General features: G+C 40.4%; 3 protein-coding genes across 4 annotated transcripts; all 3 read right to left on the bottom strand.

Moving 5' to 3' along the window:
* Positions 1–7,841: 7,841 nt before the first annotated feature.
* Positions 7,842–16,901, bottom strand: LOC124280078. Of its 2 annotated transcripts, none has more exons than XM_046715956.1 (4): positions 16,666–16,901; positions 12,821–13,916; positions 8,920–10,347; positions 7,842–8,817 (listed from the first exon to the last, which is right to left on the bottom strand). In XM_046715956.1, the coding sequence occupies exons 2-4, from the start codon at positions 13,858–13,860 to the stop codon at positions 8,718–8,720; spliced, it is 2,568 nt and encodes an 855-aa protein (XP_046571912.1). In that variant the 5' UTR covers positions 13,861–13,916; positions 16,666–16,901; the 3' UTR covers positions 7,842–8,717. The 2 variants fall into 2 exon arrangements, with proteins under 2 accessions (XP_046571912.1, XP_046571911.1); XM_046715955.1 differs by lacking the exon at positions 16,666–16,901 and adding an exon at positions 16,283–16,645.
* A 15,249-nt stretch (positions 16,902–32,150) lies between these two features.
* LOC124280077 lies at positions 32,151–35,976 on the bottom strand. The gene is made up of 3 exons (XM_046715954.1): positions 35,903–35,976; positions 35,597–35,679; positions 32,151–33,869 (listed from the first exon to the last, which is right to left on the bottom strand). The coding sequence occupies exons 1-3, from the start codon at positions 35,918–35,920 to the stop codon at positions 33,506–33,508; spliced, it is 465 nt and encodes a 154-aa protein (XP_046571910.1). The 5' UTR covers positions 35,921–35,976; the 3' UTR covers positions 32,151–33,505.
* On the bottom strand, positions 35,931–59,475 carry LOC124279999. Its single transcript, XM_046715879.1, has 10 exons — positions 59,438–59,475; positions 51,234–56,921; positions 50,711–51,025; positions 50,199–50,515; positions 43,380–50,111; positions 41,390–42,739; positions 40,942–40,997; positions 40,143–40,249; positions 36,511–40,060; positions 35,931–35,967 (listed from the first exon to the last, which is right to left on the bottom strand). Exons 2-10 carry the CDS (start codon positions 56,695–56,697, stop codon positions 35,931–35,933), a joined length of 17,928 nt encoding a protein of 5,975 aa, XP_046571835.1. The 5' UTR covers positions 56,698–56,921; positions 59,438–59,475.
* Between the last annotated feature and the right edge of the window lie 872 nt (positions 59,476–60,347).

The following is a 60,347-nucleotide window of genomic DNA, read 5'->3' as shown; positions in this document are numbered from 1 at the left end:
TGAAATTCCTGATAGAAAGCGTGTTTCACTGTTACTGGGGCAAAAGAAAAATATAATCAGAGTCTTAAAGGGAGCAACCATTAGCTGTTCAAAGAGGAGGGGATTTAGGTTTAACATATGCATGTTGTTTTTTTCACTATTTAAGAGCTCAGTACATTTTTTCAAACATAAACATACCTAAATGTTGTTGCTTTATTTAAATAAATACAAATAACAACCTCTTTTATTTGGATAGTTGTCCAGAAGAAAAGGTCACATCAGTATTTTTCCTGTAATATGAGGCATATATAAATTATTGCTATTTGCAGGTGGACTTGTTTCTATTCCCCGCAAAAAAAACATGCACAAATCAAATGGTTGTACCATCATATGTCAAACATGTGCCTATTTATCTGTAAGGCAAGTAATTTTATTACTGTTATGTGTTGTTTAGTCCATGACACAATTACCAGATGGTCTGTGATGTCAAAATGTTATATAGGAACAACTATGATCTCAAAACAAAGAATACTAATGTCACGTATTACAATGAACCACCGACATATGATATATTCAGTTGGTTTTGACATTGTTGACACCATTGTAAGATTGTTGATATATCTGTACAACTAGTTAGAGGAGTCTGCTGTACCAAGCATTCCTTCAGCTGGTGGATACATGGAATACCATTTCAAATGTTTTGCTCCTATTTTTAGTCATCTAGTGGGTTAGGGTTTGAGAGTACCCATAGCTGCTGCTTATTATCAGAACTAGGATTTCCTCGTCACTGAGTTGTATGCTGCCTCGGCACTAGGATTTCCTCGTCACTGAGCCATATTCTGCTTCAATGCTAGGATTTCCTTGTCACCGAGCCATATTCTGCCTCAATACTAGGATTTCCTCGTCACCGAGTCATATTCTGCCTCAATACTAGGACTTCCTCGTCACCGAGTCATATTCTGCCTCAATACTAGGATTTCCTTGTCACCGAGTCATATTCTGCCTCAATACTAGGATTTCCTTGTCACCGAGTCATATTCTGCCTCAATACTAGGATTTCCTCGTCACCGAGTCATATTCTGCCTCAATACTAGGATTTCCTTGTCACCGAGTCATATTCTGCCTCAATACTAGGATTTCCTTGTCACTGAGCCATATTCTGCCTCAATACTAGGATTTCCTCGTCACCGAGTCATATTCTGTCTCAATACTAGGATTTCCTCGTCACTGAGTCATATTCTGCCTCAATACTAGGATTTCCTCGTCGATGAGTCATATTCTGCCTCAGTACTAGGATTTCCTCGTCACCGAGTCATATTCTGTCTCAATACTAGGATTTCCTCGTCACTGAGTCATATTCTGCCTCAATACTAGGATTTCCTCGTCGATGAGTCATATTCTGCCTCAGTACTAGGATTTCCTTGTCACCGAGTCATATTCTGCCTCAATACCAGGATTTCCTCATCACTGAGCCCTATACTACCACGGTTTTGCATGTTATAGCTGCACCATCTTGTGAGGTGCCACGGCTGAACAGTCTCCACATTCAATGTTCCCCTGACATGCTAGTCCATTGCTTACACTTGCTGTGTTTAGTTCATGTTGTCTGTCACATATATACTGTCATCCCCATGCCTGCAGCCACTTACTATCAAATATCCAACAATCATCTCCAGTTCATATTCCAAGATTTGTGATCATGTTTTATTGATTGCCAGTATAATGTAGGTTGTCAACCACACTGGGGCATGGCAGGGAGCTCCCTTGGGCGTGGCAGGGACCTTCCTTGGGTGTGGCAGAGGGCTCACTGGGGCATGGCAGGGAGCTCCCTGGGGTGTGGCAGGGGGCTCGCTGGGGTGTGGCAGGGTGCGTGACAGGGAGCTCGCCAGGGCATGGCATGGAAGTCGCTGGGGTGACAGGCAGCAAGGTTTGTCCTCTCTCTACCTCTACCACTCCCTATGATTGTTCTGTCACTGTACTTCTACTGCAGAAAATATGTTTTGGTCAATGTATCATACACTATCATGTTTCACGTTACCAATAAAGCCAAAGCTGTATGGATTGCCTTGTTGTCTTTGTGGGATGCTCGCCACTAATCAACCTGGACGATTTGTCATCTGATAGTTTACAGCTGTATTATGTTTGCATGTGGAGCATGCATTGAACCTGGTGCTTCCATGTCCGTGGGAGTGTGTGGCATGCCAACAGCTGTTGCAGTTCTGAGCTAACCCTTACTTTACTGCAATGAGTAAGTTTTATCCTGGTTTTACGCCGCTTTTAGCAATACTCCAGTAATGTCATGGTGGGGGACACCAGTAATGTCATGGTGGGGGACACCAGTAATGTCATGGTGGGGGACACAGGAAATGGGCTTCATACACTGTACCCATGTTGGGAATCGAACCCGGGTCTTTGGCGTGATGATTGAATGTTTTAACCACTAGGCTGCCCCACATTACTGACAATCAGGAAACATTACCAAATATTTGTAAATTCAGACTATATAAACAAATGCTGTGCAAGTGGCTGGTCCCTTCAGATCACCAGAGATGTTGAAAATGTAACTTATCAAGGACAACAAACATACACATTTGGTTTAGGTGATGCAGTTTTGAATATTTTCAACAAGATACTTGTCAAATAAGGTACAAATGGACTTAAGTTTTTTATCTTATTCAACTCCACATCCAGCATTATTCCAGCTATATAACTGCGACCTGTAAAGAATCAAGTTTGGACTAGACAATCCAGTGATTGATATTGAGAGCAACAATCCAAGCTGTGGGGTATGAGGAGATGCTCTGTACCAGGGCAACCGTGAAGATCCAGTTAGAATTGATCTCCAGTAACCCATCCTTGTCGTAAGAGCCAACTAACAAGATCGGATGGTCAGGCTCGCTGACTGCGTAGATCAATGTTCATGCTGTTGATCCCTGGATTTTCTGGTCCAGATCCAATTACCGGTATTTACAGAGTGCGGCGCTAAACTAAACTAAACTCAATCACTCACTGTACCAGGTCACAGTGTCCTCACATGCTATCACATACTACTCATATATGACTCAGAATGAGGCAGAATTTCAGTTGTGGGTTGTTTTGAGCAGTATATTTGGTCACATTCCCAACCACATTGGTTGATTGGGAGCCATTCTATCCTAGAATCGACATCAGGTGTACAGAAGAAGAAAACTGAGAGCTTACAGTGACAAAACTATTTGCAGGATAATCTGACAGAATCAAATGAAAAGAAAACCATTTTACCACATTTGTGTATAGTTTCTGCTGGTCAAGTAAGTTATACCATACACTAGCACAGGGAAAGTGATCATGTCTAATAACTCCAATAGTTTTAGTATGTGCTTTTTAGTGATTATTAATGCTGATTAGTCAACTGAAGCCAAATGATGTCACAGTGCTTCATTGTTGACAGGGGCGTTGGGGTAGCCTAATGGTTAAAGCGTTGGCTCGTCACGCTGAAGACCCGGGTTCGAATCCCCACATGGGTACAATGTGTGAAGCCCATTTCTGGTGTCCCCCACCGTGATGTTGCTGGAATATTGCTAAAAGCGGCGTAAAACCAAACTCAGTCAGTCAGTCATTGTTGACAAAAATGTGACCTCAACTATTGGATCACAAAAATGTGACATCAACTATTAGATCACAAAAATGTGACATCAACTATTAGATCACAAAAATGTGACATCAACTATTAGATTGATGACTACAAGAGTTACTCTGTTCAAATATACTGGACAAAATAAGTTAGGGATATTGGTATTTTTATGATTGATATTTTATCAGTGTGTCAATGAATAAATAGATCATTATTCATAATTTCAAAATGTACATACTATCCCTAACTATGCTGGGTTGAATAGGATTGTGCTGTTCTGTTGGTTCTGAAACGAGGGTTTGAAAACGGCATCCAGATGGTTAAAGTTTGTATTCATTATGAAGAAAATGTTTAGAGTCAGTAGCAATTTTTAAAGCGAGATTTGCAGTTTGCTATCAGCCACAGAGCTTAGGGTATTTTAAAGGGAAAACATCAAAGATGTCAGACAGAGATTTGCATTAGTCAGTGGAACGTTTCCCGGTCATCATAAGTAACTGTTCTGTGTGCTGTTGTACAAAGTGATCTTAGTGCTAAGGTGACCGTAACTCCCATATCTTAACATGGTGCTAAGGTTGCTGTGTACAACGGCACCCTGGAGTAATATAATCAGTACTGAATCTTTGAAGGGCATTTAGAAGTGGATTGCATAAGTAAAGCAAGATTAATGGATGTCAACTTCAACCTGATGAAGGAGCAGGCATACCCTCTGAAATGTGTTATTCACAATAAATGTTTGCCCATTCAATTCTTTTGACATAAGGGGCGGTGGGGTAGCCTAGTGGTTAAAACGTTCCCTCATCACGCCGAAGACTCGGGTTCAATTCCCCACATGGGTACACTGTGTGAAGCCCATTTCTGGTGTCCCCCATCTTGATATTGCTGGAATATTGTTAAAAGCGGCGTAAAATCATACTCACTCACTCTCTTTTGACATAAATTAAGTCAAGACACCTCAGTTATATATTTTATTACAACATCATAACCACCAACAATGAAGGACACTAGTGGTAACACAGCCATATGGAGTTGTCTTGGTGCTATCTGTTAGTCAGTTACTCGTGGCCACTATATATGTGTATCACAAGCTGGGATATAAATGAGTGAGTATTATGTTAAGTGCCCACTTTAAATGCTGAAAAGATCACATAAGTGCTCAAACATGTACAAGTTGTATCACAGTTCACTTGAGTATTTTCTGACCGCGTCATACCAAAAGACGTTAAAATATGGTGCTTGTTGGTCCCTGCCTGGCGCTCGGCATAAATTGGTACAACAAGGACTGATCAACAGTAGGACTGAGTGGGGTATTCATGCTTCAGTCAGGTATAATAGTGTCTGAGTGGGGTATTCAGGCTTCAAAAATATCTAGTCCGCCTCATGTCGGGTCAATTTTAGTATATATAATGATTATAACAGTTTACTGGGGTATTTATATTTGGAGGACAGGCTAGATTTTGGCAGGACTGGTAAAAGCCTGCCAGTCCTGTGGACAGGCTAGATTTTCTACATCTTTCCTACACTGATGGTATCTCAGTGGGCTAGCACTATAAAACCATCTTCAGCCTGGGCTAGTACAAGCATGCACATACCGCGATGCATATGAGGAAAATATTCTCAAGCACGACGTTAAACCCAATTCCACCACCACCACCACTTGAGTATTCTACATGCAGCCATTGCAGGGTGTGATTTCGCTATTTACAACCTGCACCGTGCATGTTCAACATGGCTGGTGCTGGTTGCCTTCAGTAACAGGTTGCACCCAGTGCACGTAACAATAAATCAACGTCTTACAGCTGTCATCGTGTGTTTTAATTGGGAAGTAAGTGACTGGAAGTAACAAGACTTGTTACAAACATGAACATTTGTGTACTCATTAATCAGTTAAATTGCACTAATCATATAATTGAGATTAATAAATAAGGTAAGGCCAGACCAATTTTATTTCTTGTTTTACGGATTTTTGTCCTCAGAAAACCTAAAGGCAGGAGGGAAAAAAATAAAAAATAAAAATCACCAGTCAAAGTAATATTCCTTTTAAATACCAAAAGTATTTTATATTTGGCAATTTATGAAGTGTATATGAGTCAAAAAACAATCAAATTTTGTTGTTGTAAGTTAACATTTTTGGCCAATAAAAACATGAAGATTTTGTTGAATCATTCATCGTTATCATCATGAGGTCAACTTCTGCTGAATGAATCCGATACTGAGTGCTTGTTATGAGAATTGATAAACAAGTATTTATCTTACGTTTTAGAACCAATGACAATATTTTGTGGTGCAACCAAAATTTTGGTGGTGCAACCAAAATTTTGATGGTGCAGCCAAACCTACAAGCCAGGTTGCACTTGGTGCAGGTACTGAAAAAAAGACTGAAATCACACCCTACATTGTAAGCAAGTTGTGTTTCACACAATAGCACTGAGTAAATCATATGTTAGACAAGTGTTATTTTCAAATGTGTTTACAAATCCTCAGACTAAAAACATTATAATGTGAAAAATATATAAAAATTAAAGCAGTGGGTTTTTTTAAATATTTTCTTGACCAGACATAAGTAGGATTTTAAAAAATACAAATTGATTTACTGTGTCTGTCAATATATATCAGTTATTTAATATCCTTCCATTAAAACCTGTTAAAAATGTTATCTCATTGTTTTGAATTTTATATCTGACACTTATTCTATGGTTCTGATTTTTTATGTTCATGTTTTACATTAAGCAACTTCTAACAAATATTGGCTTGAACATTAAACATTGCATCTTGTGGTGTTTGTTTTGGTTACAGTTCTGCCAAATTTTATTTAAAACAAAAGTTGGTGTGACCCAAATGAGGTAACAGTATGTTATTATAATCATTTAATATTTGATGTGGTATACGTTTTGAAGGGTATGTCTCCCCAAAACAATGGAATACAGAAGCCATGGTTCCTCTATACTAATTGGTTTAATAATTATATAAGGCCAGACCAATTTTATTTCTTGTTTTACAGATTTTTTTCCTCAGAAAACCTGAAGGCAGGAGGTCAAAAAAAAAATAGAATAAAATGATCAGTCAAAGTAATATTACTTCTAAATACTAAAAGTATTTTACTTTTGGGAACTTATGAAGTGTATATGGGGCAAAAAACAATCTAACAGAAGTTTTCTTGTAAGTTTACATTTTTGGACAATAAAAACATTTTATTATTTTTGTTCTTATTCTTCAAAAAGTACTGTGGATTCGTAAAACAAGAAATACAATTGGTCTGGCCTAAAGTTCATATATCAGGGACATCTAGAGATTGACTAGTGTATTCATTCTGCACAGATGGAAGAGGATATTTTGTATATTTTCACTTATTTGCTGAAATTTATATCATCTGTCGAACACAAATGTCAACTATTCATCACTATTTGCTTAATTTATAATAGATATTGAAGAAACATATCCGTTTTTCAATCTTCCTTAAACATAACATTAAGACATTTACTATACCGTCTTGTCTAAATGATAGATATACTACTGGAAAGAAGCTAAAGAACACCTGATAATATTTCTATAATGTTATGGCAGATTAACTATAGTATTCTTTACTTCTCTTGAGTTGTATATCTATTTGTCATCACAATGAGCTGCCTTGAATCTTTAACCAGTAAATATTAGCTATCTGGACTGCAACACAAATATTTTCAGTAAAATTCTCTCAATATATGCTACATACATAGTCACAACACCCCCTGTACTACTTACCTAACACCATGTTCCATAAGAATACATGACACATGTTATCACAGACAAAGCTTTGGATTTGAGTTAGTATTAAATAAACAAGGTTATGAGTTCTATCATAATGTGTAAATGTCATAAGATGACAAAGACCATCTAAATCCATGCTAACCCTGGTATATATACATTCTTCTCCACGGTGCTTTTCCAAATATACTGATTCTGAAAACAAGGCACCATTGGCAATTTGGTTTTCAGAAAATAGTACAAATTATGTACATTCTCCTTGTTGATACACATCCTTCTGATATGTACACATCTGTCTTTTGTGTTCACATCATTCTGGCGCATACAAACAGTGTATGAAATATTTAAGCTCGTCCAACCTCCCGAGACGCTCTAGATTTCTGACGGACGGTCTAAATTTACAGCTAGCCAGCCGATGGTCTGGTAAATTTTTTTAGATGTTCCATACATCTGAGTAAATCCACCATGTTTGGTCTGGTTAAATCCATTTGGGGCAGGTAACATTTTGAAGTTACCAGCCCTGATGTCTGGCTGAATTTTTTACTTATTTCATACACTGCTATAAATCCTTCTTTTGTGTGCACATCCTTCTGGTATGTAGACATCCTTCTTGTACATACACATCTTTCTTGTGTGTCCACATCCAACTTGCACATGCACATCTTTGAAACACATGAAACTGCTACACTCTGTGATTAGGTACCACGTAAAGAATTAAAGGGAGATAACTCTACACTCATGTGTCACAACTATACAAAGTGTAGGTATATATGTGCTTAAAAATTAATAGGTATGGACATAATAGTAGTAATGGTTAGTTAATTGTCTTACAGATTCACTCAGCAGCATACTTCAAAGTAGAGAAATACGAAACATTTATATTTGATTTCAAATGTGTTGTCTTTTGAAGTATTATAAATTGATACAAAGTCTGTCATGGAAAGATGCCAGAAACAATGATCTGTATCTGCTGCCTGCCAATCTGTGCCATGGCCATGAAAGGTCGTGTTGATGATCTTCTGCTTGAAAGCTGACACACTACCTGCCTACTGACCTGTACCACAGCCAGACGGCATACCACTTAATTTTGTCCTTAGCATCCAATTTATGGCTTGAGTCATGTCAGCATATGCAGCTGGTATGTGTAGAGTAGACTGATATTTCACATAGAATACATGACCATGTGTGCTTACAACCTAAGTGCCAAATTTATTCTTCATTTTTCACTCTTTGCAAGAAACACGTCAATACTGGAATATTGGTGTCCACACAGACGTTGGTAATACATGTTACATACCATCTGCAATACCACTAACTAGTGCTTGGCATCCAGGATACCAGAATGGTATGGCATCCTCTTGGACAGTAGGGACAAGTTGATCTTCTACTTGACCGAGTACCTGCCTGCTGACCTGTAACTTGGACGTGTAGGGCTCAAGTGGTCAACCTGAGACATGTACAGTGAAGAGGGCTGTTGGGAAGAGCTGTAACATATTAAAGAAGCATTAGGACAAATATGGAACATATTGTTTATCAGTGATATTTTTTAAAGAGAAATATCAAATCAGAGTACCAATGGTATGTACCTTCTGTAAGTGGTTGACTTGGAACTTGCAGTGTACAGAGATCCAGGTCCTATGTACCTCTTGGACCAGCTGCTGGAGTACTGTGGCTGGGCTGCATAGCTGGAAGAAGACTGACCCAGGCCTGAATCTACATGTGAGGAAGAGGACAGCCGGGAGTTAGTGGACGAGAAACTGCAGTTACAATGAGACTCTGATCTAGATCGGGAGGATGGAAAATCTCGCTCCTTGTCCAAAGCCATCTGCCTCTTGAGTTCAGCTATGTAGTCCCTGTGCTGTGAGGCTTGTGATGATGTAGACGCAAGGCTGTATGTGTCCCAGCTGCGGTTATGGTAGTCATTGATGTCATGTTGAGACAGGGGGGATCGCATTCTCAGATCATTCAGCTCATCTTCTGAGGCAGCCAATGCACTTCTCTTCCTGAGATCCGTCAAGAAGTGAACATATTTCTCCATAGCATCTACAGCAGAATCAGTGCTGGAAACAGACGGGGACCTTTCATAGCCAGAATAGACAGACCTTAGGAACCTTTCTTCCTTTTTGGACCTCTCATAAAACAGTTGTTCCCACATTCTTTCCAGCTTGAAAGCTTCAATCTCAGCCCTTCTCTTCATTTTCATGATCTCTCTGTTGAGAAACCTGTTTCTGCTGTGTCCCCCAGCCTGAATGTGCCTCACCTCATCCAGACACAGTTTGATGGCCTTCTTGGACTCTTCAAGTTCAACTCTGCTTTGAAGAATGATTTCCTGTGTGATGTTCACCAGTTCCTTGCTTCGAGTGGAGTTTGGCAGTCTGGCCTCAAGTTCCCAAGAGTCTTCTAGGAGGGCTAGCAACTGATCAGTCTGCCCAATAGAGTAGTTCAGTTTAGCCTCAAGGAGTTCAACTGTCAAACAGGATGGCAAGTTGGGGATATGTAAGGCAAGAAGTTCTATTATCTCGATCCGTTCAGAGGCTAGTTTGTTCAGCTCGGTATGAATCTCCATTGTTTCATCATCAGTCATCACAGCCTTTGACGATCTCCTCCTGTCTGCCCACTTGTTGCCATGGAGGTTGCTGATGGTAATCTCCTTGTAGTAATTGTTCACCTTGTCAATGAGACTTCTCCTGAGGTTCTCGGAATAGAGGGAATCGTAGTTTGCTGGAGACACATCATCCTGAACCACCGAGACCGGTGATGCCCTGGGGGTGAGAGTGGAGTCACTCCAGTCATCGCACAGGTCACTGGTTGATGTACCAGCATCTACACGGATTGCTGGAATGCCCCGAGGATTGGCTAGGTCCCTGAGATCAGCTGTAGTGGTACCCACGGCAGTCCGTGCCTTCACATGCTTGCTCAGGTCGGAAGTGCTTGTACTCATGTTTTTCTTTGCTCCGGCTCCAACAAGTTTGTTCACCATAATCGGTTTGTATGTGTTTGTCCATGCATCAAACCTGTAACCGACAAGTTCATTTCATTTGAGTATTGGGACACACCATTGGATACACCTCTCTCTCTCTCTCTCTCTCTCTCTCTCTCTCTCTCTCTCTCTCTCTCTCTCTCTCTCTCTCTCTCTCTCTCTCTCTCTCTCTCTCTATCTATCTATCTATCTATCTATCTATCTATCTATCTATCTATCTATCTATCTATCTCTATCTATCTCTCTATCTATCTCTCTATCTATCTCTCTTAGATTGAGGCATCTAACTACCAGCACAAAATTTAACCCACTCAGCCACTGCACATTCAACAAAATATCAGAGGGGTACATCTGGGTACCAGGAAGAACACCTGTGTGTCTAGCTATAGATTGTCCATTCATACTGGCTCCTCTAAAAATATTTCTTTTTCAAAATTGTAAATGCATTCAGTGCCTGATCCAGGGGTGAGAGGCTTATGTTTTTCACATCCGATGAAATTTTGTATGTGCCGACTGTGATAACACGAGAACATGACTGCAATATTTTGGGTAGGCTATTGGGTGGACTCCACCACCAGCTGAAGTTAGAAATGACCCCTCACTTTTTAAATCCTAGATCCACAACTTCAGTTGTTGAATATGTTGATCCTTCATGAACTTCTCTGAAGCAAAAATGCTGAGAAAGCCTATAGCTCAGTTGGAATTGTGAGGTTAAGTGAAGAATGGATTTACATGTGTTAAAAATATCGCACATATATAGAGATGTGCATGCATGTGTACGTGTGTGGCTGGTTGTACTAGTCTGTACTAGTCTGGACTAATGCTGGTTTCATGTTGCTAGCATGGACATGCCATTCCACAGTTTGTCATAGATACCTTCAGACACAGTATACTGACTTCAAACAAAACAGTCCTTGTGTTATTTGCATTGATCTCAAGCAACAGGGGGAGGTGGGGTAGCCTAATGGTTAAAGCGTTCGCTCGTCACACCGAAGACCCGGGTTCGATTCCCCATATGGGTACAATGTTTGAAGCCCATTTCTGGTGTCCCCTGCCATGATATTGCTGGAATATTGCTAAAAGAGGCGTAAACCTAAACTCACTCACTCACCCAAAAAACAGGCAGGGTAGCAACAAGTACCGTATTTTAACATTTGTTGTTATGATAGGACTGAACCCCCGACATTCAGCTCTTTGAGCAGACACCGTATCCATTACACCATGGAGGCAGTCAGTGGTAGTATTACACTGAAGTGCAGATTCAATCATTTCCAGGCCATTTAGATCAGGAATTACAATTTGCTTATTAAAATTAGAATGTAACACAAATTTCAGAATGTAATAATTGTCAGGATGGTAGTGGTTAAATATATCTTTCATGTACCACCATCACTCACTAAAGCCAATTTTCACAATTTTGATTTAATATTTAACATCACAAGATTGTATATGAATGTCTGTTACACTGTAATAAGAATTAGATTGAGACAATTCTGTTCATCAACAAGGGCATTACACACCCTTAATGTTCTTCATGACATAAAACAATAGTGTTGAATATAGCTATGAACAACAGTGCCTAGCTTGGAATTGTTTTCTGTTTCATTCAAGTTCTCTTGACAGGTATTGAGTGAGTAATTTGTCTTAAAACTCAGTAAGTATATATTTTATGTTAGAGTGAGTTTAGTTTTACACCACATTTAGGCCAGACCAATTTTATTTCTTGTTTTACGGATTTTTGTTCTCAGAAAACCTAAAGGCAGGAGGGAAAAAATATATAACTAAAATCACCAGTCAAACTAATATTCCTTCTAAATATTCAAAGTATGTTACTTTAGGCACTTTATGAAGTGTACATTGGGCAAAAAACAATCTAAAAACAAATTTTCTTGTATGTTTACATTTTTGGCCAATAAAAACATAAGGATTTTATTTTTTGAGTGGGGAAAATAAACTTTTATTTTGTTTCTTATTCTTGAACAAATCTGACAGGAGGATCCATAAAACAAGAAATAAAATTGGTCTGGCCTTAGCAATATTCCAACAATAGAACAGCGGGGTACACAAGAATTGTTATGTGAGAAATCCTTAATCAGGTAAAAGACATTATTGTGACCATTTTGAGTACAACCATGGTGGAATGCAGAGGGTGAAAATCCAAGGATAATATCTGGAGCTAATACAGGATTCGAACACATCACCAGCAGATCCAGGCTGGATCAGACACAGTGCTACATTATACCATTTACACATTCACTGCTCGGGAAGGTGGGGTAGCCTAGTGGTTAAAGTGTTCGCCTGACACACCAAAGAACCAGGTTCAATTCCCCACATGGGTACAAAGTGTGAAGCCCATTTCTGGTGTCCCCAATCGTGATACTGCAGAACATATCACTAAAAGCAGTGTAAAACTAAACTCACTCACTCACATTTACTGCTCAAATCAATACAACCAACCAACCATTCTTATGCACAGAACAAGGCTTCATTGATACTAATGCACTTACTTGACTCTCTCTGTTTGTACGGCTACATGGTCCATTAAAGGCTTAGGAACTTCTGGTTCTATCTTGGGCACAACAGGCTTAGGAACTTCTTCTGGTTCCTTCTTGGGAATGACAGGCTTGGGGACATCATCTCCGTCATATACATGGACAAATTCTGAGAACTTGTCCATGGTCACCTCTCCACACAGCATGTCCAGCATGTCCACATATGACTCCTCGGGATCGTACGGCTGCGCAATGGTCTCTCTCTCTTCCCAAATGTACCGTTCCTCATTAGTTGCAGCAGGAAGTTTGGGACCAACAGTTATCCAAGTTAGAAACCTGTCGACCCTTGGACCTAGCCATCTCCAGCCCTTCTGAAAGTAGAACTGTATAAACCGTGGCCCATGTTCCTTATATCCATTTTCCACCTCATCGCTAAGGGCATGTACAGAGTTGTCTGCTCCTAGTGGGTACGAGTTTCGCCTTGTTCTATGTGTTCTTGCCCTCGAATATTTTGTCTCATCACGGACGTCATCCTGAGATTTCACTTTGCGATTCACCCAGTCATATACTTTACGTCTTACAGTTCTCGAATAATTTTTATCACCACTGTTCATTCTCCGATAATTTCCTTCAGGCAATCCTCTGTTTGACTTTCTCAAGAAATCATGTTTGACCTCAGGTGCTTTGTATAACCTGTCTATAACCGATTTACCTGGCTCTCCCTTCGGACTCTGAGGGGCTTTGTAAGAAGATGACTCCCTACCCAGAGAACTTATAGAGGTGTTTGAAGTTGAATATCTGGATATGTGAAAAGACTCTTGAGATCCAAGACTGCTCAGGGAGTTCCTTACTATCAGACCCTCATCACCTGGAAGACCAGGCTTGACCTGGAGTTTTCTAGATGATTGCATAGGCTTCTGTCTGAGTTCTTGTGCCCTGGTCATCTTGATCTCTGGGTGAGGCCATGTCTTCCTTACTGGACTGGGTGAGTGAGAACGTCCTGAGCTGGATGATTCCAGAAGGGAACCTGGCCTCCCGCGTGAATAGCTGGACATGTTGGAGAGGTGGTAGAAAGGCTTCTGGAAAGTGACTAGCTTGACCTTGGAAATACCTACAAAAACAAAACCAATAATAATGTATGAATATAACTTTTATAGATCTGGAATAGTAGCATTAGCTCAACTTCTCCATATGCACCATACATTCACAACTACTCAACATAGTTGCTCATACTTTTAGATTATTAAACAGTGGAACACCATTGTGTCAGACTTTGATGTATACTCCCCAGGGAGTTGAGATTGATAATACAATGTGCCGTTTGAGATTGACATCCAATGATCGAGGGAAAAACAAAGTGCCTTTGAGCAGCTGAGCTGGATATTGGCACTATACAAATATATATGAATAAATAATAAAATGAAATATTGAACTTTAGGTTGGTTCAGGGTGCCTGCTCCTCCCATATGTAGCAGCCATAAACAAGTCCCTTGCTGGGATTCGAACCACGGACCTTCTCATCTGAAGTCAGACACCTCGTCCACATGACCAAAGAGGTTAACCCCATCGGCAAGCTGACAAGGTGAGGATGTAATCTGTGGGATGACTCAACACCCTGCTATACATATATAGTCATCATTTTGCAGTTGTGCCAAATCTCTAAATACTTGAAGCATGTAGGTTGCTTCAGCTTCAGCTTCAACACAGTGGAGTTTGTATTTAACCTGCTTTTACTACAGCTTATCTGTCCAGCTGGAAAATTGTTGAGTGAGGCATTAAACAGGAACAAAGTTAATCTGTCATACCATAATATTAAAGAAAAAGAATTGGGTTGTCCTAAAGTTGTTTTGAGAAGTATACAACACCCTGGGAGAAAAATTATAGGAAGAAGACATTATTAGGACCTTTCAAATGTCCCGTGTCTTTAACAACCGGAATCACAAATAACTATGAGTGGAGTAAAGTCTGTGCAGCTTCAGAAAACCATTAACACTGTCCAGTGCAGGATATGCTTATGCAGATATGCTTACTGACAGTCTATGAAGGGCATTATGGAATTTGGGAAACAAGTTTCAATAATGTTGATCTGTGTTAATGATGCCTGAAGGTATGCACCATTGCTATAGTCTTGCTGTCACCCATGAAGATCCGGTTAGAATTGATCTTCAGCAACCCATGCTTGTCATAAGAGGTGGGATCGGGATGGTCAGACTCGCTGACTTGGTTGACACATGTCATCATATCCCAATTCCGTAGATTGATGCTCATGCTGTTGATCACTGGATTGTCTGGTCCAGACTCGATTATTTAAAGACTGCTGCGATGATACAGCTGGAATATTGCTGAGTGCAGCATTAAACAACAAACAAACAAACAAATTATACCTGCTGTCATACATGGACATAACATACACTTGTTGTTTATTAAGAGTCACAATCCATGATGTATTTTCAAAGTATTGCAGTGTAATTCTCCCATATATGCCAAAGAGAAAATAAACCTCTTAATGAGCTTTGTATAAAACAGGTGACATTCATGTGGATAAATCCCTGTTTCTTAATATGCTTTAATGTAACTGTGATAGTATGTTGATCCACTGGCTTACACAGCTCACACAAGGATTACAGCACTGGCAGCGTTGACAGAAAAAATGCAAAGAGAATTTATCACTACCATAAATTTCACTTCAAAATCATTTTCTCAAATACACTCCTGACATTGTTTATCTTTGTTTCAAACACACAATAACATAAAAATAGAAGGAATTATATTTTGTTCATCAAACATGGGTTCATTCAAAATATAAAGACTGGAAGCTCTTGATAGGGGTTCAAAATAGTATTTTTTACACTTGTGAGACAATTTTATTACATCTGACCGATATAAATATTCTGGAGTGAGTATCTGGAGTTATATGGAGTTCCCCTTGACTGCACATGCACAATACATGCGTGCCCTTGTTCTTCAAAGAATTTATTGTCTTGTTTGTGTATTGGGACTGGGCAAGGCAGTTGTACAGTGACATGATGACAATATGTAACCAACATTTCAGTCAAAGAATCAAGGAAAGAATTCTGGATGTCAGCTTCTCTATCTAAAAGAGTAGAGTGCTTTTACATAATGGAGTAAAGATATTTTGTCCTTCATAAAGAATTATGCATTCATTGATATCTGCCTTAAGTGTGACGTCTACATGCCATTCAAAGACTAGTCAAAGTATTGTTATACCATTGGTGACCAAATGATTGTTATTTTCATGCGTTCTACAGTATTATGTCAATAACTTATGTAATCTGTGAATTCCTTGGATCTTGGGTTATCACCAGAATATCATCACTTGGTAATTGACTAAATTATGGTGGCGGAAGCTACACTTAATTTTACCTAAATTTGTCAGAATTTTGCTTCCTCAGCCCATAACCATTGAAGTATTAATAAACAAATCAGTACTGCAAAATGATTAAACCATCAACAAACCTGTGTTGTCAAGGACGCCGTTCTCCAATACGACCTTCTGCCACACAGTGTGATAGAGGAAAATGAAAACACACCCACACAGTGAAGCTAGAGTTGGTGAAATCCGTGAAGCAGGGAGGTTAACACAACAGCATCACAACACAAGCACCTGCACCACAGAACAGCCTCTCTAACCACTGAACACGATACACTGTGCAAACACTGAAGTCTTCAGTAGGAAACCAAATTGATTCAAGATGTCTCATGTCTATAGCCTTTAGCAGGAAGAGTAGAAACAACCATTCTTTACTGAAAGTGTGATGTGCGAAGAATCAATACTGTGTACTGTGACAACAATCGACCACGATGTGGGTCCAGAGTCACGGTCAGGCTGGCCAACCTACCTGTCGGGATGCAGACTCTACCTGCAGCGAGTCCAGGCTGGATGTCATGCCTGGCCAGTCACAGTATCATTACTGTCATCAGCCAAGCCGCATGCCATGTCCCATGATCAATAAACTGACAATTAGGAAATCAATAATGTATACTCAATAACTACAGATGAAACCAGTTTGGCAATCTGCTGTAACCCAGTTGACAGTTGACATAACGTGATGTTACACTAAGATGGAGAGAGAGAATCAGAAGTTGGGTCAGTGTCTTTCCTTACATTATATCAGATGTCATTTTGACATGGAAAATTAAAATATAGTATGCATGCAACTTGTCATAAAAGTTTTAATGTAAAATTACACCCACAACTGAGAGAGTCAATGACTCCAGCACCCTAGGTACCCACCCTTTAGACAGTCAATGGCTCCAGAATCCTAGGTACCAACCCTTCAGACAGTCAATGACTCCAACACCCTAGGTACCCACCCTTCAGACAGTCAATGACCCCAGCACCCTGCGTTACCACCCTCCACAGTCAATGGATCCAGCACCCTAGGTACCCACCCTTCAGACAGTCAATGGCTCCAGAATCCTAGGTACCAACCCTTCAGACAGTCAATGACTCCAACACCCTAGGTACCCACCCTTCAGACAGTCAATGGCTCCAGAATCCTAGGTACCAACCCTTCAGACAGTCAATGACTCCAACACCCTAGGTACCCACCCTTCAGACAGTCAATGACCCCAGCACCCTACGTTACCACCCTCCACACAGCCAATGGCTCCAGCACCCTAGGTACCCACCCTTCAGACAGTCAATGGCTCCAGAATCCTAGGTACCAACCCTTCAGACAGTCAATGACTCCAAACACCCTAGGTACCCACCCTTCAGACAGTCAATGACCCCAGCACCCTACGTTACCACCCTCCAGACAGTCAATGGCTCCAGCACCCTAGGTACCCACCCTTCAGACAGTCAATGACTCCAACACCCTAGGTACCCACCCTTCAGACAGTCAATGGCTCCAGCATCCTATGTTACCACCCTCCAGACAGTCAATGGCTCCAGAATCCTAGGTACCCACCCTTCAGACAGTCAATGGCTCCAGTCCTAGGTAACCCTTCAGACTCCATGACTCCAACACCCTAGGTACCCACCCTTCAGACAGTCAATGGCTCCAGAATCTTAGGTACCAACCCTTCAGACAGTCAATGACTCCAACACCCTAGGTACCCACCCTTCAGACAGTCAATGACCCCAGCACCCTACGTTACCACCCTCCAGACAGTCAATGGCTCCAGCACCCTAGGTACCCACCCTTCAGACAGTCAATGGCTCCAGAATCTTAGGTACCAACCTTTCAGACAGTCAATGACTCCAACACCCTAGGTACCCACCCTTCAGACAGTCAATGACCCCAGCACCCTACGTTACCACCCTCCACAGTCAGTCAATGGCTCCAGCACCCTAGGTACCCACCCTTCCAGACAGTCAATGGCTCCAGAATCTTAGGTACCAACCTTTCAGACAGTCAATGACTCCAACACCCTAGGTACCCACCCTTCAGACAGTCAATGACCCCAGCACCCTACGTTACCACCCTCCAGACAGTCAATGGCTCCAGCACCCTAGGTACCCACCCTTCAGACAGTCAATGGCTCCAGAATCCTAGGTACCAACCCTTCAGACAGTCAATGACTCCAGCATCCTATGTTACCACCCTCCACACAGTCAATGGCTCCAGAATCCTAGGAACCAACCCTTCAGACAGTCAATGACTCCAACACCCTAGGTACCCACCCTTCAGACAGTCAATGGCTCCAGAATCTTAGGTACCAACCCTTCAGACAGTCAATGACTCCAACACCCTAGGTACCCACCCTTCAGACAGTCAATGACCCCAGCACCCTACGTTACCACCCTCCACACAGTCAATGGCTCCAGCACCCTAGGTACCCACCCTTCAGACAGTCAATGGCTCCAGAATCTTAGGTACCAACCCTTCAGACAGTCAATGACTCCAACACCCTAGGTACCCACCCTTCAGACAGTCAATGACCCCAGCACCCTACGTTACCACCCTCCACACAGTCAATGGCTCCAGCACCCTAGGTACCCACCCTTCAGACAGTCAATGGCTCCAGAATCCTATGTTACCACCCTCCAGACAGTCAATGACTCCAACACCCTAGGTACCCACCCTTCAGACAGTCAATGGCTCCAGAATCTTAGGTACCAACCCTTCAGACAGTCAATGACTCCAACACCCTAGGTACCCACCCTTCAGACAGTCAATGACCCCAGCACCCTACGTTACCACCCTCCACACAGTCAATGGATCCAGCACCCTAGGTACCCACCCTTCAGACAGTCAATGGCTCCAGAATCCTAGGTACCAACCCTTCAGACAGTCAATGACTCCAACACCCTAGGTACCCACCCTTCAGACAGTCAATGGCTCCAGCATCCTATGTTACCACCCTCCAGACAGTCAATGGCTCCAGAATCCTAGGTACCAACCCTTCAGACAGTCAATGACTCCAACACCCTAGGTACCCACCCTTCAGAGAGTCAATGGCTCCAGAATCCTAGGTATCAACCCTTCAGACAGTCAATGACTCCAACACCCTAGGTACCCACCCTTCAGACAGTCAATGACCCCAGCACCCTATGTTACCACCCTCCACACAGTCAATGACCCCAGCACCCTACGTTACCATCCTCCAGACAGTCAATGACTCCAGCACTCTAGGTACCCACCCTTGAGAGAATCAACAGCCTTAAAAGACTAGGCACCACCCTTGAGACAATCAATGACTCCAGCTCCCTTGCACCCACCCCAGAGACAACCAAATCGTTCCAGCAACCTGACATCCCACCCCCAACCCCCCATGAGACAGTCAATTTCCCCAGCACCCTAGGTACCACCCCTGAGACAGTCAATGCCTATCTGATAGCCACCCACCCCTGAGCCAGTCAGTGCCTCCAGCACCCTGCCACCTACCCCTGAGACTGCCCATCTACCCCTGCCTCTTCTGTTACTCAACACAGCAGCACCATACACCATTACCTGGCAAGCACCAGTACAGGATGTATGTTTAAGTTATGAACCTTCTTTTGACATGGAAACCCTAACACACTAACACTATACTCATACCTCATAAAAGCTATGAATGATTGATCGTTACATTTCCCTAAAGTATCATCTGCTTTATGTTGGTCTTAAACTGCAACAAAACTATATTGTGTTAAGTCAAACCTGTTTTATGTTGTTCTTTAACTGCAACAAAGCCATGTTACTATATTGTCGTGCAGTCAAATCAGGATCTCTTTAATACTGAACATAGAGATTTTTTCTGGGTTACATCTTCTTTTTATTCTCGAGTACAACATAAGTCATAAGCATTGTGACGTCACAGCCAGAGTTAACAGTTACTGTTCAGTTTACCTGATGATGGGGCCAGAACAAGCCCTGAAACGTTGTACTCGAGAATAAAAAGAAGATGTAACCCAGAAAAAATCTCTGTTCATCAAATATCATCTTCTAAAATGCCAATCAAGCATCTACCTCTTTAATACTGTTTATGGTTTGGTTTAGTTTGTTGTTTTACACAGCACTCAGCAACATTCCAGCTATATGGCGGCAGTCTGTAATAATCGAGCCTGACCAGATAATCCAGTGATCAACATCATGAGCATCAATCTACACAATTGGGATAAGATGACATGTGTCAACTAAAGAGCGAGCCTGACCACCCGATCCCGTAAGTCGCCTCTTATGACAAGCATGGGTTACTGAAGATCAATTCTAACCCGGATCTTCACAGATCCTTTAATACTGAAAAAGCTATTATTACAAATGACTTTACAACAGTGAATGGACTACCTATGTACCTGTGATCCTTAATTCAGAAATGTTCCTTGATGATATCACCAGGAATGGTAGTGCCAGGATGAAAGGGGTTCAACATAAACATTTTAATCTACAATTCTCAGACAATGAAATCTACACTGGCAGCTGCTAAATTTACAGAAACAAGCAAGACACATGTACATCATATATATATATATATATATATATCTTGGCATACAAACAATATACTTTTGTGACTTTACTTGTAAAACATAAAGTGCCATGCTTTGTTGGCAGTCACTATAGTGAGTTATTACATGTTTTATAAGTCTTATTGTGTCCTATAGGGGTGCTTCTGAAAATCTTTCCTATCAAACATTGATTTATCTGAGGTTCCACATCAATCAAGCAAGAAATGACGTGCAATTCTGATAAAATCACTTGGTCATTGAGGAAAGGAAATTGCTTTCAGAAAGAAAGCTGTTATTACCGCCTCTGGAGCAAATATGGTTCAATAATCTTGATAACATTTTTGTGTTGTTTTCATGCTTGGAACAAGCCAAGAAAACATTCACATGGGAATTAGGGAGGGTTGAGTAATGAGACGCTGGCAGCGAATTGCAGAATCAGCTGGAACAATTGTTATCAATTTAATATTGACTTAATATTGCAAGTGGGGAATGTTTTACAAAAAATGTTTATTGTTCATCTCAATATTGTTTTTGTTTGATGATTTCTAGAATTATTCTACAATATTACTTACTTGTTTTACAACAATGTCAACCAGATATTAAGTATAATTTTACGCCGCTTTTAGCAATATTCCAGGAATATCATGGCAGGGCACATCAGAAATATGCTTCACACATGTTGGGAATCGAACCCAGGTGTTCAGTGGGACAAGCAGATGATTTAACCATTAGTCTACCAACTGCCCCACATCTCTCAAAGCAATGCTACATATAATCATTATTGATATGCTAAAACATTGGTAATAATATTGTTGCATCCCATAATTTTGTTGATAAACGTTAAATTCAAAGCTTGGTGTCACCAATTGGTTGATACATTGTCGATGTAACAAGAAATTTAACTCACATAACAAATTTTATCACATCTAAAAACAATCTATGCATACATTTTGTCCAAAATAAAGTAGTAAACCTATAAAAGTCATGGCACTAATGCTGCTTTACTCACATGCTTGAAGAAGGTACTGAGACAGTTCAGATACTGGACCTCTGATCTACATCCCTGCTCTCACCTCCAGCCCTCTACATGTGAGCTGGTCTTTTCACAGGACTGATTGCCAGGTTTGCTCATTAATCATAAGCTATGCCATATGTCTCCTCAATGAGCTGGTAGTAAGGTGTCAGCTTTCATTTACTTCTACCCAGCAGTTCAGTACTCTTTCCTAATAATTCCCATAGTTTTGATTCTGTGATTGTTAGCTGATGTCCCAGCTAGCCTGCTTAAGGAGATCAATGGCTAGGACATGACGCTAAAGAACTAACCATATGATTTTTTGGCATCTGCTTGTCACACTGAAGGGCATGAGTGAGTTTTGTTATGGTTTTACGGCGCTTTTAGCAATATTCCCGCAATATCACGATGGGGACACCAGAAATGTGCTTCATATATTGTACCCATGTGCAGAATCGAACCCATGCCTTTTGCATGATGAGCGAACGCTTACACCACTAGGCTACCATACCACCCATGTCAGGCTGAAGACCTTGGTTTGATTCCCCACATGGGTACAATGTCTGAAGCCCATTTCTGGTGTCGCCTGCCATGACATAGCTAGAAGATTGCTTAAAGCAGCGGAAAACCATACTCACTCACTCAATCACTCACTCACTCACCCACCCACCCACTCACTCACTCACTGGTATTCATAGTCCTGGGATTTTGTATGGAGACTGGTCTTTTTTCAAAAGTCATAAGCCTACGTAATAAAATCTAGCAGGAATGTAGTTTTTTTATGGCTGAATTATTTTTTTTAACAGGTCAAGCTTAAAGATCTTTTTGAATCATTTACTGTGACAATATATTCCTCATAATGGAATCCTAGATTGCCAACAAACACACACTCACATAGACATACCACAGTAGGAATACATGTGCTAATTTTATGGCAGTGTAAACAGATCTTACATAATGGAGAGCCATACCTACACCGTAACACATTGCATGGTGAGTATACAGAGAGTTACCTCAGGTATGAATGTACAAATGGCCTTGTTGGTACTACAAGGAAAACCAACCTACAGCTTAGTGTACTTCCACAAGCCTGTATTGTGAGCTGGAGCCCTCATTAATCCCATACTTACACCTGATTTAGCTCTGATTTAGTGGTTCATAGTGAATGGAGAGATGTTAATACTTACTATATACATACACACAGCACTAATAAATCTACTGTCTTATGTGCTTTATTCATTATGCTTCATATGGGTTTGATTGACCTGCTTCATTTCTGCTTTATTCTCCTTGCTTCATAAGTGCTTAAAATCCACTGCGTTCCATATGTGCTTTATTAACTATGCTTCATGTTAACTTTATTAACTATGCTCATGTTAACTTTATTAACTATGCTTCATGTTAACTTTATTAAATATGCTTCATGTTAACTTTATTAAATATGCTTCACATCTGCTTTATTCACTATGTTTCATATGTACTTCATTCACTATCCTTCATAAGTGCTTTATTTACCATGTTTCATAATGGTTTTATTCACTATCCTTCATGTAAACTTTATTCTCCATGTTTCATATGCACTTTATTTACCATGTTTCATAAGTGCTTTATTCACCATGTTTCATATTGTCTTTATTCACTATGCTTCATATATACTGTATTCACCATGTTTCGTATTGGCTTTATTCACTATGCTTCATGTAAACTTTATTCACTATGCTTCATATGTACTTTATTCACTATGCTTCATATCTGCTTTATTCACCAGGGCCGGTGGGGTAGCCCAGTGGTTAAAGCGTTCGCTCGTCACGTCGAAGACCCGGGTTCGATTCCCCACATGGGCAGAATGTGTGAAGCCCATTTCTGGTGTCCCCCGCCGTGATATTGCTGGAATATTGCTAAAAGCGGCGTAAAACCATATTCACTCACTCACTCACTTTATTCACCATGCTTCCTATCTGGTTTATTCACTATGCTGTATATCTGTTGTATTCTCCATGATCCCTATCATAATCCAATCATGTTACACAGCAGCCATTTTAGTACAACAGATTCTCAGCAAATGATATCTTGAGAAACTGATTTGACCCCTGGGATGCTAATGGACTCATCAATAACAGCAAGTCCATATTTATTTTCTTATCAGGTCATATTAACAGCCTATCATATAACCCTGTGATAAATCCAGGGGATTATCTGTTACATGATCCATGTATAAATGTCAAACTATGGCTGTTATACCCAACATATGTAATGACAGGGAAGGTTATGTGATAATACAGTCAGGCTTCTGTAAGGCCCCTACATCAACAACCCTAACTGTTACCACACAGCATTGATTAAGTGGCATTACCAGCTTTTCACTACCATATTGACGTTTCTGTCAGTATTATCAGGAGCTGAAAGTCTCTGCTGTCGTGGCATCCATTGGAAATTATGTAATTAAAATAAACATAATTAAGTACATTAGTGATGTGATGATAACCATCTTCCTTCACAGTAGATAGTGTGTTTAATTTGTACTTATATATTTTCTTAATTTCAATTTTTGTTATTGTTAGAAGGACCCTGTTACGGGATTGAGGATCACCTCTAGGGTAGGGGTGACTCTCATTTGTAAGGTATGAAAGCTTACTGGTAGACAATCTGACATTTTCTAAAAAAAGAAGAAAAAAAAAAAGAAACTCATTCACACTCACATTCATATTTATACTGTTGTGAGTTTAAAATCAACAGCTAGCTTTTACGATGTGTCTGCTTTTCACTTAGGCTAGACTAACTAAAATGTAGATGATAGAATGCCCAGTTTATTATGTATTTTAATTGGTGGGGTGGGGTGGGGTGGGGTGGGTAGGGTAGGGCAGGGTAGGGTAGGGTAGGGTAGGGTAGGGTAGGGTAGGGTAGGGTAGGGTAGGGTAGGGTAGGGTAGGGTAGGGTAGGGTAGGGTAGGGTAGGGTAGGGTAGGGTAGGGTAGGGTAGGGTAGGGTAGGGTAGGGAGTCCGGATCACACAATCCAGTGATCAACAGCATGAGTATAGATCTACGCAATTGGGATACAATGACATGTGTCAACCAAGTCAGTGAGCCTGACCACCCAATCCTGTAAATCACCTCTTATGACAAAAATGGGTTCTGAAGACCGATTCTAACCAGATCTTTATGGGTAGTTAACATTAGACCATTATCATGACATCACGGTTGAATGGAAATTCATTATACTTTTAAATGTTCATGCAGCCCATTGCTATAGACTACCTATTGCCAGTGAGTTCAGTTTCCTGAAAATCGTTCCATACTTTTCTCTAATCATGTGGAACCAGTTTTACCAAAGAACCAAATTACTAGTTACATCTATGTCTGCTGGAAGTAAGTTCTCAGTGGAACTGATCATGGTTAATGACAGTGGACTGGTTGGGGTGTAATCATGAGAAACTGGGAGTCAGTAGAATGTGGAAATGTTATTCTATAGAATGTGAAACTGAGGAGTCCATGGACCAAGGGAATAACCTGTTATATATTTACAGCACACAAACCTTACATATCCAGTCAGCACTTATTGGAATATCCTGAATCACAACTTATATGACTGATTCTTCAGCAAGCATAAAGTGAAGCTAATTCATATTGTTTATTTACAGGGATTTATCTGGTATTAAAAACTAAATACCTCAGTCAATCAGTGTGTAACATTTTCTTTCTCAAAGTTGTGATTTATTAAAAGTTCTCAGAAATGAAGACACATTATATGAAACTAAGCATTAAAACCTCTTCCTCTCAATTAGTCTGTTATCAGTCAGATACGGGTTACCTCTGCAGTGCCATAAAATAACTTATTAGTTATTACATCAATTTTGAACTGATATAAATTCAAGCTGTAAATTTTTAATAAACTTTTCAGCATGAAAGATGGAGATGTGAGCCTCTGAAAAGGTCTAGATAAATCCCTAGTATACCTTTAACTATCGGTACATACACACTAGAAGACGTGTTAACAAGAAGCATTTACCTGTCCAGATAGCAGGTCTCCTTCATGTCCATATACAGCCAGTAGGTTTCTCCCTGTATATAGCTCCCTGTTACCACTCCTGGCAATCAGGCCAGCCGCTAGCTCCCAGGACTTGGTATGCTTGGTATAGACACACACACAGCTAGTACTCACAATGGCATGACAATGTCAGCTCCCACACTACAATGATCTAAGCTGATCCCTCTTGACTGGGTAGTCGGCTATTGAACAGTTGACCAATCACTCTCTCAGGCCTCATTTGTGATAATTCACCACACAATGTGGTAACATAGCAGTTAACAGGAGTGATTATTAGTTTGACATGCTACTGTACACCCACATACATTGAGCAGTGTGTCAGTGAAAGCTTCTTCGTGCCATCGTCAGCCACTGTGAGTGAGTGAGAATAGTTTTACACCGCTTTTACCAATATTCCATCAATATCATGGTGGGGGTGGGGGCACCAGAAATGGGCTTCACACATTGTACCCATATGGGAAATCAAACCTGGGTCTTTGGAATGACAAGCGAACGCTTTAACCACTAGGCTACCCCACCACCCCTCAATAAATGTCATAGGCTCTTCATAGTGGACTGTTCCTGTTTTAAGTCTGTGAACTGAAAACCCAGCTTTAACATCTGAACATCTGACTGCTTTAACCACTAGCCTACCCCACCTCCCCCTTAGCCACTGTGAGCGGTGGGGTATATTGGGCAGGTGAAGGTACCCATATGAGTAGGATGGCATGCTAAGGCATCATGCATCGGGCAGCTGACCTTTCGAACTAGTCACCACCACAATCATTGTGACCACCCAATACACATATGATATTTAACAATAAGTGCCCCAGATGATGGAAGTGAGTGAGTGTGTTTAGTTTTATGCCACCTTTAGCAATATCATGGTGGGGGATTCCAGAAATGGCCTTCACACATTGTACCCAAGTGGGGAATTGAACCCAAGTCTTCAGCCTGACCAGTGAATGCTTTAACCACTGCCCAGATTCTGATGGAAGATTCCAAGGAGAATAGTGGTAGCACATGGTTCTGTTCAATGCTACAGTGCATGTCTTAGTTCAGGCATTATTGGGCAACACTGATCACAGAGAGTCTTAGTTCAGGCATTATTGGGCAACACTGATCACAGAGAGTCTTAGTTCAGGCATTATTGGGCAACACTGATCACAGAGAGTCTTAGTTCAGGCATTATTGGGCAACACTGATCACAGAGAGTCTTAGTTCAGGCATTATTGGGCAACACTGATCACAGAGTCCTTGGATGAGTGACCATGGTCAGTAGCTTTGAGAGATTATTGGGAAAGGTGCTGCCCCAAATTTCAGAAAACATACCCATCTGTTGCCTAAATAGGCAAGTAACATAAGGGGCTGGTGAGACCATTGTATGGCTTTTCATCGTGTGACTAATCTGAGTCTGTTCATGATAAGAACACTGCTAGGCAGTCTCTGTTCGTGGTGAGAAAACTGTGAGGCAATTCATGGTCAAACTGTGGGTGTTTATTGTGACACTGCTGGGGGTCTGTTCATAGTCCGACCAAGAGTCTGTTTTCACCTGAAACTACTGTTTGGCTGTTCACAGTGTGGCAGCTGTGGGTTTTCACATTTAGATACTGCTGGAGATTTTCAGACGTTAAAGATGGGCTTTCAGTTCACAGACTTAAAAAATGGAACAGTCCACCATGAAGAGCATGTTACATTTGTAGAGGAGCAATGGGGTAGCCTAGTGGTTAAACTGCTTGCTCGTCACGCCGCAGGCCTGGGTTCGAATCCCCACATGAGTACAATGTGTGAAGTCCATTTCTGGTGTCCCTCACAGTGATATTGCTGGAATATTATTAAAAGCGGTGTAAACCCCAACTCACTCAGTCACTGTTACATTTATAAGATCAAATAACACCACCAATACAGTAGAAGTATGCAAAGAATTCGAGATAACACATGTGGCTTGCAGGAATATTAACAGTGTAACTTGGGCACCTACCATCCAAAAACTACAACCAAAGCCTTTCTCTGAACATTATATAGCTCGGCTTTCTTGACACAGACAGAACAAAGATGGAACCTGTGTACAGAACATTCACTTCTACTAAATTACTTTTTAGTACCTGTCAGATAGCATTCAACACTTAGCATTATTCCACCATATTGTGCTGTCACAATAGCCTTTACTACTGAGCTTGAATACACATACATTGGATAATACTTAGTGTTATGTTGTTTGTTGATTTCCCAATATTCCTAAACCCTGGCATTTATGAAACGGTTTCAACAGAATCATGGATCATGCATGCAGGGCACTACACATCTGTAAAGGTCACAATCAGAATAGATCTGGGTTAATGCTGGAACCTTGACTTGGACCAGGTGCTAAATGTGTCAGTATACCATAGGCTTCCATGGGACTGGTCACTGGGTGGATGGCATGCTTTTGTGTGATAGACTGAGGGGATGCAGTGAATATGACGAGCCTTGAGTATTCCACAAAGTGTGTCTACATGGCTTCTTTAAGATTCATCTGCCTGATATACAGAATACTATGGCTATAACCAACTCAAATGGACCACTGATTCTAGTCTGATATAACCATACTTTGTTACATACATTTCATCTAAAGTATACAGCTGGTGGCCAGGACCCATAATTAGTTAGTTATCTTCGCCAGTTTGTTATAAGTGTGATTAATATAAACATATTTATCTGCATCTGTGTGATGATTCTCTATGAAGGAACACAAGCTCTGCAGTCTTTCAATATAGCAAGATAATTAACTGAATGTGGGCAAAGGGACATTTATTGTTCATGTTGTTTTGAAATGGCCAAAACAACTGATACTCTCCCACTAAGAATACTCCCTGATAAATAATGGTATACCCCACTTTTGATCTTTCTGCAAAGTTCTCTCTTCTGCTGAATTTAAATTCACATGTTAACTTTTGAGCAAAGCATTCTACGGTACCCAAGTGTGTAAATTATAAAAGTGACTCTTTACTGAATATTGTTACTGAAAATTGTTAATGAAAACTAAATCCTTAATTGGTATCAAAATATCTTCTGTGTCCTATAGTGGATCCTAACTTAACTCTATTTTATTCTGTATTTCATTCAAGTTCATATTGTGTATTATCATGGAACACACATTATTGTACATGTATGACATGCTGGGTGAATATAATTACATACTGACAACTTTCAAGAAAAGAGAGGAGAGGTATAGTTATTTATCATCCAAAATTGTGTTCCACTGGAGATATTGCTTGTGTGAAACCAAACGATATCTCCTGCCACTAGATCTTGTACAATGCCCTGACAATGCTATGACGTCATGAACTTGATGGCGTCACAATGCTATGACATCGCTGCACTGCAAGTCTAATGGTAGTACCATGTTCAGAGATGCACATTTTTTACTGAAAACTAATGAGGAGTGACTTTTATGATAAATAGAATCTCAACCAAGTGTCTACTGATATCATGTATATCAACACTCAGATAACACTTACTATATCAACATTCAGATATTTGTAACTTTATCAACTCGTGTTGATATAATTGATATCAGTAGACACTTGGGTGAGATTCTTTTTATACCGTAGTACGTTCATTCTGCTGCACCTGAAGGTAGTGCTGACTCTAAACACCTGACACAAAGCATCTTACCATATTTCCTCTAAAAGAAGAAAAGGCATCTGTTAATTTTGCACAAGTAATTGACCAGGCATCTGTTCTGTTGCACAATTCAACTTACTACTGTATGTTGTTTATGTTTATTGTGACAGGCTTGTTTATCAGGACAGAGCGTTTGATGTGGCATCCAATAGAGGCCAGTGTGTATTTGAGTCCCTGTGTCTAATAGAGGAAATACGGTAAATGTCTTTAACAATCTGTTGTCCACATAATGAGAGGAATTCTGTTATAAAAGAGGATTCATGTATAGGTGTCAGCCAATGAACTGCAGACCCATCCTTTGAGTGTATTGGGTATATATTTAAAAATATTATCTCCAATTGTTTGTTTAATTATTCAAACTCTTTCTAGAAACTTGTGCTTCAAGGTAAGTCTTTCATTCAACCTTACAGTAGAGAACCTGATTGATTAAAACATTCATGCAATTGTAAATTTTGACCTGAAATATAATTAGAGTCAATTTTTTTTCAAATTACAATGGGTGTTAATTATGGTCAGTGATCAGGTAGTTTGCAATTCTCATTAACAAAATACATGCCCAGAGAACTCAACATGATATATATTTGACCTTTACTCCAGTGCTTTGTTGGTGATTGAAAAACCCATATCAGATACATAATGTCATATCAATATCTAATAGTTTATATCATCAATAATTACATCAAAAGGAAGTGAAAGCATGTGTTCTAAGACTAACTGAACTATAATTTGAACATAATTTGTGACTGTGGTTTTTTGTGTGTGTGTGTTCACTTGTGTCAAGCGTGATCAGGTTAAAGGGAGACAATTCAGCAGAGAGGTATGCCAGTTTTGTAGTGTTGCAGTCTCTCCATCAGAAACTGAACGTACATAAACATATAAGTTAAGTTAATGAACTCTTGAAGTTCTTGAAAGGCATTTACAAGTTTGACAAACATGATGTTTGTATTCATTATGCAATGTTTCAGAGCTAATTCTTGCATCTTGCATCACTTGATGAAGAAGCAAGTATTAGTTCTGAAACATCGTATAAAGAATAAAAAGAAGTTGTTATCCATAAAAATGTGTCATATATAAATGAACTCATGTCCTCTTGCAAACAGTTCAGTTCATTTTCCTTTTTTTATACTCTGATCATAATAATCACAACCAAAGTATTTTATGACATCTCAAAAACAGATCTTATCGAATTTGCAATCAGAACATCTATTTACTCAGTTGATAGACATCAGTGGTTTAAAGTTTGTCTGTTATTGTGTAATCAATGCACAAGAAATGTTGTGATCTCCAGACAACAAATGATGGCAAATTTGAGTGCACACACGTCTATTGAAAAGTAACTTTAAAGATATCTGCACTAGTCAATGCCACTATTTTCAAATGTATGTTTGGCTGTGAGACAATTACATGACTCTGGAATGCAATCAAGAAGCAGTGGATGGCATTATGTAGTTTCCATGACTAAAGTGCAGTTTGTTTATTTGATAATCTGTCAAGATTTAGTCTTAAAGCCCTTCTTAACAATCGCTTACATACATTTTCCATTGATAATGTTATGTTCAATATTAATGAAAAGTTTAATATTTAACATCATGGGGTTTCAATGAACCATGGAAACCTGTAAATTCCTAAATTGAGATTAGATGGTTTTTTTTGGGTTTTTTAAAAATACTGATCACTTTAACATAACTGGCCTTGGCAGCTACACAATGTCCAGAAGATTAAAACAGCTTCACGCAATAGTATCAACTGGTTCCCACTAACATAAAGATCAGGTACTGACTGCTACACATAGACCAGAAGATTAAAACTGTTTCATGCTATGGCAACATCAACTGGATCCATTAACATGTGGACAAATGGCAAGGGTCCTTATGTTTTAACCTCAAATAAATATCCTGATATAGAATTTGCACGCGGTAAACATGAGTACAAACACTGAAGTCAGTAATACAACTGTATCACAAAGGAGATATGCATATTCCAACTATCAGGACCAACTAACAAGATGCAAAGAAAAAGAACAGCCTTGTCTGCTTGACCCACACAAAAATGCGAAGATTTTGAGACCGAGGCACCTTTCCACAAAGCGATCACTGGGACTATCTTCAGTCTATGTTAAAGTATGGGATATCAGATCATTTCAGCACTACAATCGATTTGTGGGATTGCCCTGGGTGTTACACACGCTCAGGACATTAGAACTTCAGCCATTACTGTTTTCCTTCTGTGAAGTGTGCTGAAGGATTCAGCTGTTGTGAGGGAGTGAGTGAGATGGGTTTAATGCTGTTTTGATAACATTATATATAGAGAGTGAGTGAGTGAGTGAGTGAGTGAGTAGTTTTACGCCACTGTTAGTAATATTCCAGCAACATCACGGCAGGAGACACCAGAAATGGGCTTCACACATTGTACTTATATGGGGAATCGAACCCGGGTCTTTGGCGTGATGAGTGAACGCTTTAACCACTAGGCTACCCCACTGCCCAAACATTATAGTTATATCAAAGCATCACAGCTTGATGGAAGAATGCCAAAGTGATGCAGGTCTTAATGGTTTACCAGTTTGGTGACACCCACATGCATCATTATGGTGCTGACAAACCCTAAACATAACAGGATTCAACCCCCCAATCATAGGTTTGGGCATGCCCAAGAGACACAACTCTAGGTGTACAACATAAATAAGTATTACATGATGCAAAATGACCTACTAAGATGGCTAAACTCATGAACAACACGACCACTGAAGTTTATGAAAATATAGTTTATGAGGAAACACGTATTTACAAAATAAGAATTAATTACAATGTTTTGAAAATGAAGTGATGGCATGAACATAAAAAAGTAATAATTACAACAACAAAATCAGTGCTTTTTGACATAATATCATGGAAATGTGCTGTGTGTGAAGACATCCGTTAAACAAATTGTGTGCGATTCAACCATTCTCTAATTAATAGGCAAATTTCATGATATCCAGAATGAGAGCTGAAAACTTTACATAGCCATAGTATCATAAACTGATAACTAGAATTTTTGTCACTCACAATAAATTATATGATATCATACAAAATGAGTCATACACGTTACGACAAACACGGAACAGGATAATGAATTCGAATCTACTTGTAATACTGCCTAGTCTCATGTAACCAGCAAAAACTACAACAAAAACATGACACTGTATGACCAACAAATACAACATGCAACAATAATAAACAAGAGTAGAAATTCTGTTCTACGATAAAAAAGCTATAAAATGTCAATTCATCCTGCAATTCAGGGATTGTTCAATCGTGTCGAAACCCCAATAACAAAGGCTTGAATACATATAGCCAGTAGAAACTTTTGTCTCAAGGCACAGGTACAGGGTTTGACTTCGTCTGTAAGATTCTAACACGTTCCTCTACACAACTGTTTTCTAAATATATATAACAATACTACATGCATTTCATGACTATATGATCTAATTCTGATGTGGGGGATTACGAGACACATGATGTACATATATCAGTATGATTGTAATATAACATGAGACGTTTTCCTCATTCACACATATCACAATTCGCTTTGGTTATAAGTATTTATCAACAAAAAAATCATATAAACCTTATAAATAATACTAAGAATGACCTTTGTAAATAGCTAAGACTCTATGTGCCATTCTGCACAGCTATCTCTATGGAGGGAATCGTGATTCAATATCAAACATCTCCAGTTAAACCAACACATAGCGTTTTCCTGGAGACTACTCCTATCTTTGGCAGACATGTTCATTTCACACAGAGTGTTCTTTGTTATGACTGCTGTCATCGGTGAGGTGACTTAGAACTTGCACCACATCCAAAGATACGGCAAATACTGTCGGACGCTAGAGGCCAGAAAGGTAGAATAAATAGGCGATGTCGTGTTGAGGTATCCAGATACAGGCCCTGGCATACTGTGGTATTTGCACTCATCAAATTACACAACAAATATCATTAGTTCATTTGGCACAAGTGGGAAGTGTTTATCACAGGTAAGCTATGATTGAACAAATAAATTTGTTTAAAAAAACAGTATCCAACTTTGACATTCATTTGGTTGACATTTGAATCAGTCTTTTCATCTCCTGACCCGCCTTGAAATCCTGGCTTTGACATCTCTGGAACTGATTGGTCGGCTCCGAGAGTACCTGTTCTCATCGCTGGTGGAGATGTTGGAAGTGAAGGACATGTAGCTGGTGGAGGAAGACTCTGCCAGGGACTCCGTCGAGGCATGAAGGTCACTGACTACGGACGGGCCGGGGGAGAGAGACTCGCGCCGGCTACCCTGATTGTCCCAGGGTGAGATACGAGGTGATGGTGGACAGACCGGGACCTGGTGGATGATTGTCTGGATCCTCCGCTCACTGCGTGCCAGGTGGTCCCTGGCATAGGCAGCATAGCTACTGAAGGAGGACTGCAGTGATGCATACTGGGAGTCATATCTGGAATGGCCAGAAAACACCTGTTTAGGGCTGTGAAATTTAAGTAATTTAATTTATCTAAATTTATTACAGTAAATTGATTTATCAACAGCAAATCAGCATTTTGTTTGTTTCAATTGCACCCTCCCCCTCTCTCTCAAAAAAGTTTTCCCTAAGGGGCATTTCCCCCTAACCTTTGGATTTTATGATTAATGTGCACCCCCTTCTCCAAACTCCTGGATCCGCCCCTGATCATGAAGACAATGTTGACTAGCAATACATGGTAACACACCGCTGACATTACTTGTCTACTGACAAACTAGCAAAAACAAATGGTGGCTGTATTTCAGTTAATGTGAAACACAATCTCAAATGCTTTATACATATATCGTTTTACTTCCCTGTGCAGAGTTGCCTCCCTTGGGCACACAGGAAATTGATGGTCTTAGTTTGAATCCTGGTTTGTCCTACATGTTTCTAGATTTGCCTCACTGCTACCATGATCATGGTTTTACCAACATAAAATGTCTGAGACCTGCATCACTTCAGGTGTTCCTCCCAGATCTAACAAAAAAGCTGTGATATAACTGGAATACTTTCATTGTAGAGTCTCATATCAAACATGTGAAAGTTCCAACTTCAGCATCAATTTAGCTTATGAAGGATACAAGTTGTAGAATGTGTTATAATTTTATTAGGTATCTGAAGTATCAAAGTTAATTAATCAAACATTAAATCTCTCCTTGCTATGCCTTGTTATGTTACTTCTGATTTTCTGAAAGAGTTTGAAGAGTGAGTTATTTTTAATAACATGAGACAAATTATGATTTCTATTATCTATCCTCTTAGTTAAAGTTAACATTATCTGAATATGGTGTTTGTTAGATATGACAGTAATCTAAAAGGAAAATACAATTATGCTCTGTGTAACTTTCAGAAACTGTCAATGAATTACATTTAGAGTTACCTCCCTTCCCTAGAAAGGCAGTGAGTCCACTTTTGCACAAAGTATCATATGCCATCTCCTCTTTGAGCCTTACAAATAAGTATAATCCATTCAGCATCACACAAGCTACATGTTGTAGCTGGTTACAAGGTAGCATTACTACATCACAAATTATGAAAAGAAATCATCAAGTGATACTGCCCCAGAATTATATGGAACAAACTGTCCCTGAGCATAAAACTCAAACTTAATGCGTTCAAGTCACAGTTTTGTGACTGTCATGCATACCAGTTATAGCAACATATATGGAGGCTAGTGCTTAAACAAATACACATGATTAATCAGTATTAGTATTAGTTTGTTGTTTAATGCAGCGCTTCCAGCTATGTCAGTGTTCTGCAGATAATCAAGTCTGGACCAGACAATCAAGTGATCAACATCATGAGCATCGATCTATGCAAATGGGATACAATGACATGTGGGTCAACCAAGTCAGCAAGCCTGACCACCCGATCCCATTAGTCACCTCTTACGACAAGCATGGGTTAATGAAGATCAATTCTAACCAAGATCTTCACTGGTAAGTAGCAGTGGTAGTAGTAGTAGTAGTAGTAGTAGTAGTAGTAGTAGTAGTAGTAGTAGTAGTAGTAGTAGTAGTAGTAGTAGTAGTAGTAGTAGTAGTAGTAGTAGTAGTAGTAGTAGTAGTAGTAGTAGTAGTAGTGGTAGTAGTAGTAGTAGTAGTAGTAAGCATGCAGAAGTTTAACAAACAGACAGTGAAGCCATAGAGAATCTGGCAGCTTACCGAGAGCTGGTTTCCATCAGATCAGGACTGCCTGAGGATCGACTGTGTTCCTCTCTCATACTCTGGATTTCATCATCTATAGCCTGATAACACAATAAGATTTATTCAAACATTTACCATATATTCTCAATTATTACTAACACAAAATATAAGTTAGTGAATAAATGTTTCCACTGACATGCTAATCCTTATGACAATTTTTTAGGCTATTGGGGAAATATAACAAAATATCAAATCAAAGAAAGTATATCCATACATAATGAGAATTCTGCAAGAATCTTTGTATAAATTGTACAATTGTACTACCTCCTGTGTGATGTTCATGTTGTTACTGCTAGCTCTCCGTGGTGCATTCGATGCAGAAAAGGAAGCTGATGAGGAACGGGTGAGCTGAAATGATACCCATACACAATTTTACAGTCTGAACACAAAGAAAAACTTCGACCTCAAAATATAATTACATATAAACCATGAAGATCCCAGAGCAGCACTGGCCTTCAGCAACCCATACATTATGCTTGTAGCCCAGATGCTCATGATATTAATCACAGTATTGTCTGGTCCAGATTTACTTGGCTGATACATGTGCTTGTACCCCAAGTGTGTATATTGATGCTTATGATATTAACCACTGTATTGTCTGGTCCAAATTTACTTGGCTGATACATGTGCTAGTAACCCAGTTGTGTATATTGATGCTCATGATATTAATACCTGTATTGTCTGGTCCATTGTCATGGTATATGGTTGCATAGATTGCTGCTTATGATATTTAACACTATATTTTAATCACTATATTTTGGGGTCTAGATGTATTCATTTACAGACCACAGCCATATACCTGGAATACTGCTGAGTGAATCATAATGAAACAAATAACAAAGGTATAACGTCTATATTTCCCTACTACACACCTGGTCATGGGCATTGACATCAGCCTCTGCCTGGCTTCCAGTTGCCTCAGTGAAGACTGTGCCTCCAGAATCTGCCTCTGGTTCAGCTGTCTGATGATGGCAGTCTCCTGTATCATCTGATCAGGGTCAACGCCGTTCGACATGATCTGGGCTGCAGACACGCTCCGAGAAGGGGGACGGTCGACACTGTAGTGGTTGTAGATGGAACCTGTACTGTGGGGTCTGTACATTGACTCCATATAAATGTCCCTTGATTCATTTGTTCCATGTGTACTGTAGCCATGGTGATTGTACATTTGAGGGGAAAGTGTTCTGTCGGGGGAGAAGCTGGATTCTCTGGAGGAATTCAGTGAGTACCGGGATTCAGTCAAGTAGTAGTCTGATATTGGTGACACTGATCTTGATCTGAGGTGATGAAGTTCATCCTCCGACTCCGCTACTATCTTCTTCCTGAGGCTGACAAGGTGCTTCTTGCGCTGCTTGGGTGTCATATACTTAAATTCCTGTGAAGACTGTTCAGATCCTGGAGAACTCCGTCCTCTCCCTGTGGCCGCAGGTACATATTGCTTTAGAGGACTGTAACTACGAGTTCTCTGATGCATTTCTTGTTCCCGTAATCTCTCCAGTTTGAATGACTCAATCTCAGCTCTCCTTTTCATCTTTAGAATGTCACTGTTTCTAGCCTTCCTCCTTCCTCTGCCTCGAGATTTCAGACGCTGCTTTGTTTCAATAGCAGCTGCCATTTCCCGTCTGGACTCTTTGAATTGCTGTCTGTAGTTGGAAACATATTCTTTGGTGACTCTACTTAGCCCAGCATTACTTGATGTTAGTTCAGTATATTCTTTATCCCATGAATCTTCCAGAGAGGCAAGTAACATATCTGTCTGTCCAATACAATAGTTCATCTTTGCTTCCAGTAGCTCCACAGTGAGGCTCGAGGGCAAGTAATTCAGCGATAGCAGCTCAATGATTTCTATTCGTTCCCTTTCAAGTCTTTCTAGTTCTGACTGAATTCTGACAGAGTCAGTTGATGTTGACTTCACAGAAGTCTGACGATATTTGTCACTGCTAAAGCTCGAGTCCAAGGTGGAATCTTCATAATCCGTCTGTGTGAATTCATCGGAACTATCTACACATGCCTCCACTCCTGTGCTCACGTATCTCCTGCTTGATCTGGTCATGGTGTGTGATGGATTACCACTGGGCGACACATAGCTATTGTCATCAATTATCTCTGGCACAGTTGATGGTGACATACAGGGCGTAGTAGAGTTGTCACTGAGAATGTCTTCAACAACATCCTCATCATTTATATTAATATGAATCTGAGGAGGGCTCAGGTTGTTCACATAATCAAATCTATGGGATGTCTGTGTTGCACTTGCACGTGGATGTGGAGTCTGTGAGCAGTCATTTACTGAAACAGGTTCAGTTGTTTGAGTTGTTTCACACATGCTAGCACTCATGGTTTTTGATTCTGTCATATTTGACTGTTTGTCTTCACTGTCCTTTTCACTGCTTTTATTCTTGCTCATCAGTGTTGTGGTATCAAAATTCTGATCTGCAGAATCAGATGATGGCAAGAAACCTTCTTTTTGATTTTCATGTTCAAAGCTGTTACTTGGACTCTTACAGGCTTGTTCAGTTGCAGTTCCAATTCTTAGAGTAAGGTCCTCAACTTCTAATGACTTCAGTATTTCTTCTCGGTTCAGTTGTGAGTCTTGCTGATCAGTGTGTGCTGGTCTATCTCTCTGAGTCTCTGGTGGACTGCCTTCCAAGCTGCCATTGTTGGAACCACCTTGTTCAATGACTGTAACTGGGGACATACTACTTGAGGAGGAGGATGGTGGGGACCCTTTTGATTTTGGTGACAGAGTTGTGGACTTTTCCCGTGAACGTTCCAGAAGTTCCATCATCCGTGAATGTTCTCTTCTTAGCCCATCAATATCTTTGCCTACAGATGTTAGCACAGGTGGAAGAGACAATGCATCACTCTGTATATTTCTTATGGAAGTCCTATCACTCACATGATCTTGAGGAGATTCCTCATCTGTATATGAACCAGGATTTGTTTGAAGCGAAGGATCTAAATTACTTGCTTCAGTTAGTTTTAGGCTTCTTGATACTGATGATGTCACCTCATGATGATAAACAGGTCCTGAACTTGAAACATTAGCAATATCTGATTCACTTTTCTTGTTCAGGGAAATCCTATATTCAGAACTTCCAAATCTATCAGTGCCATATATATCACTCTCTGTTTGAACACTGGTTCTTGTCTCAAATGACTTCTCCTTTTGAGAATCATCCTCTTTTGTTTGAGCCCAAACACTGGTTGAGCTTAAGTCTGGTATAGCATGTTCCCTATTTTGTTGAGTTTCAACTGATTGATGTTCATTATGTTGATTTCTGATACTGTCCTTTGTAACAGTATGTGGGAACTGTTTCAAGTGTGGTATCATCTCCGTGAATGATGATTCCTGTTTGTCATCAGTTTGTACACCAACACCAACATAATCTGTAAGGTCTGCAGACACAGACACATCCTGCACTGCAGATTGTTGGACTTTACCATCACCATCGTCATCACTGGAGACAAACCATTCTGAATCTGTTTGAGCACTTCTTGATAGCTGGCTGTCCACCTCTGAGAACATGGTTGAACCTCTTGTCACACTGTCATAATCTGTGAAGTCTGCAGATACAGAGGCATCTTGCATTTTAGATTGTTGGACCTTCCCATCACCCTCCTCATCCCAGGAGAGGAAGATTTCTGAATCTGTTTGAGCACTTCTTGATAGCTTGCTGTCTGCCTCTGAGAACATATTTGAACCTCTTGTCACACTGTCATAATCTGTAAAGTCAGTAGACACAGACACATCCTGCACTGCAGATTGTGGGACTCTCCCATCACCATTGTCATTACTGGAGACAAACAATTCTGAATCTGTTTGAGCACTTCTTGATAGCTGGCTGTCCACCTCTGAGAACATGGTTGAACCTCTTGTCACACTGTCATAATCTGTGAAGTCTGCAGACACAGATGCATCCTGCACTGCAGATTGTGGGACTCTCCCATCACCATTGTCATCACTGGAAATGAAGAATTCTGAATCTGTTTGAGCACTTCTTGTTTGCTGCCTGTCCACCTCTGAGAACATGGTTGAACCTCTTGTCACACTGTCATAATGTGTAAAGTCTGCAGACACAGATGCATCCTGTACTGTAGATTGTGGGACTCTCACATCACCATTGTCATCACTGGAAATGAAGAATTCTGAATCTGTTTGAGCACTTCTTGTTAGCTGCCTGTCCACTTCTGAGAACATGGTTGAACCTCTTGTCACACTGTCATAATGTGTGAAGTCAGCAGATACAGAGGCATCCTGCACTGTAGATTGTGGGGCTCTCCCATCACCATTGTCATCACTTGAAATGAAGAATTCTGAATCTGTTTGAGCACTTCTTGTTAGCTGCCTGTCCCCTTCTGAGAACATGGTTGAACTTCTGAGAACATGGTTGAACCTCTTGTCCCACACCATTGTCATCACTTGAAATGAAGAATTCATAATGTGCGAAGTCAGCAGATACAGAGGCATCATGCATTGTAGATTGTTGGACCTTCCCATTACCCTCCTCATCCCTGGGGAGGAAGATTTCTGAATCTGTTTGTGCACTGCTTGTTAGCTGGGTGTGGGCTTCTGAGAGTATAGGTAAGCCTCCTTCCAAACTGTCCATCCTGTTGTCAGACATGACTTGACCAAGCTGGGTTACTGATATGCTATCTGTTTCGGTATGGACTGAATGTGGTCTAGCATCAGTTTGGCTGTGTGTTTCTGTCATGCCATATTTTTGTGATGACCTTAATGACAAACCTTCAACTGATCCATAGTTAACAAGACCTAATGTTCCTTCCCCTGAATGCTGTTGTTGGTATCCACTTGCATGGTACTGATCAGCACTTTCTGTGCCTTTTGGCATTAAAGGATAAACAGATATGGTCTGGGTTTCAGAGTTGGTCATCCTACCACCAGAAGAGGAATCAGTTTGTGCAGATGCATCACACAATCTCTCATTCTGATATTGTCTTTGAATTTGACCAAGTGAAGAGGCATCTGTGTTCTGACTCACACCTGGGGACAATGTCTGCCTGTGTTCTTCATTACCTGTATACAATATACTGGAAATCTGTCCATGTCTCACAGAACTGTCATTATCAAGATGTGGATGATTTCTGTTGAGTGTTTGACTTGCTGAGCTAGACCTATGGATAACTTGGCTTTCTGTCTGTGTTGACACACTGGAAAGGTAGCTTCTGTTTGATGCAAATGAGATAACAGATGGGGAATTTGCCAGAGAGCTAAATCCTGAATCCCTCCTGGTCAGGATGTATTCTTCATCTGACGAAAAGTCTCGATGCTGGTCGCCTACGTCTGGGGGTAGTTGGTGTGGTGGTTGACGCCCTCATGGCTCTGCTTGCCATATATCTTGATGTAGGAGGTGCTTGATTTCCATACAGAGTCTCAATAGTCTGTGATGTTTGTGACTTCATGCTGACATGAGGAGTAACTTTCTCTTCATCTGTTTGAATTCCAGCTGAAGTTACATTAATTCCCACGTGATCTGTCTGAGTACTACCCTCATTAGAAATGCAAGTCTGACTCCACTGAGAAACATGATGAATGCTTGGGAGAGACAAATGATCTCCTTGAGAACTTTGTGACATCAGTGGAGATGAATATACCTGCGTTGACACTGACCGCCAGTTATTTGGGGGTTCAATAAGATCTTGAAAAGGTTGAGATTGTGTAGAACTGTGTCCAATGTTTTGTTTTGCAGTTTTGTGTAAATCTGTGATGCATTCATTTTGCAGATTAACCTCAGAGATCTGTCTTGATGATTTTTCAGCCATTGATGGAGTCTTTAGTTCCAATACGACACTTTCTGATGCCTGCATTGTCCTATCAACAGAATCTACATGCTGACCTTCATAGGATGTGTATTTATCAACAATATCAGCTGATGGTGCTTTTGGAAGACCCTGGGAATCATATCCAGCTGCTGCATGTGAAGAATGAACCATTACCTCCCTTTTCTCAGGACTTTTCTCAGTCTGCCAGTCTGCTTCATGTCTATGACTTATGGTGATCCTATTTGATATACTTGGATCCACTGTGGCTGGTTGGTAATGTGAGGAGAATGTGTATGAATTGTCCCTATCCTCAGCAGGAGCATGTTGATTTGTGAAACCTTCAAGGTCATGACTGTTTGTGTTGTGACTTCCATCTCTATCATCAGGGATAACTGATTCATTTTTCTCTTCAGATTGCTTGTATTTATCAACTGCTTCTATACTAGCTGGGAGAGATCTTTGCACTGTCTCTGACCCTAAATATTTGGGCAAGTGTTCTGATGCCATTAGCAACTGGGCTGCATCATCGTTTGCTTTAACTTCACCAACTGACCCTATGTCATCTAATTGGGGAGCAGGAGTAAGAGATTTATGCGTGAAGGACTGATTTGGAAGTTCTTGATCAGCAATATTTGACATTGACAGAGGCCTTTGTTTCGACATTGCATATCCCCCTTGGTTTGTCACAGAACTTTCACGATCATGAACATTTCTGATACTAGAACTTTGTCTTTCCAACACGTCTATGTTTGAAAGTGAATGAGAATCACCCTCCATGTCTCCTTGATGACTATCTTCAGTGTGAGTCTGGATTGTCATACCTGTTTCCACAGCCTGCAGCACTTTAACATCTGCCTTGTTTCTTGTCTGTTTTAATTCCCATAAGTAAGATTCTCCTTGCGGCTGGTCTACCTCATCTGCATCATACACATTTCCTGAATCTTTCAGTGAGGCCCTTTCCTGTTCTTCATCCTTGGCAACTAGTTTTAGGAAGTCTCTATGTGGCATTGTTTGATGAAATGTTTGTCCAATTTGAACTTGCTGTTGGTAGATATGTTTGGGTGAGTCTTGTTCTTTGCTTTGGCTACTTCTTGGGGATGAAGATTCAAGGTCAGTGTAGTCAGAACTTATGGCGGAGTCACTCTGATCCTTGTATTTCAGCTTCTTAATTTCTTCTTTAACTTCCTTACGTAAAGCTTTTCTTTCAGTCTCAGTTTCAATATTGTCAATGTTCGAAACAAGTTCTAAAATGTCCCTGTCCTCTTTTGTTTTAGCATTATGCACCGACAGACTTGGCTCTGATCCAGATATTACAGGCTTTAGAGTAGTGGATGGCATTTGAGAGAAAAGTCTGTCTGACATCTGTGGACTTGTCATTTTACTGCTTGATTCTGAAACACGATCCTCTCTGGGCTTCTCTGTTCTTACAAGTGATACCTCTTGGTGTAAGGACAGGGTGTTACTTGTGGCATCATAGGGATTTACATCCACATGTTTTGTGTCATGTATTTCATGAAGAGTATTATGTTGAGAATAAGGAACATCACATGGGGCATCTTGGCGAAAATTGTTATCACTGTTTTTCACGTTTTCAAAGGGTGCACTTTCAAGCCCATGACTGCTACCTGAATCTGTCAAATAACATGAAACAGTATTTTCTTCCAATTGAGCTGGATAATTTGTATTGTCCATTGTTAACTGAAGGCTTGCACTATATCCGGCAGTTTGACCATGAATCCAAGTGGTGGTAACATTTGCAGAATCTGTAAAGTTAGCATGCTGTTCCACATCAGCATTTGTAAAAGGATTCTCAGAGACTTTTCCTGACATTTCTTTGCTTTTCATTAGTGATTGTGCATTTTCTTTTGGGAAGAAACTGTCTGACTTTTCCCACTTTGCATTTAAATCCATGTGATCAGTGTTATGTGGTCCCACTTTGTGGCTTTTAGTACCAAACACACTCTCTGTTTCTGGCGTGTGCTAAGAGGGTTTCAGGTTCTTTCTCATCAACTTTCTGTTGCTGAATTCTGTGATCATCAGATATGAACAAATCAACTGTCTCTGTGTCTTCCCTGTAATCATCAGAATCTACCTGGCCAGCACCATGATGTTCATTCTCAGCTCCATGTTCATTAACTGTAACAGTGTCTCTTTGGTGAGATTGAGGGGTCTTCTTGGCAGTCTGTTGCCAACTTTTGCGATAATTGGATAGAAACAAATCAATTGTCTCTGTATCTTCCATGTAATCATCATCTTCCTCCTGGTCAACATCTGAAGGTGCTTTAGTGCTGTCATCAGATTCAGGTACAGATGATGTCTCTCTGGCTTTGTGGAGAGCATCATCTATCTTCTTATCAACATTTTGTTGTCGATTTCTTTGATCATCAGATACGAAAATATCAACTGCCTCTGTGGATTCCCTGTAATCATCATCTTCCTTCTGGCCAACATCTTTAGATGCTTTTCTGCTAGCATCAATTTCATTTACAGAGGATGTTTCTCTGGCTGTGTGGAGAGCATCAGCTATCTTCCCATCATTCTGTTGGCGAATTCTTTGATCATCAGAAACGAAAATATCCACAGTCTCTGTGTGTTCCCTGTAGTCATCAGATTCTTCTTGGTCAACATCTGAAGATGCTTGTCTGCTGTTATCAGTTTCAAGTACAGAAAATGTTTCTCTGGCTGTGTGGAGAGCATCAGCTGCCTTCTCATCAACATTCTGCTGTTGAATTCTTTGATCAGCAGATATGAACAAATCAATTGTGTCTGTGTGTTCCCTGTAATCATCAGCTTCCTTCTGGTCAACATCTGTAGATACTTTTCTGCCGGCATCAGTTTCACGTACAGAAGATGTTTCTCTGGCTGTGTTGAGAGCATCAGCTATCTTCCCATCATTCAGTTGGCGAATTCTTTGATCATCAGATACAAAAATATCCACAGTCTCTGTGTGTTCCCTGTAATCATCAGCCTCCTTCTGGTCAACATCTGAAGGTACATTTTTCACATCATCAGAACCGTGTACATGAACCGCTGGTCTTGTTTCTTGGTGAGTACCAGGTTCCATCTTTCTACTCTGTTGCCCAATTCTTTGATCATCCGATACAAAAATATCCACAGTCTCTGTGTGTTCCCTGTAATCATCAGATTCCTCCTGGTCAACATCTGTTGGTGCATGTGTGCTGTCATCAGATTCAGTTACAGAGGATGTTTCTCTAGCTTTGTGGGGTGCATCAGCTATCTTCCCATCATTCTGTTGGCGAATTCTTTGATCACCCAATACAAAAATATCCACAGTCTCTGTGTGTTCCCTGTAGTCATCATCTTCCTTCTGGTCAACATCTGTAGACATGTGTCTGCTGTCATCAGTTCCAAGTACTGGAGATGACGCTTTGGCTCTGAAGGGAGTATCTGTTGTTTTCTCATTGACATTCTCTTGTCGAATTCTTTGATTACCAGACACAAATATATCCACAGTCTCTGTATGTTCCCTGAAATCATCATCTTCCTCCTGGTCAACATCTGAAGGTGCTTTAGTGCTGTCATCAGATTCAGGTACAGATGATGTCTCTCTGGCTTTGTGGAGAGCATCATCTATCTTCTTATCAACATTTTGTTGTCGATTTCTTTGATCATCAGATACGAAAATATCAACTGCCTCTGTGGATTCCCTGTAATCATCATCTTCCTTCTGGCCAACATCTTTAGATGCTTTTCTGCTAGCATCAATTTCATTTACAGAGGATGTTTCTCTGGCTGTGTGGAGAGCATCAGCTATCTTCCCATCATTCTGTTGGCGAATTCTTTGATCATCAGAAACGAAAATATCCACAGTCTCTGTGTGTTCCCTGTAGTCATCAGATTCTTCTTGGTCAACATCTGAAGATGCTTGTCTGCTGTTATCAGTTTCAAGTACAGAAAATGTTTCTCTGGCTGTGTGGAGAGCATCAGCTGCCTTCTCATCAACATTCTGCTGTTGAATTCTTTGATCAGCAGATATGAACAAATCAATTGTGTCTGTGTGTTCCCTGTAATCATCAGCTTCCTTCTGGTCAACATCTGTAGATACTTTTCTGCCGGCATCAGTTTCACGTACAGAAGATGTTTCTCTGGCTGTGTTGAGAGCATCAGCTATCTTCCCATCATTCAGTTGGCGAATTCTTTGATCATCAGATACAAAAATATCCACAGTCTCTGTGTGTTCTCTGTAATCATCAGCCTCCTTCTGGTCAACATCTGAAGGTACATTTTTCACATCATCAGAACCGTGTACATGAACCGCTGGTCTTGTTTCTTGGTGAGTACCAGGTTCCATCTTTCTACTCTGTTGCCCAATTCTTTGATCATCCGATACAAAAATATCCACAGTCTCTGTGTGTTCCCTGTAATCATCAGATTCCTCCTGGTCAACATCTGTTGGTGCATGTGTGCTGTCATCAGATTCAGTTACAGAGGATGTTTCTCTAGCTTTGTGGGGTGCATCAGCTATCTTCCCATCATTCTGTTGGCGAATTCTTTGATCACCCAATACAAAAATATCCACAGTCTCTGTGTGTTCCCTGTAGTCATCATCTTCCTTCTGGTCAACATCTGTAGACATGTGTCTGCTGTCATCAGTTCCAAGTACTGGAGATGACGCTTTGGCTCTGAAGGGAGTATCTGTTGTTTTCTCATTGACATTCTCTTGTCGAATTCTTTGATTACCAGACACAAATATATCCACAGTCTCTGTATGTTCCCTGAAATCATCAGATTCCTCTTGGTCCACATCTCTAGATGCATTAGTGCTGTCATCAGCTTCAGGTACAGAAGATGCTTCTCTGGCTGTGTGGAGTGCATCTGTTGTCTTCCCATGAACATTCTGTTGTCGAATTCTTTGATCAGCAGAAATGAACAAATCAATTGTCTCTGTGTGTTCCCTGTAATCATCAGCTTCCTTCTGGTCAACATCTCTAGATACTTTTCTGCCGGCATCAGTTTCATGTACAGAAGATGTTTCTCTGGCTTTGTGGAGAGCATCAGCTGCCTTATCAACATTCTGCTGTCGAATTCTTTGATCATCAGATATGAACAAATCAATTGTCTCTGTGTGTTCCCTGTAATCATCAGCTTCCTTCTGGTCAACATCTGTAGATACTTTTCTGCCGGCATCAGTTTCATGTACAGAAGATGTTTCTCTGGCTGTGTGGAGAGCATCAGCTGTCTTCCCATCAACATTCTGTTGTCGAATTCTTTGATCATCAGATATGAACAAATCAATTGTCTCTGTGTGTTCCCTGTAATCATCAGCTTCCTTTTGGTCAATATCTCTAGATACTTTTCTGCCGGCATCAGTTTCACGTACTGAAGATTTTTCTCTGGCTGTGTTGAGAGCATCAGCTATCTTCCCATGAACATTCTGTTGTCGAATTCTTTGATCATCAGATATGAACAAATCAAGTGTCTCTGTGTGTTCCCTGTAGTCATCAGATTCCTCTTGGTCAACATCTGAAGATGCTTGTCTGCTGTTATCAGTTTCAGGTACAGATGTTTCTCTGGCTGTCTTGAGAGCTTCAGCTGCCTTCTCATCAACATTCTGCTGTCGAATTCTTTGATCAGCAGATATGAACAAATCAATTGTCTCTGTGTGTTCCCTGTAATCATCAGATTCCTCCTGGTCAACATCTCTAGATGCATTACTGCTGTCATCAGCTTCAGGTACAGAAGATGTTTTTCTGGCTGTGTGGAGAGCATCAGCTGCCTTCTCATCAACATTCTGTTGGCGAATTCTTTGATCACCCAATACAAAAATATCCACAGTCTCTGTGTGTTCCCTGTAGTCATTTGCTTCCTTCTGGCCAAATTCTGTAGACATGTGTCTGCTGTCATCAGTTTCATGTACTGGAGATGATGCTTTGGCTTTGTAGGGAGTATCTGTTGTTTTCTCATTGACATTCTCTTGTCGAATTCTTTGATTACCAGACACAAATATATCCACAGTCTCTGTGTGTTCCCTGAAATCATCAGATTCCTCTTGGTCCACATCTCTAGATGCATTACTGCTGTCATCAGCTTCAGGTACAGAAGATGATTCTCTGGCTGTGTGGAGAGCATCTGTTGTCTTCCCATGAACATTCTGTTGTCGAATTCTTTGATCAGCAGAAATGAACAAATCAATTGTCTCTGTGTGTTCCCTGTAATCATCAGATTCCTTTTGGTCAACATCTGAAGATGCATTACTGCTGTCATCACTTTCAAGTACAGAAGATGTTTCTTTGGCTTTGTGGAGAGCATCAGCTGCCTTATCAACATTCTGCTGTCGAATTCTTTGATCATCAGATATGAACAAATCAATTGTCTCTGTGTGTTCCCTGTAATCATCAGCTTCCTTCTGGTCAACATCTGTAGATACTTTTCTGCTGGCATCAGTTTCACGTACTGAAGATGTTTCTCTGGCTGTGTGGAGAGCATCAGCTATCTTCCCATGAACATTCTGTTGTCGAATTCTTTGATCATCAGATATGAACAAATCAAGTGTCTCTGTGTGTTCCCTGTAGTCATCAGATTCCTCTTGGTCAACATCTGAAGATGCTTGTCTGCTGTTATCAGTTTCAGGTACAGATGTTTCTCTGGCTGTCTTGAGAGCTTCAGCTGCCTTCTCATCAACATTCTGCTGTCGAATTCTTTGATCAGCAGATATGAACAAATCAATTGTCTCTGTGTGTTCCCTGTAATCATCAGCTTCCTTCTGGTCAACATCTGTAGATACTTTTCTGCCGGCATCAGTTTCATGTACAGAAGATGTTTCTCTGGCTGTGTGGAGAGCATCAGTTGTCTTCCCATGAACATTCTGTTGTCGAATTCTTTGATCATCAGATATGAACAAATCAACTGTCTCTGTGTGTTCCCTGTAATCATCAGATTCCTCTTGGTCAACATCTGAAGATGCTTGTCTGCTGGCATCAGTTTCAGGTACAGATGTTTCTCTGGCTGTGTGGAGAGCATCAGCTGCCTTCTCATCAACATTCTGCTGTCGAATTCTTTGATCAGCAGATATGAACAAATCAACTGTCTCTGTGTGTTCCCTGTAATCATCAGATTCCTCTTGGTCAACATCTGAAGATGCTTGTCTGCTGGCATCAGTTTCAGGTACAGATGTTTCTCTGGCTGTGTGGAGAGCATCAGCTGCCTTCTCATCAACATTCTGCTGTCGAATTCTTTGATCAGCAGATATGAACAAATCAACTGTCTCTGTGTGTTCCCTGTAATCATCAGCTTCCTTCTGGTCAACATCTGTAGATACTTTTCTGCTGGCATCAGTTTCACGTACTGAAGATGTTTCTCTGGCTGTGTGGAGAGCATCAGCTATCTTCCCATGAACATTCTGTTGTCGAATTCTTTGATCATCAGATATGAACAAATCAAGTGTCTCTGTGTGTTCCCTGTAGTCATCAGATTCCTCTTGGTCAACATCTGAAGATGCTTGTCTGCTGTTATCAGTTTCAGGTACAGATGTTTCTCTGGCTGTTTGGAGAGCATCAGTTGTCTTCCCATGAATATTATCTTGTCGAATTCTTTGATTACCAGACACAAATATATCCACAGTCTCTGTGTGTTCCCTGAAATCATCAGATTCCTCTTGGTCCACATCTCTAGATGCATTAGTGCTGTCATCAGCTTCAGGTACAGAAGATGCTTCTCTGGCTGTGTGGAGAGCATCTGTTGTCTTCCCATGAACATTCTGTTGTTGAATTCTTTGATCAGCAGAAATGAACAAATCAATTGTCTCTGTGTGTTCCCTGTAATCATCAGATTCCTCCTGGTCAACATCTCTAGATGCATTACTGCTGTCATCACTTTCAAGTACAGAAGATGTTTCTCTGGCTGTGTGGAGAGCATCAGCTGCCTTCCCATCAACATTCTGTTGTCGAATTCTTTGATCAGCAGATATGAACAAATCAATTTTCTCTGTGTGTTCCCTGTAATCATCAGCTTCCTTCTGGTCAACATCTGTAGATACTTTTCTGTCGGCATCAGTTTCACATACTGAAGATGTTTCTTTGGCTGTGTGGAGAGCATCAGCTATCTTCCCATCATTCTGTTGGCGAATTCTTTGATCACCCAATACAAAAATATCCACAGTCTCTGTGTGTTCCCTGTAGTCATCAGCCTCCTTCTGGTCAACATCTGAAGGTACATTTTTCACATCATCAGAACCATGTACATGAACTGCTGGTCTTGTTTCTTGGTGAGTACCAGGTTCCATCTTTCTACTCTGTTGCCCAATTCTTTCATCATCCGATACAAAAATATCCACAGTCTCTGTGTGTTCTCTGTAATCATTGGAATCCTCCTGGTTAATGTCTGTAGATGCTTGTCTGCTGTCATCAGCTTCAGTTACAGAGGATGTTTCTCTGGCTGTGTGGGGTGCATCAGTTGTCTTCCAATGAACATTCTGTTGTTGATCATCAGATACAAAGATATCCACAGTTTCTGTGTGTTCCCTGTTATCATCAGCTTCCTTCTGGTCAACATCTGTAGATACTTTTCTGTCGGCATCAGTTTCACGTGCAGGAAATGTTTCTCTGACTGTGTGGAGAGCATCAGCTATCTTCCCATCATTCAGTTGGCTGAATTCTTTGATCATCAGATACAAAAATATCCACAGTCTCTGTGTGTTCCCTGTAATCATCAGCCTCCTTCTGGTCAACATCTGAAGGTACATTTTTCACATCATCAGAATCATGTATATGAACAACTGGTGTGGTTTCTTGGTGAGTACCAGGTTCCATCTTTCTACTCTGTTGCCCAATTCTTTCATCATCCGATACAAAAAAATATCCACAGTCTCTGTGTGTTCCCTGTAATCATCAGATTCCTGTTGGTCAACATCTGTTGGTGCATTTGTGTTGTCATCAGCTTCAGTTACAGAGGATGTTTCTCTGGCTGTGTGGGGTGCATCAGTTGTCTTCCCATGAACATTCTGTTGTTGATCATCAGATACAAAGATATCCACAGTTTCTGTGTGTTCCCTGTAATCATCAGCTTCCTTCTGGTCAACATCTGTAGATACTTTTCTGTCGGCATCAGTTTCATGTACAGGAGATGTATCTCTGACTGTGTGGAGAGCATCAGCTATCTTCCCATCATTCAGTTGGCGAATTCTTTGATCATCAGATACAAAAAAATATCCACAGTCTCTGTGTGTTCTCTGTAATCATCAGCCTCCTTCTGGTCAACATCTGAAGGTACATTTTCACACATCATCAGAACCATGTACATGAACCGCTGGTCTTGTTTCTTGGTGAGTACCAGGTTCCATCTTTCTACTCTGTTGCCCAATTCTTTCATCATCCGATACAAAAATATCCACAGTCTCTGTGTGTTCCCTGTAATCATCAGATTCCTGTTGGTCAACATCTGTTGGTGCATTTGTGTTGTCATCAGCTTCAGTTACAGAGGATGTTTCTCTGGCTGTGTGGGGTGCATCTGTTGTCTTCCCATGAACATTCTGTTGTTGATCATCAGATACAAAGATATCCACAGTTTCTGTGTGTTTCCTGTAATCATCAGCTTCCTTCTGGTCAACATCTGTAGATACTTTTCTGTCGGCATCAGTTTCACATACTGGTGAGATGTATCTCTGACTGTGTGGAGAGCATCAGCTATCTTCCCATCATTCAGTTGGCGAATTCTTTGATCATCAGATACAAAATATCCACAGTCTCTGTGTGTTCTCTGTAATCATCAGCCTCCTTCTGGTCAACATCTGAAGGTACATTTTCACATCATCAGAACCATGTACATGAACCTGGTCTTGTTTCTTGGTGAGTACCAGGTTCCATCTTTCTACTCTGTTGCCCAATTCTTTCATCATCCGATACAAAAATATCCACAGTCTCTGTGTGTTCTCTGTAATCATTGGAATCCTCCTGGTTAATGTCTGTAGATGCTTGTCTGCTGTCATCAGCTTCAGTTACAGAGGATGTTTCTCTGGCTGTGTGGGGTGCATCAGTTGTCTTCCAATGAACATTCTGTTGTTGATCATCAGATACAAAGATATCCACAGTTTCTGTGTGTTCCCTGTAATCATCAGCTTCCTTCTGGTCAACATCTGTAGATACTTTTCTGTCGGCATCAGTTTCACATACAGGAAATGTTTCTCTGACTGTGTGGAGAGCATCAGCTATCTTCCCATCATTCAGTTGGCGAATTCTTTGATCATCAGATACAAAAATATCCACAGTCTCTGTGTGTTCCCTGTAATCATCAGCCTCCTTCTGGTCAACATCTGAAGGTACATTTTTCACATCATCAGAACCATGTACATGAACCGCTGGTCTTGTTTCTTGGTGAGTACCAGGTTCCATCTTTCTACTCTGTTGCCCAATTCTTTCATCATCCGATACAAAAATATCCACAGTCTCTGTGTGTTCCCTGTAATCATCAGATTCCTGTTGGTCAACATCTGTTGGTGCATTTGTGTTGTCATCAGCTTCAGTTACAGAGGATGTTTCTCTGGCTTTGTGGGGTGCATCAGTTGTCTTCCCATGAACATTCTGTTGTTGATCATCAGATACAAAGATATCCACAGTTTCTGTGTGTTCCCTGTAATCATCAGCTTCCTTCTGGTCAACATCTGTAGATACTTTTCTGTCGGCATCAGTTTCACGTACAGGAGATGTATCTCTGACTGTGTGGAGAGCATCAGCTATCTTCCCATCATTCAGTTGGCGAATTCTTTGATCATCAGATACAAAAATATCCACAGTCTCTGTGTGTTCTCTGTAATCATCAGCCTCCTTCTGGTCAACATCTGAAGGTACATTTTTCACATCATCAGAACCATGTACATGAACCGCTGGTCTTGTTTCTTGGTGAGTACCAGGTTCCATCTTTCTACTCTGTTGCCCAATTCTTTCATCATCCGATACAAAAATATCCACAGTCTCTGTGTGTTCTCTGTAATCATTGGATTCCTCCTGGTTAATGTCTGTAGATGCTTGTCGGCTGTCATCAGCTTCAGGTTCAGAAGATGTTTCTCTGGCTTTGTGGGGTGCATCAGTTGTCTTCCCATGAACATTCTGTTGTTGATCATCAGATACAAAAGTATCCACAGTCTCTGTGTGTTCCCTGTAATCATCAGCCTCCTTCTGGTCAACATCTAAAGGTGCATTCTTCACATCATCAGAATCATGTACATGAACAGCTGGTGTGGTTTCTTGGTGAGTACCAGGTTCCATCCTACTACTCTGTTGCCCAATTCTCTGATCATCAGATACAAAGATATCCACAGTCTCTGTGTGTTCCCTGTAATCATCAGATTCCTCCTGGTCAACATCTGTAGATGCTTTTCTGCTGGCATCAGTTTCAGTTACAAAAGATGTTTCTTCAGCTTTATGGAGAGCATCAGCTTTATTCCCATCAACATTCTGTTGTTGAAGTCTTTGACCATCAGATATGAACAAATCAATTGTGTCTGTGTGTTCCCTGTAAGCATCAGCCTCCTTCTGGTCAACATCTGAAGGCACATTTCTCACATCATCAGAATCATGTATATGAACAACTGGTGTGGTTTCTTGGTGAGTACCAGGTTCCATCTTTCTACTCTGTTGCCCAATTCTTTCATCATCAGATACAAAAATATCCACAGTTTCTGTGTGTTCCCTGTAGTCATCAGATTCCTCCTGGTCAACATCTCTAGATGCTTGTCTGCTGTCATCAGCTTCAGAAGAAATTTTTCTGGCTTTTTGGAGAGCATCAGCTATCTTCCCGTCAATATTTTGCACAGAAGATGTTTGTTGGGCTTCCTGAAGAGAATCAGCTGATTTCGGCTCAACCTGTCTAACGTCATCACTTTCAGGAGCAGATGATGCTTCTTGGTCAGCATAAGATATCTTCTGATCAAGATTCTTTCGGCCAAACCTGTGATCTTGAGCGATGTAAAGATCAACTGTTTTTATGTCTTCCATGTATTCACCAGATTCCTTCTGACCAACATCAGCATTTTCAGGTACTGAAGCTGTTTGTGTGTTTTCTCGGAGAGCTTCAGCTTCTTTCTTCTCACTTCTGTGATCATTAGATGGCAATACAGCGTGTGCCTGTGTGTCCTCCCTGTATTCAGCTTGTTTCAGGTCACCATCTCCAGATGCTTTCCTGTCTTCATCAGATATATGCACTGCATCTGTCTGAGTGTCAATCTTCTGTGTGTCATCCTTGAAATTATCCAATTCCTTTGGGTCAACACATGCAGGAACCTTCTCATCATCATTAGGTATGAGTTCACTACACCTTTGTATGCCTTCTCTGTCAGCATCAGCTTCCTTTTCAACAGTCTGTTGCCTGCTTCTCTGATCATTAGAAACATACAAGTCCATTGTTTGTGTGTCATCTCTGAGATCATCAGACATTTTGGTGCTTGTTCTGTCTGGCAGTACATGACCTTGCCGATGTTGGCTACTGATTTGGTCTTGTGCAGTGACAGATGATTCTGCTGGACATTCCCTGATCACTTCATGGGGGACATGCCCAACACCAAGATCACTGAAACTACTGTCCGGTAAACTGTCTGGTATAATGCGGTTGTCGGATACAACAATGTCTATCTCTTTGGTTGCTGTTGAGGACTGTCCGCAAATTGGATTATCATTTTCAGGCACATCAGTAATAGGATCTGTTCCAAGTAATATGCCAGGCACTTGATTATCTTCAGTTGTATTTTGACATGGTGATGTTGGCACACCACTATATATTTGGGTCCTCACTTCTCTTTCACCAACAGATACAGCCTCACCAGATGTATTCCCACTGCATTCATTCACTGATGGTTGCATAATGCCAACATTACTTTCAGGTGCCGCTCTGTCTGCACTCCCTAACTGTTTCCCTTGAATGACATTCACATCAAGCTGGGGAATAATAGACACTGATGATTGTTCTAAGTCATCCTTAACGGGATAGTCAGTGCTCAGTATACCAGAACCATCCATCTTAGTATCTTGAGTCACTTCACTACTATGACAACCAGCCCGCACTAAAGGAACACTTTCAGACTCATGAGAGGATCTATTCAAGTCTGTAGTCAATTCAGCCATCCCTTTATCTTCCTCGGAATTCTTTTCAAACTTTAAGGATGTATGATCAAGACTTTGGTCACTGGAAGAAGGTAAGTTCTGTTCTGTGCTCTTACTATTTAAACTGTCATCTTGGGGTTGTGAATTCACATGATCTCTGCTGTGACTTCTGTCCCCCATAACATTACCTTTGGTATCCAGATCAGAGGTAGACATAGGTACTTTTTCAGAGTCTTCTTGAGACAATTCTCCTGTGACAGAACTCTCTTTATCCTTTGTCTTGTTTTTCCAATCACACTCATGAACATGTTTGGTCTTAGATTGTTCATCATCTGAACTGTCTTCAGGTATGTCCTGTAGGAATGTTGCTGATCCTCTACCTATGCTAGGCAAAGACTGCAAAGAAGCTGTACGATGTTTTACCTCTGTCTCATTAGAAGATTTCATGGGTCCATCTCTTCCAAATGTGTCATCACTAACATAGGGCAAAGTCATATCATTCATACCAGCTAACACCCCACGACCATCAGCAAAATATAGAGATTCTTTGTCTGAACTTGAATTGATAAATGATTGTTTGATGGTTTCAGGAAATGATGTTTTGTTCTCTTGAACATGGATGGTGCTTTCTGTACTTGGGGCAACAGCATTTTGTTCAACAAGGTGTAAATCAACTATAGGTTCTCTTGAGTAGGGTGCTGCATCCACTCTGTAATTATCATCAATATATTCTGTGGATGCTCTTCCTATTACAACCCATGGTGAATATGATCTATCCTGTAGGTTAAGATCCACATCCTCAGCATTCTGGTCCAAGGGTTCAATCTCTCCCACTTGCACAGTTTCTGTCTGCCACTGAGGAAGTTCTCTATGACTGTCAGTACCTGATGTTCCCAACTGACTTTGGTCTCTAGGAGAACCTTCAGTGATGCCATGGGCACCAGTGCTTCCAGGCAGAAGTGTTGTCTTCTGATCCCTAGAAGAATCAGACACTGCATCTAAACTATCATCACTTATGTCACAAGGTCCATCAGAATATTCCCTTTCTATTTCACAATTCTCACCAGACCCAGTTAGGGTTTGAGAATTACTAACAACACTTAAATAACTTCCAGGACCTTCACTGTCTTTGTTTGTCAACACATTTTCTTCAGAGATAGAAGTGGGACTGTGCACAGAATCTATTGCATACTCTGAACACACGTTCCCTTCAGCTCCATGCTCAGTTTGCCCGAGCATCGGATCTTCCTCATAGACATAAGCAGCAGAATTGAAATCCTCTTCAACAATCTGCCGCTCCACTGAACTTCCCCTGCTAACACTTGAGTCCCGCTGAACATCCTCACACTCTAGTGAATGGTTGGACTCATACAGTTTCTCTGTCACAATCACACCTGTGTCACGATTACCACTTCCATCACCCTTTTGCAACAACACTTTTTCTTTTGTAACCGACTCATAACGGTCTTCTGTTTGGAATGTTTTGGTCTCTGTAAGGTTGATGTTGATGCTATCTGGAATAATGGCTGTAGCATTTTCTACCTGTCCACCAGAGACAGCTTTTGGTTTTAATCCATATGTTCTGTATTCCGTTTTTTCAACATTGTAACTAATGTCTGTTTTATCTTCATTGATGGTGACTTCATATTTGATAGTACTTCTTGGGTTGTCATTTCTACTCTTAGTTGCTGAATCTGAATTGTCTCTATTCACTGAATTTTCATTTTCACCTTTTTGTCCAGTTTTAGAAACAAATGACGGCTCACCTGTATTTTCAGTGTTCTTACAGTCATCAATCAAAGCTGATTGTTCACAATTTGTCCACACAACAGTTGGTGTGACAGCCAAGTTAGATCGTTTGGAGGCAACTCTCGTACCTCGAGTGTATAGCTGTTCCTGAGGGACAGAAGAGGGTACAGGCGACAGAGAATCCCCTTCCTCTGAGCTCCACATATTGACAGGAGACCGCCTCATCTGTACACTCCCACCTTCAGTCTGAGTGAAATCAGTCGACATGCCGCCATTACCCGAGACAACATTTGCACTGTCCTTGTCACTGTTTCCTGCTTCTAACTCTAGGTTGTCACCAAGTCCTTGAAATAAAACTCCATCTTGTGAAGACTGAGAAAATCTCTGTAAGACAGTTCCTAAATCCAAAGCAGGCACATCACGCTGATGAGATCCATCATTGTCCACAGAACCCAAGCCGGCCGTCAACTGGTCCATTGAATTTGTAAAGTTTGAGAATTCTTCTAATGTTGCTGCATTATTTTCAGGGTGAGGAAGTTGCTTTCCATCTGATTGAGTCAGTGAATCGTCAGAAAAGACACCATCAGTGTCTGAACTTTGATATTCATCTGAGCTATGGTGTTTCCCTCTATGCTTTGACACTGGGCGTTTTCTGCGTCTGGTGCCCGAGCCAGGTCTTGAGGACTGTCTTGAGTGATTAGCTGAAAAAAGACAAACAATTTTAATACAAGCCAGAAATGTCAACCTAAATTTGACATGAAATATTTCAATTCCAGAGTAACTATATGTCAAGGCAACCATTTCAAGTTTCCAACTGGAATTAATTTTTTAGGAACTATACAGAACACTTGTTCATAACCTAAAGATCATTTGACATCCTTACTGACCAGTTTGGCTATCAAGCTACTTATTGGCATAAATCAGATTCAATAATATATTGGTAGTGATTATCTAAATATTTGATGGCACACAGATGTATCCTAATGAGCTAACATTGGATATGCTTGATATTTCTACAAAGAGTACAGGTTAATTTGTATGTACACGTATTTAATTTTTTAAGACTCTCCATAACATGTTATGTTTAAGTAATCAAGTCTAAAACTTATTGCTATTTTTACTGTAGTAGGTTAAAGCCAGGTACCAGCTAGTTTGTTCCATGAAAACCTGGTGACGAACTGCTAATGACAATGTTACATTTTTTTCAGGTCAGTGTTATTTTAACTTTATTTCAAAGTTTATTTATTGCTGTAGTAGATATAATCTTGCCTTGTCTTGTATTATATATGGGTAACAGTAGGACTGCACGGTATTACTGGTATATTGCAATATGCTTATCAAACGATATGTATTGCAATATTTTTTTTCTGAGAACACATATGAAGTTCTTGTGATTATCTTTATGGTTTAAATTAAAATCTACACTGACTTTCATTCACAACAAATGTTTTCCTTTGTTATTCAATGACAAAACGGCATACTGTAATACTATCAATTGTATAAAAAAAGAAAATAGAATCCCTGACTATTCAACCTAATTTTGAGATTGCTGTTGTCAGAACCATAACATATAAGTTTAGGAACTTATAATGTAGAAAATAGGATTGACATGCACGATTAGTGTCACTCACTGTCAAACACGTAAGTTCCCAATATATCGCAATACAGGTACCTGAATCGCAACATATTGCAATACAATTTATTTGCCGATACACAGCCCTAGGTAACAGGGCATTGAAATATGTTTCTATTTCCAATTATGTTTCTAGGTTTGTCAGCGCCATGACTGTGCTCAAAGTCGTAATCATCCGGGACCTTCAACACTTCGGGCTTTCTTTCCACATTAACCTGACACATGTAACTGGAATACTGTTCAAAGCAGTGATAAACCCAACAGACTCACTTACTATTTTGTCCCTGAAGTTTTTTCCTGATCAATCTGAGTTAGATGTTTTCAGTTAAATGAAACCATGATAGCATATTACAATATATAACATGTTTCCCCAGGTTATAAGTTTCTTTATACACCACACACTGCTACTCACCAACAGTCAATTATACAATGCAGTCTTTTGGACTGAGGTGACACAGGTTTTGGCATTATTCCAAAACGGGGATTTATTTCACTAAGGCGTGAGTTATTGCACACTTGATAATTAATCTTATCAAACACATTCTTTCGTCACCATAAACAACAAATATGTCCTTCATTCCTTGTTCCCACATCACACACCAACTGATTATATCTGTCTATGATTTAATGAGGAAAAAATTGTTAAAATGTATATTATTATGCAGAATTATTAAGTACTAATTCTCCAGAACATGCAGAAAATTAAACACTTCTATTTACTTGACTGAGTGTGTAATTCGACCTTTTTTAGAATGTCTTTATTAAACATAACCAATATTTGTAATCCTAATTTCTAAATGTTTACTAACGTCAAGTGCAACAACTGTAGGTCTGTGAGGTAATATACAAAGTTTGATATCATTTATCCAAATACATATATGGGTTGTCGACAGAATCAGTTCTTTAATTTTCCAATATGCATTTTAAAATGTGAAAAAACACTATAAATGACTGCAAGGCATTAGGGTTGAAATGATGATTAAAGAATATTTTTTTATATTAATATGAATAGTCGTTCAGAGCAGAAAGTATGCTGGATTACAGGGTGCCAATGAAGCTTCAAGACAACATGGAGATTACAGTAAACTATGTTTGTAACAAACATTCATACGATGAAATGACTAAATAACAAACTCCTTGCATGGTCCTGGCCACTTACTACATACTTTATATACACAATGAACTACAGTTATAACAAACTAACATAACTGGTTGCTTTGACCTCATTATAAAAGACCCACGCAGATCGATGCTCATGCTGTTGATCACTGGATTGTCTGGTCCAGACTCGAATATTTACAGACCGCCGTCATATAAATGGAATACTGCTGATTGCGGCATAAAATTAAACTCACTCATTATAACCATAGTTCAGTATATCTCAAAACAGCATATCTGTAATGCATCATGTACCATGATATATAATTTAAACTAGAAGGCAGTTATGTTATTTATACCACTTAAGAAAAATTGTTTTGAATGGTATATTAACCATAGTATCCTCTCCATGTACATATAACTAGAATTTCAGTATAGAATAGATATTACCTCTGTTGATATACGACCTTAGAAAAGAAAACACACCTGATCCTCTGAGAGAGTCGTCTGATAGTTGGTCTTGACTGTCGGAATCAGCAACTTTAGGTCTTTGAGAAGGTCGTTTGGTCCTCTTTCCATTGCCACTGGAGGCTCCCACAGAACCTCTGAGAGGAACACAAAATGCATACACAGTTAGTAAGAAGACAAAGTGTATGAGAGACAAGTAAAGTACCCAGAAAGACATGCCTCAACTGCAGCTTCAATGTCACCCACAACACACGATGGACTCGTACAGGTGACAACAGTTCATTGATTCATGTGACAGAGTGTGAGATCCTTGTTTCGATCCTAAACCCAATAATCCGGCAGGTATGTTCCCTCCCCTATCTTAAAGATACGTCTGGAAATAAACAACCCGCTAGATAAGTTGATCCTTCCACAGCTGGGTGCTTGCCAAACTACTTGAGACGATCAAACACTTTAAATCAATAAATGGATCCCTGATCAATCCGGGTAGAGGCACACTGAGTATAGGTGTTGGAAATCTGCTATCTATCAGACTGGAAAAAAGTTCTCACAGCAACCCTGTAACATGATAGACTGCATTGTGAGCCACTCTAGTGTGTCCCTATCAGCAATGGGATCAGACCAGCACTATACATACCCTGGCATGTTAAATCAACATATACAATATAACCTTGGGATTTGTCATCTGATTGCCAAGTAATAAAGAGCTAGCTTATAAGCAAAAATATTGCACACTGGCTTATCAGACAGCCTGAAAGAGCCTCATTATAAACATTGTATGACCTTGGTTGTAAAAACTCCTGATCTGATTTAGCCTTCTTAAACCCAGAATCACTGCAGCTGACACTCAGTAAATAATCATATTATATATCAACTTACAAAGTTTACCGGTATGTTCTATGTCAATTTGCTTTCTCATGCCCACTTA

Source organism: Haliotis rubra, unplaced genomic scaffold (assembly GCF_003918875.1).
Source record: "Haliotis rubra isolate DU_JTF1 unplaced genomic scaffold, ASM391887v1 Scf26, whole genome shotgun sequence".
Taxonomy (NCBI): Eukaryota; Metazoa; Mollusca; class Gastropoda; order Lepetellida; family Haliotidae; genus Haliotis; species Haliotis rubra.
This window is presented reverse-complemented; position numbering and strand designations above follow the sequence as displayed.

What these genes read in the sequence shown, in the direction of transcription:
- LOC124280078 (XM_046715956.1), bottom strand. Translation starts at nt 13,860, where the DNA reads ATGTCCAGCTATTCACGCGGGAGGCCAGGTTCCCTTCTGGAATCATCC. An exon ending in GTACAAACAGAGAGAGTCAA is followed by an intron (nt 10,348 to 12,820) that starts GTAAGTGCATTA and finishes TGTCGGTTACAG; the next exon opens with GTTTGATGCATGGACAAACA. An exon ending in AAGTCAACCACTTACAGAAG is followed by an intron (nt 8,818 to 8,919) that starts GTACATACCATT and finishes AATATGTTACAG; the next exon opens with CTCTTCCCAACAGCCCTCTT.
- LOC124280077 (XM_046715954.1), bottom strand. An exon ending in CTGATGGAAACCAGCTCTCG is followed by an intron (nt 33,870 to 35,596) that starts GTAAGCTGCCAG and finishes TGGCCATTCCAG; the next exon opens with ATATGACTCCCAGTATGCAT.
- LOC124279999 (XM_046715879.1), bottom strand. Translation starts at nt 56,697, where the DNA reads ATGGACCAGTTGACGGCCGGCTTGGGTTCTGTGGACAATGATGGATCT. An exon ending in GAGTAGAAAGATGGAACCTG is followed by an intron (nt 50,516 to 50,710) that starts GTACTCACCAAG and finishes CTCTCCACACAG; the next exon opens with TCAGAGATACATCTCCTGTA. An exon ending in CACACCAACTACCCCCAGAC is followed by an intron (nt 40,250 to 40,941) that starts GTAGGCGACCAG and finishes GTCTGACAACAG; the next exon opens with GATGGACAGTTTGGAAGGAG.